This window comes from Notolabrus celidotus, chromosome 16, assembly GCF_009762535.1.
Source record: "Notolabrus celidotus isolate fNotCel1 chromosome 16, fNotCel1.pri, whole genome shotgun sequence".
In the NCBI taxonomy this organism is placed as follows: Eukaryota; Metazoa; Chordata; class Actinopteri; order Labriformes; family Labridae; genus Notolabrus; species Notolabrus celidotus.
Genome location: NC_048287.1, coordinates 8,406,691 through 8,478,633, shown reverse-complemented (window position 1 = coordinate 8,478,633; position 71,943 = coordinate 8,406,691). Strand labels below are relative to the sequence as shown.

General features: G+C 41.2%; 3 protein-coding genes across 5 annotated transcripts in view; 1 reads left to right on the top strand and 2 right to left on the bottom strand.

Annotated features, from left to right (window-relative positions):
- The first annotated feature begins 2,158 nt into the window (after positions 1 to 2,158).
- LOC117828094 (gonadotropin-releasing hormone II receptor-like) lies at positions 2,159 to 18,112 on the top strand. Of its 3 annotated transcripts, none has more exons than XM_034705088.1 (4): positions 2,159 to 2,470; positions 7,309 to 7,846; positions 11,785 to 11,986; positions 15,113 to 18,112. In XM_034705088.1, the coding sequence occupies exons 2-4, from the start codon at positions 7,310 to 7,312 to the stop codon at positions 15,526 to 15,528; spliced, it is 1,155 nt and encodes a 384-aa protein (XP_034560979.1). In that variant the 5' UTR covers positions 2,159 to 2,470; position 7,309; the 3' UTR covers positions 15,529 to 18,112. The 3 variants fall into 3 exon arrangements, with proteins under 3 accessions (XP_034560979.1, XP_034560977.1, XP_034560978.1); XM_034705086.1 differs by having other exon boundaries at positions 15,110 to 18,112; XM_034705087.1 differs by lacking the exon at positions 2,159 to 2,470 and adding an exon at positions 3,672 to 3,801 and having other exon boundaries at positions 15,110 to 18,112.
- An 8,265-nt stretch (positions 18,113 to 26,377) lies between these two features.
- On the bottom strand, positions 26,378 to 57,532 carry si:ch211-57n23.4 (immunoglobulin superfamily DCC subclass member 3). Its single transcript, XM_034705085.1, has 12 exons — positions 57,270 to 57,532; positions 45,665 to 45,970; positions 43,416 to 43,560; positions 42,891 to 43,021; positions 42,579 to 42,716; positions 42,332 to 42,490; positions 34,604 to 34,769; positions 32,331 to 32,581; positions 32,087 to 32,251; positions 31,630 to 31,818; positions 28,604 to 28,717; positions 26,378 to 26,508 (listed from the first exon to the last, which is right to left on the bottom strand). Exons 1-12 carry the CDS (start codon positions 57,316 to 57,318, stop codon positions 26,378 to 26,380), a joined length of 1,944 nt encoding a protein of 647 aa, XP_034560976.1. The 5' UTR covers positions 57,319 to 57,532.
- Positions 57,533 to 66,857: 9,325 nt separating this feature from the next.
- Positions 66,858 to 71,943, bottom strand: part of LOC117828092 (protein NLRC3-like) — a 10,954-nt gene continuing 5,868 nt past the window's right edge. The window contains exons 7-11 of the mRNA XM_034705084.1: positions 70,038 to 71,826; positions 69,777 to 69,950; positions 69,513 to 69,683; positions 68,011 to 68,057; positions 66,858 to 67,886 (exon numbers count right to left, since the gene is read on the bottom strand). Coding sequence (XP_034560975.1) covers positions 67,351 to 67,886; positions 68,011 to 68,057; positions 69,513 to 69,683; positions 69,777 to 69,950; positions 70,038 to 71,826 — 2,717 coding nt within the window. The 3' untranslated portion in view covers positions 66,858 to 67,350. The remainder of the gene's footprint in view (positions 67,887 to 68,010; positions 68,058 to 69,512; positions 69,684 to 69,776; positions 69,951 to 70,037; positions 71,827 to 71,943) is intronic.

Genomic DNA, 71,943 nt, shown 5'->3' with positions numbered 1-71,943 from the left:
AGTTGTGTTTCACATAAAGGTCGAACCTCGGATACAGAGGGAACAATGTGGTTTTCGTCTTGGCCGTGAGACAGTGGACCAGTTCTATACCCTTGCAAGGCTCCTGGAGGGGGCATGGGAGTTTACCCATCCAGTCCACATGTGTATAGAGGACTTGGAGAAGGCCTACAATCATGTACCACAGGGAGCAGCAAGCTATCCGATCCCTGTACGATCAAAGTGAGAGTTGTGTCCGCATACTTGGCACAAAGAACGGACGTGCTCTTGGTGCGTGTTGGCCTCCGCCAGGGTTGCCCCTTGTCACCCATCGTGTTTGTAATCTTTATGGACAGGATCTCAAGGCACAGCCGGGGGGAGGAGGGTCTCCAGTTTGGGGGGCTCAGAATTCAACACTGCTTTTTGCAGACGACGTGGTTCTGTTGGCTTCTTTGAGCTGGGACCTCCAGCAGGCATTGGGGCAGTTTGCGGCTGAGTGCGAAGCAGCTGGGATGAGAGTCAGTACCTCCAATTCTAAGGCCATGGTTCTCGGTGGATTGCCCTCTCTCGGTGGGGAGCGAAACTTTTGTTGAAGTATCTTGGGCTCTTGTTCGTGAGTGGGGGTAAAATGGAGCGTGAGATTGACAGGCGGATTGCGTCAGCAGTTATGCAGGCATTGTATCGGACCATCGTGGTGAAGAGGGAGCTGAGCCGGAAGGCAAAGCTTTCAATTTACCAGTCGGTCTACGTTCCAACCCTCACCTATGGTCATGAGCTGTAGGTCATGACCGAAAGAATATGATCGCAGACACAAGCGGCTGAAATGAGTTTCCTACGAAGGGTGTCTGGGCTCTGCCTTAGAGATAGGGTCAGGAGACATTCGGAGGGAGTTCGGATTAGAGCCGCTTCTCCTCCTCGCCGAAAGGAGTCAGCTGAGGAGGTTCGGGCATCTGATAAGGATGGCTCCCGGACACGTTCCTTTAGAGGTATTCCGGGCATGTCCAACTGGGAGAAGGCCCCGGGGTAGACCGAGAAAGCGGTGGAGTGATTATATCTCCAGCCTGGTCTGGGATTGCCTCAGGACTCCCCAGGAGGAGCTGGAAAGTGTTGCTGGGGAAAAGGATGTCTGGGTCAATTTGCTTGGACTGCTACCCCCTGCGACCCGACCCCGGATAAGCGGAAGAAAATGGATGGATGGATATATAAAAAAGTCATTGTTCTTTCTTTTAACAGTCAAGCATATCAGTCGTCTCACCTTAAGTCAACCCCGCAGCAACTTTTTTTCCCTGCTCTTTTTCAGGATTTTTAAACTTCATCTTTAAAAGTACTTCTGCCTCTCATGTGAGGCAATTAATTGCTGTTCTGCTGAAACATGCTCTGGAAATACTCTTACCTTGCCTAACATTGTCTTATCTGACAAAATAACATTTGTCGCTACTGTTCCCAGTCTACCCTATCCTGTTATGTTCCTACATGTGAGTGACTGTAAAGGTTATTTTGCTTCTTGATGTAATTGTTATAAATTTTAAAAGAAAAGTTAAGAAAATAATCCACGCCATAGAGCACAAAAAGACGAAAAATATATTTAAGAAATATGGAGTGCAATAAATCCATAAACAAATGTCAACATATATAATATCAGAGCAGGGAAATGTTCGACCATTGCACTATTGGCTCTTTGCTTAATTATTATTTAGTATTAATTCTATCTTTATTTTCTGAGTATATTATAATTACTGTACTGTTGTGTCATTTTAATTCGTCTGGACCTCAGAGGGAGGTGTTTGAAGCTTTAAATTTGGATCCATATGAATAATAAGGAATCAGAAGGAGGGGGCACACTGCAGATATTTTAATGTGACCTTTATTGGTGGTTCATTGGTGGTGCATTTATCAGAGAAAAATCACACACAGAAAGACAGAGCAGAGTCTTCATCGGGACAGAAATAACTTGCAAGGACAGCAGGTCAATGACGTCTAAGTTTACCTGCAGAAACACAGAGAAGAGTGGAATTAAATAAATAAATACATACATAAATAAATAAATAAATAAATACAGATATAAAAACAGACAGACAGGCGGACAGATCTGGAGTGTGTCTCAGTTGCTCTGCACAAAGAGCCCTTCACTCATACTGGAAATTCCCCAGGATGCGTCTCATATCACAAAGGTGCAGTCTACCGCTGCAACACCCCGCACGTCACCAGCCTTAATTAACCAATCGACATCGATCCTCACGTCGTTCACGCAACATATTTTTACAGTGGAGGGCAGAAACCTGGGGGAGATGGAGGCGATAGACAGAAACACAGTGATCCGGTTGAATCGATGATTTATAGGTGATTAAAAAGTGTGTGAGGGGGGTTAAAGCACCGGAGGGCATGGAACGGGAGAAGTGATGCTTCAGCACGTTGGAAAGCTCCGATCCGGGACCGGAATCCTGCAGGTTTGATCCCCTCGGACCACCGGCAGACTGAATAGAGCCCTCACCAGGTAACCCAGCTGCTTGTCTTTCTCTTCTTTAACTGTATTTTAAGTGATTTACAGATTTAAGGTTCATAAGTCTGTGTGAGTGAGAGCAGGTCGGCGGGGGACGAGGGCGCGTCCCCCCCCCTCTCCCATCCCTCCACATAAGAAGTGATGCAGTGAGATGTGTGGAGCTGAGGATGAAGAGAAAGTGACAGAAAGAGGACACTGACTCCTTTCAGAGTGTCTTTATAAAGACAGCAGAGGATTTATTGGAGGCTTCCAGGTTTTATTGAGTGAAAATGAATCATCGTGTTGCTGACAGTCTTTGGTGCAACAACACACGAAGAGCTGCAGGATTCAGCCGACAGAGGGCGCTGCCGTACCGCTTTGAGCCCAAATAACGCCACTGTACTCTGCATCAAAAGTACAAAGTGCATTTATCACAGCTGCTCAACCCATAGAGCGTGCTTTTCTTGGGGTTCTGTATAAAAACAGCTTGAATTGTTGTTCATTTTAACACATAGGACAATACGACCTACCTGGGCCTATATGGAGCCTCACCTGGCTGAGGTGGGCTTCAAGTGGTGTAGCTTAAGGAGCAAACATGAGGCATAAACAAGAGCTAGAAATATTTAGGCATAGACACATTTAATGGGTCCTGGAGGATCTAGCCTGTCACTGATTTAAACTGTACATAATGCACATTATCTTTCTGCAATGATTTAACCCCTGTGTTGTTGCATTTATGTTGAATTTATTCATATTTTAAAAAATGTAATGCTGATATAGACAAGCATTTGAATATATCTGTAGTTCATGCAGTAAAACTGTGCACACTGCTGTTGCAACACCTTGCACGTTTTTGCACAAATGTTACAGCTAATTTTTTTGCACTCAAAGATATACAGAGTATTTCAAAACAAATGATGCAGTGCTTCACCAGCATAGTCTGAAACCATTGCTTAGAGGGAGAGACTGGGTTTAATTTAATTTTATTAAGGATAACACTATTGCACATTAAGAAATAAGCATGAGTGCATGTACAAAATGTGCAATCAGTGTCAGCATGGTGTGCAGTTATTTTGAGATCATTTTGATTACTCACTGACGTGCAGTGATCCCTGGTTAATTTGACAGCATTTGCACTTTTCAGGAGTTCCAGTTTGGTTGCTTGTTTCATACAGGTCCTGTATGCCTGAAACGGTTGTCCCATGTGACTGGTCACAACATGCCAACCTGAGGATGTCCCTTTAGACCTGACTCTTCCTCACTGTTGACTGACCTGCAGTCAGTTTCCTCCCATTCAGCAGCGCTGTTGTTAACTTCTCTGATTTAGTTTCGCCCTCAGGTCCAAGGTGATTCTTTATCTCATTAATAGTGCTGTTAACTTTTGTGATGCACTTTCCCGCTGACTTCAGTCTGATGAGCTTTTTTTCACCTGTATGCTTAGCTTGTAGGTGGTAGCTCAAACTCAAAGTATACTTCAGTCATATTATTAATCATGTTTGAAACAAAGTGCAGGTTAATTTAGACTCGTCAACTGAGTCGTCTGACAGTTTTTGTGAAATGTGGCATTCAAAAGTGCAGTGGTCTTATTTTCAGTTACAGCAGCAGCAGGATTCAGGAAGACACTGCAGCAGCTTAACTACGGTGCACTAAAATGGACAAAATGCTTTGTATGTACACTACCAGTCAAAAGTTGGGAACACCTTCTCATTCGATGGTTTTTATTTATTCTAATTATTTTCGACATTGTAGATTAATACTGAATACATCAAAACTATGAAATAATCTGTTTTTTCCATAATAGAGATTACAACAGTATTCAAATAGAGCTATCCACTGTGTACTAACCCTACCTCTGAACAACACAACTGATGGTCTCAAACACATTAAGAAGGCAAGTCATTCTACAAATGAACTCTTGACAAGGCTCATGTTAATTAGAAACCATTCCAGGAGACCACTTCATGAAGCAGACTGAGAGAACACCAAGAGTGTGCAAAGCTGTCATGAAGGAAAAAGGGGGCTACTTTACAGAATCTAAAATATATGCAACAAATTCTGGTTTGTTTAACATTTTTTTGATAATTAAATAATTCCGTATTTGTTCTTTCATAGTTTTGATGTCTTTGGTATTAATCTACCGTGTTTCAGATAATTAAAATAAATACAAAACCCTTGAATGAGAAGGTGTGTCCAAACTTTTGACTGGTAGTGTATATTTTAGTCCATAAGTTTATCATGGAGTGAGAGGACTTAAGAGTAGCAGACTTTTAAGCAGGATTTGTTTAATTCAATAGTAAAAGGGTAACTGGGATGGCAGCCATAGATATACCCAAAGGAAAATAGTAACCATCAAAAAACAAGCAAAGAAAAAGATCCACATGAGGAGCGAGGGATGGGAAAGACATAGATTATAAGGCATTATTATCAAGTTCAGCATGAATAAAAAATGCTAGGTTTGACGATCACATGGCCACTAAAAACAGGAAAAGGTCCCATCTAAATACACTTGGAGTGATCAGGGCCAGGTGAGACAGGGAAGATGCAGATGGAAACAATAAGGGCGGGGCTCACCATCAGGTGGGAAATTAAACAAAGGAAGAGAGTAAAACAGGAGAGGGGAGCTGGGACGACAAATAAAACAAGATATCTGAAAAGATATAAACACTTAAACTGAATCCCTGTGTGTGAACCCACCTGAACCTGATTCTGGTTCTAAAGTTAACCCAGGGCTCCTCGGCTCTGAAACGACTACAAAAATGAATTCAACCATATTTACAGAGAGTCTTGAAATCCTCAAGGGAATTTTTAAATTTTACCATGTTGAGATTACATTAAAAATAATGTATGGATACATTAGATTTGGATATTAAAGGAACAAGGAAATAAACATTCAGATAAGATGTCTCTAACCAGAGTCTATTTTGAAATCACTTCTTAGAGGATGTTTTTTTTTACTGAGGTCTTTTTATTACCGCCTGAATTAATATTTGCATTTTTTAGTTTATTTTCTCTTCTTTCTTATTAAGTTTTTTATCAATTTATTTATTAAAATGTATTTGTTATGTTAAATCCAGTACCTTGGACACGAAGAAAAAGACAAACCTTTTTTTGGTAAGAGGAAGAAGATCTTGGAGCTTCTCGAGTCCCCTGAATCTGACTTTCTGTCTCCATGTCTTCATACTTCACCTCCTTGAAAGCATCCATTAACCAGAAATATCCAGAAACCAAAAATACTGACATGAAATATGGATATCTGCAGAGCGTTTTCTTTTCAACACTGCTGACAGTTTCTCTTGTAAATCCACAGCCATGCACAGGAGCCTGCAGAATAATATGTAGAGAAAGGCCTGGATTTATGGTCTCACATTCTCTGTAGTTCAGTCGGGAACTTGTGTGGGATAATTACTCAAAGAATAAACTGCATGTGAGATACGATGGAGGATATTTAAACCTGCAACAAGACAGGTTCTTAAATAATTTACCTTCCTGCACCCAGACCATCCAGAACAAACCAGTCTACTGGTGCTGTTGTGTTTAAGTCTCGGACAACTTCAAAGGAAAACCGAGCTTGACCAAATAAGTCTGAAAACAAACAGACAAACAAAAGAATATAATACATATAAGACATTTACACTTTAGGTGATGCCTGGGGCCCACAAACAAAAACAACAGTTTGATTAATCAGCTGCTCTAATAATGTGAAGGTGAATTTGCAAACACATAAAGTCCAAACACTTTATCTTTATTCATAACATTACAAAACAATTGTACAATCCATAAGTTTTAAAAACGTATACAACAGTACACTTCAACAAAGCATCAGCATCTATGTATGTATCTATGTATGGGTTTAAAGTTTGCAACCGAACAATCTGAACTTTTTAGATTTTATGTAAAAATGTAGAATTCGTACAAACAAGACTTAAATAAGTGTCATGGCTTTTTTTTGTAGTCTGACTAGTATTGACCAAGGTGTCAGCAGGCTTTGGTGTCTGCAGGGAAAACTGCCTGTATGGAGAGCAAAAGCAGGAGAAACACAATCCAGTGTAATGACATCTTGGCTCCCATTGTTGGTAATCTGAGGAGGAATTCTTTCTCTCTATGAACAGATATTGGCATGAAGGGCAGCTAACAATCTGTTCTAGATCAAACATTTACACTGAGACACAAATCTGCTTGATGCTGTCACTAAAGATTTCCTGACTTCCTGGAATGCATCAGGAATGACGGATCCCACCTCCATTCAACAAACAAACATAGTAAAAGTAGTTTTCTTATTCTCTTGAGGACAGGCCTGACAAAGCTTGACTTTTGATTAATCTGCATCATGATGTTAGTTCAGCAAACTTTAGACCTGTTGATTACAGAAAATCACATAACTTCAGTTTCTTTTTCAGGTTCAGACTGCTAAAGTAAGCCAGAGTGAAGCCTCTGTGGAACTTACAATTTACAGTGAAACTGAGACTCACTACAAACAGATGAACAGGCGCTTGTCTGGAGGATGTAATGAATCTAGAAATGACAGAGTTTATTTTGCAGCTGTTCTAGAGGGGTGAATTTGACTTCTCTTTTGGTTTGGAGAGTAAATAACGCAGCGCACTGAGAAGAAGTCTTGGCTGAAAGTTGTTTTTTGTTATAGGTTGATGAAAGAGTTTCTGTGACCAGTGAATTTAGAGTTCTCTGAAAGCATTTGCTCGTACTTTAGAGGATCAGATGTTATAGCCCAACACAGACAGATGTGTTGGGTTATAATAAAAGCATTTCCTTCATCAGACTGACATTACAATTTCAGTGATTGTGATTAGCATGAGGCTCTCTGTGTGTGTAATTCTTGTGGTCCCTCTGTGTCTCAGGATGTCAGGAAACTTCTCTCTGTGGGTCTCCCCCCGTGATGGTCCTCTAAACGTCTCCATCCTGTCTCTGATGAATTCCTCTTCTCCTCCGTCTCCTCCCCCCTGGAAGGCTCCCTCCTTCACGGTGGCGGCTCAGTGTCGTGTCACAGCCACTCTGGTGCTGTTTGTGTTCGCCGCCTGCAGTAACCTGTCTGTCCTGATCAGTGTGTGCTGGGGGCGGGGCTATCGGCTGGCTGCACACCTGCGCCCGCTCATCGCCAGCCTGGCTTCAGCTGACCTTGTGATGACGTTCGTGGTGATGCCGCTGGACGCTGTGTGGAACATCACGGTGCAGTGGTATGCTGGGGATGCCATGTGTAAACTGCTATGTTTCCTGAAGCTGTTCGCCATGCACTCAGCGGCATTCATACTGGTGGTGGTGAGTCTAGACCGGTACCGGGCCATCCTGCACCCTCTGGACTCTCTGGATGCTGGACTCAGGAACAGACGCATGCTGCTGGTGGCCTGGAGCCTCAGTCTGCTGCTCGCCTCCCCTCAGGTACAGAAAGGTGGAAGTTACAAGCTGAGATTTAAGTCCATGGAGCTTTTGTGAAGGTTTGCTAACAGTTAGCAAAGAGAGCATTAAAGGGGAGTTGGGTGTTTTTAACCTTGATCTATTTTACACAGTTGTGTTGATTGAATTGAAAAGTAAATACAAAAGTTCGGGAGATGCTCCAGTAGATTTATTTTTATGGATGTATTATGTTTAGACCTTTAAAAAGTAACACGACAGCGTAGCAACAACTTCAAAGCTTAACTCTTTGAGGACTCAAAAAGAAAGAAGATGTCTGTCCAAAGTCATATTTTACTCTAAATACATTTCAATGTCATTATCAATTTTTTAGCACCAAAACTCTCCCTGTGAATGGATTTTGACAGTAAGGAGGCATGAATAAGTTACGTGAACTTTTTGATGAATTGGTTCCTCTCTTGTCCTCTGTAATAGATGTGATGGTTTTAACATATGTCCCGCCCCTCATATAACAAAGAGCCAATCAGAGTTAAGGATGTTGGGATGGCACATGGTGGTGGCTATTAATCAACAGGGCTCGACTTGAACACCCGCTAACGTGTCACATGTGTGTGGATTTCAGCAGCGGTGTGTAACAGTCATTCCCACTAGCCACTGTGGCAGGTTGAATTTTATATATTTATATTCTTAATTTTAGTCTTCACAAAGGCATAGGAAATAATAAACTGATTACAACGAGACACAACAACAGTATTGAGCACCACTTGCACACAGTTGTTTGCACATTGGTCCACTCGTGAGGCCTATTGCCTTGTGTTTGTATGGTAGTGACTGACGACACTGAAGAACATGGTTGAGATGAAGCTATCGGCCTCATACATATTTCAACTATGCAACTGTTTCTCCTGTTAGTCTGGTGTGGTGTACAGAGTGTTGTAGCAGCTGTTTGTGGTTAAACATCATCTTCCTCTTGAACTAAAAACTCTACCTCTGTAGGGATCCTTTCTATAATGCTGTCAGACACTTAGAATAACAACCTGAGTCTTTCAGGGACAAAAACAAGAACTGTGGACACACTTTGATCCATCAAGGATTATTTTGCAGACATTACAACCTGTTTACCTGTTGCAAGATGAGGCAAATAACTGAAGACATTTTGAAACTTAACGTACCTTTGAGTCATTTAGAACCTAAATTCTGTTTAAAAAAAAGACACAGGCTTTAGAAGTAATTGAATTGTCCTTTAATGAAGCCGAAAAGGCCTTAAATTGAAATGGCCCGTGAACAGATTTAATGCCGCTGAAGAGACTCTCTGGCTTCACTTGACGGGTCTTTGACTGTGTCGTGCATCCTGCAGCCTTTCCTCTGAGGAGGAGGCCAAGCCAGAAATAAACCTGGACAGTATTAAACCTGTTCGAGGATCGGGTCTGATCTGTCACTGATAAAGCGGCAGGGTGAGAAGCTGCTTGCCTGTATGTCAGACTGAACAGATAACTGAGGTGTTTGAAAGCAGATTACTGACCCTTCCTACCTTCTGCACCATCCTGTATCCCTGTTAAATGTTCCAGTGACAGGGCTGTATTCTAGCATGCATTAGCTGCGAGCCAGGCTATTTTACACCATGAAAAGGCCAAACTTGACAGACACTGAATTTAAAGCAGATAAACTGCAGGAGAGCAGCATGCAGGCTGCACACAGAGAGGACAGAGGGTTTGAAAGGCAGTGTTATCAGTCTGTATCAGTGCGACACTTTACAGCGCTGCATCGATCTCTCTCCTGATAAAATTATGTTTCCAGCAGCAAACCATTTACTGTGCATCGATATCATTACAGATTCTACACAAGTTATCCAATAATATTGATTTTTCTTTTTTATTATGCTACAGCCGTACCATGGAGTTAAATTTAGGATCTGGAGACTGGACTATCCACAAAGCTTCACAGTGACCAGAATCTGCCTGCATACGTCTTAATATACAAATTAAACAAAACCTGGTTTCAGTGGAGACACAATAAGAGAGTCCTTGAGTCTTCCACTACATAGATCAAATTATACTACAAATAACTAACATCACAGTTTTACAAAAGCAACCAGTCTACAGTGCTCTCTTATCTCATATAGTGTGAGTGCTCGACAAAGAAAAACATGCACTCTAGCAACCAATTTCAAGGTGACCTAATTGAATCGTTGTTACCTTTCATTATGTCAGTCTGGGACATCTATAGAGTAACTTAGCAGGTACTCAGCTCAACAAACTTCTAATTTACCTTAAACTGGCATCTATGAAAACTTTCACTTCAGCTTTATTCAGCCTCTCATGAAACGCTTAGTTTTGTCTGCTTTTCAAGTGATACAAAGTTAGACATAGCTCGTAGGTGTTAATTTTCAAACAGCGTCGTTGTCGTGAAACAACCTGAAAGTTATGCCTTCAGTCTGAGGCTAGCCCAAGCGGCAACCTCTGGCTGCGAGAATTGAAGCCAATGCGGAAGTGTTCAAAACTGCAGCTCCTCAAGTTGAGGCTGGCTCCAGAGGTACCAGAAACCACATGCACATCAATTCAAAAAAGCTGATCTTTACAGCAGAAATAAACATGTTTATAGCTTGGACAAAAAACAAGTCTGAAAAGTTAATTTCTCAATCGGCACACACCGTATGGGGGATTAATTTTTTCAGAACACGGCAGTTTAGAAGAAATTAAGATTACGAGTTTTCCATTGTGAGAGGCACAGCTGACTTGATTGACAGGCGGGAACACTGTAGCTGTTGGCGAGGAGGCTCAAACCCCGCCTCTTTACCTCACACTAGCTCGACAGAAGTTAGGTTCAGTTCAGCATTTCCAATATGGCTCCTGCCACCGACTGGCTTCAAAACAGCGCTTCAGAAACAGATGGGTGACGGATGCTACAGCCATTTATTATACAGTCTATGCGCGAGCCGTTAGCACCCTTTTAGCCCAGTTAGCAAATGTTAACTTTTGTGTTATATTACCTGCAGTTGGGATGTTACTTATAGCTTGTGGTTTTGAGTCTCTATGGATGATTTTATAGATGAACAGCACCAGGTCTCAGTCACAGATGAAACTCAAATACATCTTGGTCTGGCCTTTGTTTACAAAGGAGTCATTGGTGAAGTGGTGAACACAAACAGCTAAAAACTCCACTGTTTCCTGGTGCCTTCATCTTCGGGAAGAGACAATAGCTGTGACTTTCCTTCACTACCAAAAGAACAATTCCGAGAATCTTTTACGAGACGTTTTCCAAGGTGGGTTTGTCCTTGACAGAGCTGCTTGATGGGCGTGTCCTTTAACATTGTCCTGATAGGACAACAGAGCCTGCCGTCAGGCTCAGGCAGAGCCTTTCAGAGAGCTGAGATAGACGTCTTGGGATTACACTCACACCTGTGTATGTCTTGTTTTTAAACTTTGAGGTTTAGCATGGACATCCAACACTTTAACATTATGTGTATTCATTAAAATACAGATCAGCATAATATGTTTCCTTTAATTAATACGTAGATAACCGATAATTCCGTGTATTTATTATGTATGTCACCCAGTGAGGTAAAGAACTTTGCATGTGCATCAGAAGTCATGACAAGTTTGTACTTTTTGGGATTGTAATCTGTTTTTTTAAGCTTAATGTTCCTCTTTAACACTTTTTACATGATTGCGATTAACAAACATTTAAAGCTCAGGGTTCAGCTCAAACAAAACCACGTCTGTGAATAGAGATAGATACATTTTACAAATAGATTCATCGGCTTTCAGAACAAGTGTTTTTGATGTTTTGAGGTGCATTAAAATGATGCATTTAATGCATTTAATGCACAACCAGACAAAAAACAGCCTGTGACTCTTTGGTTTTTGGATCTAAAGTTTGTTTAATCAATAAACAAACTTTACTCGTGTTTTTCTGTGACTGCATGAAACTCATCGATCATCTCTCTTCACTCTCTTCATCCTCAGCTCTTCATCTTCCGGGCCATTAAAGCAGACGGAGTGGACTTCACTCAGTGTGTCACCCATGGAAGTTTCCAGTATCTGTGGCAGGAGACGGCATACAACATGTTTCACTTTGTGACGCTGTATGTCTTCCCCCTGCTGGTCATGACTTTCTGCTACACCCGCATCCTCACCAAGATCAATGGCCAAATGCACAAGAGCAAAGGTGTGTGAGTCTACGGAGGGCAAGAAGGGACATTTTTCTACCAAACACTGCAGATCACTTCTGTTCATTTACAACTAACAGTTTAATACAACCTTTTCTTACTTTGATACAGCAAGAGCTCATGACAGGGATGAAAACAGTAAATGACCTCTTGTGAAGTCTCTTCTTATTAAAAAGTAAAAGAAAATCAACAGTCACAGAAATACTCCAAATTTAACTGTCTAAAGAGTGAACAAAAAACACTGAGCCAAACCAGCAGCTCCATCCAGACTCCGTTCAAAGAAACAGATTTAAAAACAGGACAGTGAGCTACTGATCTACACCTGACTGTATCAGTTTTTGTTTATCTACATCGTGTGCTGTTTGGTGATTTCAAGAAAAGGGAGAAAGAGAAAGGATGAAAATGAAAAGTACAGAAAGAAAGAGTATCAAAAAAGTAAGAAAGTAAAGACAAAAAATACAAAACAAAAGAAAAAACTAAAACAAATAAGACATACTGAAAAGAAAAGAGGGAAGATGGATAAAAGAAATAAGAAAAAAAAGAAAGACAAAAAATATAGGAAGAGGGGGCAATAAATACATAGTAAGAAAGAGAGAATTAAAATAAATAAAAAAGAAAGAAACAATGAATAAATGAAAGAAAGAAACAGCGAATAAGAGGAAATAAGAAAAAAAGGGAAAAAGGAAGAAAGTCAAAAGACAGAAAGAATATTTAGGTACATAAATAATCAGGAAGAAATAACAAGAAAACAAAGAGAAAAAAAGAAAGAGAAAAACTGAAAAAATTGATGAATGGGTAGAAGACAAAATGAAAAGAAATAGAAAAAAGTTAAAAAGGAAGGGAGAAAGAAAGAGAAAAAATATAGCAAGAAACATAAAGAAAAGTAAAGAAAATATAATGAAAATAAGAAAGAAAGACAGAAAACAGACAGAACAAAGATACAAATAAGACAACCACAAATGAATGAATAAACAAAATAAAAGGACAAAGAAAGAAAATGAGAAAGAAAGACAAAAAAGAAATTGTGGAATTGAAAAGAAGCCTCTCTCTCTATCGAGATCATTTCTGTAATGTTGTCAGGGACAAAAACAACAACTCATGTTGGATATATTTGGACCAGATGTTGACCCTGAGGATGATGTTGCCGCCCTTACAGCCTGTTTTAGTGCCGCAGGCTGAAGCAATCTACCAGATAAGTTCCAATTTTTTGTCACTATAAATAATAGTTTCCAAAGTACGTCATCATAGGGTTTAAAAATAACAGAATCTCCCAAAAGTTTTCAGCTGTTGTTTCCCTGCAGAGGTCAAAGAAATGAAACAACGTTTAATCGGATTCATCAATCCTGATTTATTGCACCACCTGCATGTTTGTGGCTGCAGCTGAGGTGATGTGGTTAATACTTCCTCTGGGGGACATTTTATTTGTCTGTTAACTTCTTAAGAAGTGTCAGGTTATTTCATTAGGTGGTTTAATGTGCCTGTTGCAACCTTGGATCTTATTTTTTCAAGATCTAAATGTTATCTCCTTTGTTGCTTTTTGCTTTCAGGTTAAACAAATGGGTGGTGTTACATATGCTCATTATCCTTTTAAATGCTGCAGGTTGCACACTGACTATTGGTTAGGCACAGGAGGGCTCTGAGGTGTTTATATGTTTCCTAGGTGAGTTTTTAGATACATGCCTTCCTGCACTTTATACTTTTGGGCGTTGAACTGTTTTTAATGTAAGGTTATTTGGTTTCTCTTTAAAACGTACTCGCTCTTTTTAGTTTATCCGTGAAACATGAGCTGCAACAAGTCTGAAACAACTGGAAGTTCAGCGTTGCTTGTTGGCAACATTGGTGCATGACACCAAGGACATTCTTATTCAGTGATACCCAGCCCCCATAGAAAACAGTGGGACACTTGGTGCAGGGTGGTTTTACTGGTGATTCTTTTCAAACGGCTGAAGAAAACAAGCTGATTTGATGGAAAGAAATATGTGAAGTATAGCACTGTCATTTTCAGCTCTGTATCGCTTGACACTTTACTCCCCTCCAGCTGAAAAAAAGAGTTTCTGCATGACAGCTTGCTCCGATAAATGTAGTGCTAAAGCTATTAGCCATGAAGCTAGTGGTACAAACAGCTGACTTTGCCAGCTGTAAGGCTCTGAATACAGTTTGTGTTAGCTACAGAGCTAAGTTAGCCCACTAGCTACAGTAATTTTAAGATTAGTCCCTGTCATTATACTATGATACTTTCTTATCTAAACAATTCATCTCATCCAGCTCAAGTTTAACGTTATTTCAGTCAGGACCACTTTCTTCGAGGAGATTTATTATTTTCATGCAATAAGTTATATTTGGGGGTATGGCTCTGTTCTGAGAGCTCTGTTCCCTTCCATATGCATACATGAAATGCCAAAGCCAGAAGCAGGGAGCGCATACCTCCTTTTCCTTTCCTGTGCATACATGAAAAAAACAAGGGAGGGACAGCAGCAGTTAAGAACCCCAGGGTACAGAACAAAGCGGGCATCAGTGACAATACATATGACACTGGTAAAATCAGACACAGCAGAAATGGAGGAACTGGGGTGGAGTCAGGTTCAAGGCAGGTCCGTAAGGCAACTTGACTGGTAGAAAGAGAAGATGTGGGTTTAATAACTGTTCCTGTAAAGTGACCCTCAGGCCCATACATCCAAGAGGACAAACATAGGTCTTACATAGGTCAAGAAAGCTTAAATCGGGGTCGAGTAGGGTTTGAAGTGGTCTGTGTTTTGGTCCACAAGAGCAACCGAGAAGAAATATACATGGGCTATGAATGGGCATACCATCTATACAACAGCCTTGCATAGTGAATGTGTGCTGAGTGGGCTTTATTAGTGGCCCTTTATGGAGCCCATCAGGGATTTTATTTGTCTATGTAGGCTAACCAATGAGGGTCCTTCACTGGGGAAAAAAATGGTGGGATCTTGTTTGGCTATCTCAGATGTGGACACATTGTCTCGGTTATGCAGGCACATGCAGAACTTTCAAATTTCAAACTTTGTTGCAGTCTCTAAAAAGACAATGTGGAAGTCAGTCTCAACATGAAGTCTTCAGTTGGTGGTTTATATGCTCACAGAAATGTTTTCTGTTGTTTTCAGCAGAGGGTGAGCACTGCCTGAGACGCAGTGGAACCGACATGATACCCAAAGCCCGCATGAAGACCCTGAAGATGACCATTGTAATCGTCAGCTCCTTCGTCATCTGTTGGACCCCCTACTACCTCATGGGAATCTGGTACTGGTTCCAGCCTGCCATGATAAAGCACACACCGGAGTACGTGCACCACATACTGTTTGTCTTTGGGAACCTGAACACGTGCTGCGACCCGGTAATCTACGGCTTCTTCACCCCGTCCTTTCGAGCTGATCTTACCGATGTGTTGGCGTGCTGCCGCAGTCGTCGATCCAACAATGCTTCGCCTCGCTCTGTGGACCGTCTGTCCGGTCGATGTCATGGAGTCGGAGTAGAGATGGAGTCTGACCTGAGTTCAAATCCTCACAGTGGAAATCCAGGTTAAACAGACTCTGAGATTGCTTTAATAAACTCTTTGTCTTTAATGAAGATGTCAACGGTTTCAAGCTCAGAGGAATCTATCAGTACACAATTGCATGATGAGCAACTTTGACTTCCTCAAGCTGTAATCATGGCTGTACTTTCAAGCTACAATCAAGATCCTCAAGGTCTGCACAAACTTTAATTTAACCCACTTTCTGACAGTAATGCCCTTACTTGTTCTCTGGGGATCCTCAATGTAATAAATTGGGAACAAGTGTGCTGCAAGATCTGTGTGCACACACAGATCAATGTGTTTTGTTGGAGCTGGACAGGTTTTACCTCTCGGCTATTAACAGAGATCTGCATAAGAATGCAAAACTGTATGCAAAAAAAAAAATGTTTGTCTGGAAAGTTCTGGATCTATTTCATAATCAGAGCATTAACCCATTACGTTTCAGGAGGAATTCAGTTGTAAGCACGAAAACAGTCCATGTGGAGAGTGAAACAAGGGTAACACATCAGCCCAAATGCAATCCAGTAACTCGGTTCTTAATATCTATGTACAGAAATCTGCATTCAAGTTACAATAACAATCACAGACACTAACTCCAAATTCATACTTGCATGCCATGTTGCTAGTTGGACAAACAAGCTGCAAGGTAAGCCCCAAGAAACTACATCGCCCCCTGAGGCTTTATTTTGTTGGACTGATAGCTGTTGGGTAAAGTCTGCTGTTAATGACCATGCCTCTCAGTTAGGAAGACGTTTTAGTCATCCATCTCCTCCAAATTTGACTGCACACAATAAGTGGGCATGATCATCTCAATGTCACCCATCGCTTTTTTGACTGTTTTGAAGGTAGGAAGCTTGGAGCTGGGATAATCATGTTTGGATGATAGGGCAAAACTGGAAGAGGCAAGAACTCAGAAGTCTCCAGCTAATGCTAGTACTAGCTTAGTTAGCATGATGCATCTCTACCGATCTAAATTCAAACGCTAACTGGCTGAAATAAATATTTAAAAAATATATACAGCTGACTCCTCAGAGGAACATAGAACAGTACACTTTTCAATGGTTTGTGAGAGAGACGTGTCAATCAGAGATGGCCCCGCCCTAAGTCCTCCACTGCTTTCTGGTGTCTCATTTGTTGTTTTTTTATGTAAACAAATAGTCAACAGATCTTTTTTAATGAAAAACTTTCAGCCAAAAGTCAGCAGCTTACAGGGTCACACCAGCAGCGTGTGTAGCTGCAAGCTATTAATGAGCTTTTCCCATCTTCAGCTCAGTCAGGTTTGACTGCAAATAAATGATATAAACAGCCGACGCTCAATCACCACTATGTGTAGCTAACTTTAAAGCTAGTTTAAGCCCTGGTAACGACTGAGTTACCAAGAGCAAGACAATTGGGGCTTAATATGGAGAGGTTGGTAACGAGTGAAAAATGGAATTACAGTTGACAAAAGCAGAAATCATGTTCACATAACACAACTATTATCAAACTATGCTGGCTGGCATTAAACAACAAATGAGTAACATCTTGATATTCAGGCGGAGTTGATATCTTCTGCACACAAGACATTCATTTGTTTGCATAAGATTTTATTTTGAGCAAACTAAATAAATGATAAATACAAACAAGTTATGATCTTGTGTGCACAATTTAAAAGGATGTTCCTTTTTGGGACTTCAGAGGCTCTGTAGAAATGAGTTTTGGGGACCTCAACCAGGCTGTAAACATGTTTAATACTGCTGCAATGTGCATTTCAACGCTTGACCTATTGGGATTCATTGGCTTTTGCAAGAGGACACTCAAGGAACTGCAGTTGCCCTTCTGCATTAGTTTCATTTTTCATCACCAGAGAGGTTGCAGCTTACTTGAAACCAGATATATCAGACCATAAACTCATGAAGAAAATGTTTACTGAGGGAAAATTATCAGCTGAGCAGTGGGTTCATTTTCTTATAGATCTATATAGCAACAGACTGCTCTTTGCAACCACTGGAGTCGCCTCCTACTGGCTGTTATAAGCTTAAGGAATTTCTGCCTTGGCTTTACTTTTAAAAACAAAAAGGGTACGTCCACTTCTTGAAGACAAACTATGACACAATTTCCCTTCATTTTTACTCTCTGTGTTACAATTTTTTTTCTTGCAAAACTCTTGAACAACAAACAAATGCAAACTTTTGTTTACCTTAGTTTCGCCCACTGTGTATTCCACTGAAGCCTGATCACACTTGGCACTTCCCTAAACTAAGCACACACAAACATTGTGTGTCCACACTACCTCTGCCAACTGGATAATCAACAACTCCTGCATGATTGTAAAAACTACTTTGAACAGTAGTTTATGTCATAGCCTGTAGAGAGATTTTATCAGAATATTAAAGGATGTCATTATTTGCCAAAATATTTGTCATAGCAAGAGATTACCTGTTGTGATGTACGCAACACTATATATGAGCAACACATGTGCAATTTATGTTATTTATATGTAACAATGTGCTGAATGTGAGTGCACCAGTAGTATATTCTCTAAAGTAGAAGATGATGTAAATTATTGACCAGAATTTCATATATGCTCAATAAAGTCTACTGCAAATATAAATGTGAGTGGATGTCATTGTGTTTAAAGTATTTAATACATGTGGGTGTGTTAGGGTCATACCTGTCCACTGTTTCCAATATGGTGAAGGAGCAATGAACACAAAAGATGGTTCTAACACTGAGGTGTAGTGGAGGGGTATCTTGATTTTTAAAAAGGTCAACCACAATATATGGTTATTGATCCCTCTCATCTCATCTAAGGTAGAATAAGCTCCAGAGAGACCTTCACCATAAAACTGTAAGTGTAAATTTAATCTGAACAGATTTTACATCAAAATGTAGAACCTGGGGTCTGGATATGAGCATGGAAGTGCTCTGGTTTTTGGTAATTATCTTTTAGCCAAGATGTGTTGACCAATCAGGTGTCACATGCTTTGGCGTCAGCAAGAAAAACACTGTATGGAGAGCAAAAGCAGGAGGAACACAATCCAGTGTAATGCCATCCTGGATCCCATTGTTGGTAATCTGAGGATGATTATTTCTCTTTTTGAACAGATATCAGCACGAAGAGCAGCGAACAATCTGTTCTAGATCAAACATTTACACTAAAGGCTGATTTATACTTCTGTGTCTCCTCTATGCAGCAGGGGCTGACGCGAACATGAGCACCACATACTTGTGCATCGATGTATCTGTGTCGCGCAGCAATTCTCCACAGAAACGCTTGAGGGCAGTGCGGTCACTCTGACAGTCGGTCGCCTGCTTCCGGTCCCGCTACGATCTCTGTTTACTTTTCCACAGCGATTCAGAGCGTGTTATGTTAATCTACAGCTGATACATGTTGCTGTTTGTCATACAGACATAATTCCGGAATCCCGGAAGTGCTTTAAATGCGGGAAAGGGAATGCCGCCGAGCGGACCAATCACAGGGCTTGCGGTCCTACGTGGACCCCCGGCATAGGGTACGCCGTCGATTTGACGCAGAAGTATAAATCAGCCTTAAAACAACAATGTGCTTGATGCTGTGGCTTTAGTGACCCTCAGCGTTTAGATTTCCTGACTTTTGTTCGTAACACATGGTCGCTTCTTAAGCTGTTGATTGGACTAAAAACAATGCAGCAGAAAAGGATGTTGTGGCTCGGAGCTGTTTATCGCTATTCTGCTTGCTACACTGGGATGCCGGAAATCTTTGCCATCTTGAGATTTGGTCTGTTACATTAAAATTAAGTAAGTATGATTTCAACGTCTAAATCACACAATTAGCATAATTATGGGCATTTAGGCTTCCTTTGCTGTTTGATGAATACTGCTATTTGCAATACTTACTGATTTAGTGATGAGCAAAACCTCATGAAACCAAAACACCAATGACAGCACGCCATGGTTCAGACATGGGGATGAGACTAGACTGATTTCCAAGCTATTCCTGGGCTAACGAATAAAGTAGAGAGACACATGAATTAAACAAAGAGTCTTTATTTGGTTTGAGGCATACTGGAATGTGATCAAGACGGGGGAAAAGCTGAGGTTAGCCAAGACGTTCAGATCTGCAGTTCCACAGAGACCAAGCTGTTTGGTGCCATTTAGAAAGCAGAACTTTTCTCTTAAATAATCCTTAATTTAATTTATGACACTTTAATGTCTTATGTAACATTGAAATAGCTTTAATATGGTGTTAGGCCTATGAGTAGCTTTAAACATAGTCAAAACATGGCTTAAGTCACAAGTAGCTTATAGTCTGGTATCATCAGGATACATGAAAATGAAACAGAGTTTAGCTTAGTTTTTTTTTTAGCATATTAGCGCCACATTTCCTGTGGCAAAGTGCTGGTGTTGAATCACGCTGAATAAATAAATAAATACAATTAAAGGGTCAGTTCAAACAAATAGCAAAAAATTGTAGATACCAAACTGTTGAAGTGCTACAGTCAAGCAGGAAGTTTGACCACTGCTCAGTCTTTTAAGTATACATATGATTTAAAATTAGCTTAACATTGTTGCCACTGTGGCTACCTGCTGTAATTATGCAGGAACTTTCCCCTGGAACCAGGAACCTTTGGAGGAACGCTGTTCTTTTCCATCACAAGGTCCGAGGCTTAATGAAGTTCCAGGGGCAATAAAACTTGCAGTAAACTTTTGGTTCCTTGATAAGTGGTTCCATGGACTACACGTTACATTTGCTTTTGATGGAACATGGCTACCAGGAACCAGGAACCATTAAGGAAACTCTGTTCATTTCTATCACATGGTCCAAGGTCCAGGGTCTAAATCAAGTTCTAGGAACAAGTTTGAGGATCACAATCTTAGCCCCCCAAAACGGTTTCCATTACTTTTGGTGGAAAATGTCCGTTGGGTAAAAGCACCGATTGCTGTAGTAATGATAATACCACACTAATCTAACATAAACAACTGGTTATATTGGGTTAACCCTGTGCCAAGTTGAGCAAAGTGTTTAACAGCTTACTAATTAATTGCAATAAGTAGAATAATACTATATATAACAATTTAGTTAAATAAATCTAATTTTCAAGCAAACTGAAATGCACCATAACTGATTTTTTTTGTCATTTGCATGAACTGAAACCATAAAAAATAGTGTTTGACAGTAATCTGTAAAATAGATGCACTTTAAATCACAGCTTGGTCTTTGTTTTTAACTGCATCTCCTCTACTGTCCGTCCTTTACCTCAAGACTTTTCCATTTTGGCCAAAGACTGAGCACACAGTCTCAGTCAGGACAGGTTAAAGCTTTAAGTTTTCAGTCGGCTACAAGACACCTGTGGAAAGCTTAGAGAACAGAGAAGCATTAAAATCATTAAAGCATTGTTTCTCTTCGGTACTAGCAGCCAGCTTCTACTTTCCTACATTTTTTTTTTCATTTTCATACTTCTTTCTCTTCTAGTCACTGGCTCTTCAGGGCAAAACGTGAGTTGAAGTTAGCGTCTCTGGGAACTCACATCACTTTCTGAAATAGACCATTACAGAGTAATCCTAACAATCATCTCATTCTTACACGTGTCAAATAAAAAAGAAAACATTTCAAATCATCATAATTAATGTTATCAGAGCTAAGAATAATTATAATAACAATATCAAACTTCCCAACAAAAGCAAACATTTGTTTTGGCAACTTCTCCAGAGCACAGCAGGAAGAACAAAAGACTCAACAGAAAAGAGGCAGAGAAATGAATCAAACAGAAGCAACAGATGCTTTCCATTTCAAAACTAGTTCAACCGCTACACACTTCACACTACAAAAACACATCGACTTTTTGGGTCTTCAATTTCAAATACACTTTTTGGTATCACACTGTTTAGCAGTTTGTAGTACTGTAAGAAGGAAAATGTGCCCTTATGTTTCATACTGCTTTTTCATTGAGTTATCATTAACACTCATAAAGGGGTACGGTGAACCTTGAGGACCATAAAGCTTGAGGAAACACAATTCTGCTCCATATGTTCAACCCTGACTTGACTTTTTTTAATCTTATGGTTTGAGAACCTTTTTAAAGTCCATCTGAAATCATTCATTTTATTTAGTAAAAAGTTATGTCAAAGTGACTCTTAACACTTAAACATATTTTTAAACAGCTGAGAGAAAAAATGTATTTCAGAGATTCACTAGATTTGATGAAAATTATTTAGAGTATAAGATACAGAGAGCAAATGTTCTGTAAGCCCAGAGAGTGGAGAGTCTGTGGGATTGATTTAAATCAACACCATAACGTATCTCCCAATGTTTTTTGTGCCTAAAGTTAAAAACAACAAAAACTGGATATTTCATGTACACCAGGTGGCAGAAAGCAAAATATTTCACTCAAGGGACAGTCACAGTAAACCAAACCATTGAAATAGTTCCTAGAGGGTACCTTGAAACAGATACTAATGCTAACCATGATAAAGGCCTACTAAGCACCAGAAAGAGAAGAAATAGACCTTTAAAAAAAGCTCAAAAGCACCTTTAAACACACCTGACTACATTTGAAAAACAAACCTTGATATAGATGCCATGTGTACATTGAGACTTGAAGTGGTACCTAAAAACAGACCTAATCACTATTTATAGGCGGAAACTGGACTGTAAAATGCCAGGTTAATTCTATTGGTATGTCAAAACTACAGCTAGAGGTTACCTCAAAACAGTCCTATCCACACACTGAACAGGGAAAAAGATGTCTTAAGATAGATGCAAAGGTACCTCAAACCATACACTAAAGGATACCTAGTCAAAAACAGAATGAAGTCTGTTGTATGGTTTTGCAGAAACCAAGAATATTTCACTAAAGGGAACCTCAGAGCAGAAATAACAAAGTTTTAAGAGGAGCATAGAAGTACTAAAAAAAGACACCAAGAGGTACCTTAAAACAGACAGAACCAAATGTAAGATTTTCAGAAAAACTGACCTCACAAAAGAAGTTAAAAGGTACCTTGAACCGGCCTAGTAATGATTTAGGTAATGAAGTGAAAAACAGATGCTAATGTTGTGTTGAAACAGACAATAAGGTGTATCTTGAAACAGACCTAACTATCATACGATTCCAAGATAACCGACCTGACAACTGATATTGAAAGGTACCTAAATATAGACCCAGTCACGATTGAAGCAGAATATATGAGTGTAAAATAGAACTATAAGAAACTTTGATAGAGTAAGCAATAAAGTATGACCTAGACCTAACCTATGAATAGAAATATAAGCTGGACTCAATCCATGCAGTAAAAGCTCTGGTTTTGTTGACCTGGTATTGACATTTGTAGGATTTCACATAAGGTAAAATTTTTGGTGACATTATTAATAAAGCCTTTATGAAATTATTTGATTCACTCTCGCAAAAAATATAATGGTACCATACTGCCATGAGACAGAAAAGGTGAAGTCTAAATTACATGGTTTTTTTTTGTTCTGTTTTTTCATTCTTGAAGATGAAAAGCAACAAATTAAATTTCAGGTGGACTTTAGATTCAGCTGGATTTATCTTAATTTATTATTCTATATCAGTGTTTCCATCTTAAAACCGTTGCCCTCAAGGTTCACCCAATGTTATTTCATTCACACACATGTATACAATCACGCTCTCGAGCATGTTTCTGTGCTTTGGTTATGAGGAGGTGAAAAGTCAAAGAGCTTGAAAATGTTAAAAATGTAGAGGTTTTTGGTTACATATTTCTTTATATCTAAATATTTGGCAAGAATTCTACTACTTTAGAAAAGGAAGAAATTATTTCTCATAGTATTGACATTTAAAGTCTTTTAAAATATCTGACATCTTCTTTTGGTCACTTTTAAAAGGATAAATGTTAGAATCAACAAAACAGAGTTCCTTGTTGGAGGGGGCGCCTGCAATAACTTCCAAACAAAAGATCATAAAAAATGGAAATGAAATTATGAGAAAACTTTTTTTGGCTTGGGTTCAGTTAAAGCACTTTACACGCAGGCGACCCCTTTCAAACAGGAACAATCCAAAATTGTAATAAATGTAGTCTCTTCAAAATAATTCTTGAAAGTAAAAGAAAGAAAACCATCAAAATGTTAAATCTTTGGGGCTCATTCAGCTTGGTTTTCATAGACATTTCTTTTTTTTTGGATATGCTGACACGGTGAAAAACAAGCCTTGGTGTCCGTGCATTCAGGCGAGTATCACCTTAAAACTCTTTGAGCCGCCAACGCAGAGTCGTTGAGGTCCCAGGTCGACCAATTTGGCATCTGGAGAGCTAACTTGGCAGCATTAGCCTCAGTCATGTTTGGCTTGTCTTCAGAATGCCATCAGGTTTGTGCAGATCAAACAAGCCAGACTTCATGGAGAAAATCGAGTGCAGGCTTATAAAGGTTCGCCAAGCACTCTTCAAAGTCTATCTTCTCTATGAGCCTGGGCCTCGGCACAATTACGTCTTTGGAGATGGACACTTGGGGATATTTGGAAGCCATGGATAACCACACAATTATCACCGACATTTTCTGATGCCTGATCAGAAACGTTGAAGATCTCCACCAAACACGATGGAAAGAAAATGTGACCTGGCTGGAATGTGACGTTAAAGCTCCTGTCGATCTCTGGTACGGTAAGGCTTAGGTTGTGTCAGTGGAAGTCAGGCTCTGCCATGGTTTTGCTCTCCATGGTAGTCGTCCTGTTGAGCACTCTTTGGACTGGCCTGGTTGGCGGCTGGCACGGTACACTGGCACTGGCACTAGTCGGGGAAATATTTACTGAACGGAAAGCTTTACAGGATTTCTTTTTGGTTGAGGTAGAGTAGCAAAAGCAGCATCATCAGGCTAACATCGGCCTCAACTATGGCTCAAACACTCCTGTCAGACTGAGGTAGCTTTCTTTGGAGGTGTACAGAAGAGTTAAGGAAAGAACGTTTGTTTAATGGCATGTATGGCTAAAGACAATCATTTCTATCCGCCTCTCCCCTCCGTAAGGCTTTCGCGAAAGGCCGCTATGTTTTTTCCCTTTCTTATTGCAGAGGAACTGAAGGCAAAGTCAACAGACTAACTGGTACGTCCCAGTCAGGTGACAATATTTGGCTTCATTTTGGTTATAAAGATCGCTGTGCACATCTTCACAGGTCAATTCACCAGAGGAGGTCTGGGGAATAGAATATTTTGGTTATAGAACAGACTCCTCCTGGATGTTTGACAGAATGAATGTGACAGGATCTTATTTGTAGAGGCAATGCTTGTTGAAGACTTCTCTTCATGCACATGTGCATGTGCACAGGCAGTAAAGGCATAAGCTTTGGTTAGAGGTAGACGTGGAGGGGGGGGGATGGGGGATGGGGAGGCAAAGGACCAGGATATCATCTCCTGGTCTGTTAAAGCATTCTGCTGTAGATTTTGGAGGCTACTATCAGGCTTTTAGCAGCAGGTTTTGGGGGACTGAAGCTAGAACTGACCCCTGTCATAGAGCACAGATGGCACTCACTGATGGGGGGTAAGAGGTAGTTAAGTGAGAAGGGGAATGTGGGATAAGGGGGGTTAGCGGTGTTGGGGGCTTATATTATTGACCAGTGTTAGCCAGTGATCGTGCCAGGCAAACCTGACATGTGTTGCTCTATGACAACTTGGCACTGTGACGGACAGACCTGGAAAACAAAGAAGAAGATGTTATTCAAGGATTCTTTTATACATTCACTAAAGCAGTGCACTTAGGCTCCAAGATACCTATCCCTCCTCCATCCTGACATGCAGGGATTTTGCACCAGAGCTCCTTAGTGCTGCAGAATGTGTTCAAGGTAGAAGTACATGTGAGATCCATTTTCCCATCAGTGCTGCTCTGGTTTTATCAAACAGTCAGGACATGTACATAAATATCTGTCAAGTTGAGCCTTCAACTTAAAATATTGCACAATTAACCTCAATACATTAACTGTGATGCAGACTAACAGCAGGGAAAGAGAAGTGTGATAATCCTCTACTGTTCTGTGGATTATCAGTGAAATATAAGCAGTACACTGCAGACTGGAATCTCTTTTTACAGTGAAAAACAGACAAAAAGTATGAAACATTGGCCTCCTCACTGCTCTGCATGATCATAAACTTGTGGGTCACAACTCCTGATCAAGTATTTAACAGCATCCTCAGGAGACATTCATCGTCTTTGATTCGTTGGCAGTAATGATTAGCTAGTTGGGGTGTGTTATAATGTGTGTGGTTAAAATTGTGCAAAGTGCAAACACAGCTTCAGAGTGTGTGGTTTGCATGATAGTTCCCTCCATAAGCAAAGTGGTGTGAATGATGAGCTGGATGGCCTGGGCTCCACTTGAAATCTGTTTGCCCCCCCCCCAGGTGCCAACCTTCTCTCCCAAATCATCTATTCAGGCCTTGTTGTAGCTTTCTTTGCATTCAATGTGGCACATTTTATTTAAAATGTCCCAAAAGTAAATTTAACCATTTTAAAAATGTGATTAATTGGAACTATTTTTTTTAAATTCACTGACAGCACCACTGTGAAGGAAATTGAACTTAGTGAATGAACTGGTTTCACACACGCAGTTTTGCTGAGTAACTACCTGAGGCACTGACTCCATTCTTGGCCGGTTTGCCGCGTCTTTAGGGACTCCGTTGTGTCCTGTGTTGTCTCTCGGTACAGTCCAGTTATCCTGCGTCCCTTTACTGCAAAACAGACTGAAAACAGGATCCAGGTATGAGGACAGAGTCTGCATATCTTCTTAATAACACAGCTTAAAACACAGCATGAAGGTGCATGGTTTGTAGAAGCCATGCACCTGGCCTGTTCCAGGTTTGTATGTCAGTGAACATGATGCTTTTTGATTGTTTTATTAATTCAAAGGTTGATTAACAGTGGTTAATACAGTGTTTCTGCTATTACCTGCGCCTGTATCCAAACATGAGGAAGAGCACACAGAAGATGATGCAGGCGGTGCCGATGTGGATGCCAATGACGATACTGCCCAGAGAGGCCTCTCCGTCCCTGCACTGACACAGACTGTTCCCTCCTGCAGACACACAGCACAACATACACAAGGTCACACACAAGGTCACACACTGTACGATTAATCCAAGAGACAGATGTAGTCCTGTGGTGCTTGTGTGGAGGTCTGTCTGAAGCCCTGACCCGTCAGAGCTTTATTTATAACAGCCAAGATTAACGTAAGAGACAGAGTTTGTTTGGGTTTTTCAGAGGACTAACACATCAGATGAGCAAACACTTAATACTCAAAATATCTTTTTAAGATTGAGCCCAAAAAATATGAAAATGATATCGCACCACCTCCATTAAAGTTCCTGAGAGCCTCTACATTTCCATTAATGAGTCCTAAAATCTCAAATTATGTTCATACCTCTGAGGAGAAGCTTGACCGGTTGAATTTGATTACATATAGGACTGATTTTCTGTCATAAACTGTTCAACATTTAAGCACTTTGTAGGTTATTTCCATTGATTACTTGTCCTTTGACGTTTATTTGTCCCCTGTTTTGTGTGCATCCTGTGTGTAATATAAGAAAAGTAGATTTAGATGAAATATATATTCATGCAACATTTATTATTCCAAAAAACAACTTGTCAGTCGTAACTTAAAGGTGTATTCAGGTGCTTCTGAATCCCTGTATGTCACTACATCTTCATGTTTTGTCAGTAAAGAACTAATAAGCTCAAATCTTTTGGGAACTGGTCCTGAAGATTACTGCGACCATCAGGTGCAGCACGTCTGTAATGACTGCAGAGTGATCCTCGGGGAGAAGATGCATCAGATTGTTATTCTAAGTGTTTGACAGCATAGCAGAGATGATCCCTAGAGATAGAGCATTTTATTGAGGAGAAAGATGATTTAACAGCAGCTATGCTACACTCTCAAAGCCTCCAAACTTCATTTACAAAAACAGTAATGTAAGTGGCTGAATACAGGAGCTGCTGATCGACCAATGACATAATATTCAGTCAGCTTATTAGCTTTGGGGATATAAATGGTTTGTTTTGATCCAACACTTATCTCTGTAAACCAAAATTACAAACTAACTTATCCTTGTGCGGTAAACCAGCAACTCCCATTCTTGCAAGCTAAAATGACTCTTTTTGTTCAAAGCTCTTGAGAGGGCTTTTATCTGCTTATGAAACAGATTGAAATTAACAGTGATGCTTCTGTAGGATCAACAGAAGCAAAAAAGACCATCCATGACAGACCAACAACGTCTATACGATAGTTTTGAATGACTCTAACTCAGCTTATTTTACATTTACCTCAGTGAATATTCACAATGAGCCATACATTTAACTGTAAACTACAGGAGACACACCTGAAAATGAACAGGACACAAAAAGAGTGTTCCTCATGAAAAGATTTCTGTGCATTGAGTGACTTTTTAGAATATTTGTCAGACAAAAGTGAAATGATCACTGTTTTAAAGATCCAGGCAGAGGTAGATCAGCAACTCAGGTGTCCTGGGAGCTAAATTCCTGTATTTCTAGTCTTCAAAAAATCTTCCTCTTTAGCTAAAAGCTCTCTCTCTGTCGATATCCTTTCTGTAATGTTGTCAGATACTTAAAATAACAATCTGAGCCTGTCAGGGACGGAACAAGAATTTTAAGAGGACACACTTTGATGAATTAAGGATTATGTTGCAGAAATTACAGCCTCTTTACCTGCTGCAGGATAATGCTTCAACAAAAGTTTGTCTCTAACATTCATTCAGACCCCAAATAATGTTTTAATGAAGCCAACAATTAAAAATACCAAGAGTGAATCCTCTTTTTTGAAAATAGTCTGATATGAAAGAGATCAGAACATGTTAGCAGCAGTTTAATAGGGGCAGAGAGCTCATTTATGTTCCCCTATCATAAAAGAGACCCCTACACTTTAAATGGTGTTACCGTCACAGCCATCTGACTTCCCTGCGTCTTATACGTTGGACTGGATGTTAAGCAATACACCTGCTGGAGGGTGGTGAGCCTTAAATAGTCCTGAGGTAGTTATTCGTTTGGTGCATTTTTGGCATATTTTACTTGGAAAGATCATCATATTCTAAACTGACGGATGTAGTTAAAGATCTTCTTAAAATCTTCTTCAGGTTTTAGTCTGTGCTCGTACTCACCAGCAACTGGGTCCCTCACACCTTCCTCTGCCAGTGACACCAGTCTCTTAGTGCAGTCGCTCTCCCCGTTCCCATTATAGGCCACCAGTTTGACTTCATACACGGCTCCAGGTTCTGAAACAGAGACAGTAAGGAGGATAAGCTCAGAATATACACATTCAGTTCTATAACATCGGTGCAAGGATAAAAACTGGATTCCAAGTTCATTCATTCTCATGCAGATTGAACCGTTCAAACAACCAGGCCCTGAATGTCATGGATTAACTGGACTAAAGTAATCTATGAAGCCATTTTAAATATGAGCATTGTCATTTCACAGCTCATAACACATCGACAGAACCTCATCATGTCTTCGTTTCATACCTCTTGTTCAAAAATCACACCCTCTGTCTGGACTGATACATCCTCCAATGAAACCTGATACCTCATTGTGTTTCATGCCGTCAGTTTAACTCGATCAATAAGTGGAACCGACCAGTTTCACAGATCATCATTTTCCTCTGGATCTCGCTCTCCGCTGTGACTGATGTGTGTGTTAATCTGCCTTTTGACAGAGCTGTTAGAGGACGGACTGACGAGGTAATTGTCATGCGTTACACAGCTGCATGGACATTATTATTGATCAGATCAATATGTGTATGGAGGATGGTGCACACAGTGACAGCAGTATTTAGAGATGCTTTAAGGAGCAGAGGGCGGCTGGTCATAGACAGTCACAGTGGTCAATCTGCAGGCTCATGTATCTGTCAATAACCCTCAGAGTGTATGTTAACCCTCTGATGTATCAGATTTTATTAATTGCACATTTTAATGCTTATGATAAAAAAAACATGTTCCTGTTGTAATTTTACATTTTATTCTTGTGATTTTACGACTTTATCCTTGTAATAAGAAGACTCCTTGGAATATATATATATTTTTCCACAATATTTAAGTTTTTGGGAACTTTTTTATCTTTAATGTGAAGGACAGTTTGGGAGACAGACAGAAAATGACCAGTGTGACAAGGACTGGAGCCTCTGTACATGGGGCGCCTGCTGAGCTGGTGCACTAATATTCAATTTTTATTGATATATTAGAACATGATTTTTTATAAAATAATAACTTTTTCAATACCATGTAATATTATGACTTTTTTTAACATTATGACCAAATTCTTGATATAAAACAACTTGTCTGGCAATCTTAAAACGTATCTTAGAACTTTATTCTCAAACCACTTTATTCTCTTTTATTTATTAAACTTCATTCTCTTATTGTTGAAACTTCATTTTATCATTATTGTCTTGTAATTTTAAGATTTTCTACTCTTGATATAATGTTTATAGTCCAGTTATATGGCGACACTATTCTGTAATATTCTGATCCAACATTTATCTTGTAATATTAATATTTTATTTTAATATTACACCCTTCTTCTTTTACAACTTAATCTCCATTTAAATAAAGGCTTTGTTTCCTTGAGATTTTAATCTTTTAATGTTATCAACTTGTTATCTTACATTTTATTATTTATTATCTTGTGATGCTTTTCTTGTTATTTTATAATTTTACTGTCAGGACTTTATTCTATTTTGCTTTTATTCAAATCTATATCAAATCTTAATTCTCTAAGCATCCCGTCTTCATCCTCATTTGACTCCAGTCCTCGTAATTTAACATCTCTACTTGTAATGTTAAAACTTCGTTTTCTTTTGACTTTATTTTTGTAATATTACGTATTCATTAATATTGTACCACTTTATTCTCTCAGGACTTTGCTCTTTTAATATTATGACCTTATTGTCCTTACAAAACAACTTTAATCTTTTAGTACTCTTTCCTTGTATCATTACAGCTCTGGTAACATCTTGACTAGTTTCTTGTTGCTTTATTTTCTTATTTTCTTATTTTCAGATTTAATTTTCTTAATGTTGCCCTCATGCTTCAAAACTTTTATGAAGTGGTTGTTGATTTACCAAATATATCTGTGAAAAGTTTGAGTTTTTTATTTCTGACTTCATAAACTCTAAAAATAGCCAAGGCTTCCTCTCAGGTTTCAGGTTTTCTCTCAGAGAATACTCAACTTATTTTCACATTTCTAACTTTCACCTCAGAGAACGTTTGAGTTGTATTTGTGTCAATCCGTGAGTTTCTTCTTTAGTGGAAAGATTTTCTGTTTGTTTTTTCATAAACTTGTATGGCTTTATAATCTCAGATATATTTCCTGCTGTCTTCATGTTGTATTTTTTCTTGTATAATGTATGAATCTATAACTCATAAAATAGTAGTTCAGGTTTATTCTCATAAATTGAACTTCTCCCTCTCGCAGGTTCAGGTTTCATTTTAGACAGTGTTGGAGTTACTTTCTTTTATATAAGTGATATACTCAATAAATAAAATCCAACGTATCTGAACTCTACAGAATCTCTCTATAACACTGTGACTCTCTTTGTGTGAACATAATTCATTACATTCTTCAAAACAATAAGAAACTATGTGACTGTAGCCTCCTTAATGAACAACTAAATGCTGACTGCAATCATTTTTTTCTTTATCTAACATAAAGAAAGCTGTTTGAAATGTTAAATAAATAAAATATTAAAACTTTACTCATGAAAAAGAAAAGTGGAGACGGTTTCTGCACATCAGATCGCTCTCATGTCTTTCAAAGAGGTGCAGCATCTCTCCTCAAAGAGAGAGAAATTAAAGGAGTCGGCTCGATGGAGCTGAGGTCTTGATGTTCTATAGGTGTCAGGATAGGTGTGTTGTTATGGTAACAGGTATTGAGCCTGCTGGGGTCACTATGTAAACAAAGATGGGGGAGAAACAGATGATGCCACTCAGGACAAAAGAAAAGAAATGAGCGACCTCCAGGAGGTGTGATGTGGAAATATTTCAGAGTTTATTTCCATCATAGACTTTAAAGTGTTTACTGTGGGAGGGGGCCGAGCTTACGGTTAATGTTCTTATATATTCAAAACTATGAAGTCACAGCCTGAGAGACACAACTGAGGGCAAGACTTCACCCACACATTCAGACTCACCCAGCTTAGTGACCGTGTGGGCATTGATGTGACATGGCAGCTGGATGGGCCCCTGGAAGTTGTCGTGGGGGACCCTACGGTAGGACAGTCTGAAGCCCTCAGCCTTGCCGGCCTTACTGGGGAGCTCCCAAAGGACCTGCACAGCGCTTGCGTTTACAATCTTAGTGAAGAAGGTTGGAGTGGTTGGCACTGAGCGAAGACAAGGAGACAGAAAAAGACAAAATGAGACAATAAATCACTTCATGTCCTCCAAAGAGACGACGCACCAAATACAACGAGAAACTTGTCTCCAGGCAACCTGTGATGTATGAAGGTGTGTCTCAATCTGCTTTATAAAATCGTCTCAGCCTTCACACACTCACACCTGAGGTCATTAAAGTCCCAGAGGGCTCAATGTGAAGGCTCTGAGCTGGAGAAAAAATGAATCCTTCCATGGTTGAGAGTTTTGTGTTCTTACCGCCCCCTAGTGTTGTGGCCACCACGGTGCTGGACTGCTGGCTGGCTCCCAGAGGCGAGTAGGCCTTCAGGTAGAGGGAGTAGGTGGTGGCTGGCTCCAGGTTGGCTACGTCATGCTGGAAGGTTCCTTTACTGATGGCTTCCTGCAGCTCCAGACTGTCGGGCTCTGATGGAACACATCATTTCAGATTATTTCATGAAAACAAAACACCCCCCTCACCCTCTCTTCTATTACCGACTCTCACCTCCGATCTTTCGGATGTGCAGCACGTATCCGATTATGCTGTCAGTGACCTCAGCAGGTGGCTCGATCCAGGTGATCTGCAGGGCATTTGTGGACAGGGCGCTGGCTGTGAGGCCCTCGGGGGCCGCGGGCAGGTCTTTAACCTGAGCCACAGCCAGGCGGGCGCTGGCCTGGTTGGTTCCGGCGCTGTTCTCTGCGATGCACTGGTAGATGGCCTCATCATCTGAGCTGATCCGGGTCAGAGCCAGAGTGCTGCAGGGACAAACGACAGCTGAATCAGATCAATGTGGTCACATCTAACAGACCATGTCCAGACTCGTCTCTGTGGGGACTCTATTTGAGCTTAGGGTTCTTAGAGGAGGTTTCTATAGACACTGCTGCAGTTATCAATAACTGACAGTTTATTTCTCTTTCTGCTGATCCTCATGTTAAAACAATCACTGAGTTTGCAGCACGTCCCTCCTGAATCAAAAACAAGTCCAGTTTAACGCTAACACAGCATCAGTTCATCTGAGAACAGCTGATGGTTAGCGTAGCTTCATGTAATCTGTCATCACAGTGTAGGTCTCTGTTGCTTGGTCCTCCATCAGGTTGTAAACACTGCACTGTGACTTTTACAGCATGGTGTCCTGTCCTGCCTCCTGAAACTCATTCCTCTCCAACCCACCACCCCCCTCATGACAAGGAGGACTCCCCGCTGTGGGGGACGTGTGTGAACAAGCACCTGTACCTTCACGAATCATAGTTCTCAGTGCACACTAAAGCAGTGACACCGTGCTCACACTATCTGCAGTTTGTCTTTTAGCTGCTGCTGCAAACTCCTCCACAACAACTCTGACGCATGTGACTACGACTGCTACTGTCACAGCTATTGTAGTGTTAAATCACAAGTCTACCTCGCCTCAGTGGACACAGACTAAACCTAGGTCTTGGTTTCTAGATCAAACATTATGATTTAAAGCCTCATCATGTGGTGTGCAGTATGCTCAGTAGGTTAAAACACTGCACACACACTTCAAACAGAGTGGAGGAAACTAAGGTGCTAAGAGCTGCTGGTCAGTCATGTCTCAGTTCGTACAGCTCTTGCGTTACTTCTTCTACTAATAACACTGCAGCTCACTGTTTTAATGCTGTTATCACTACATTACTGTTAGCTTATCACCTCTTAAAGCCAGTGATACATAAAAGTGTATTAGCTTTATTTATTTATAGCTAAACTGTCCTCCAGAGATTTGTCAATTAGAGAAAAAAAAAAAGACCCCAAATCAACAAATTCAGCTTTTTAACGCACCAATGAATCTTTAAATCTGGATTACATACGCCCAGGTTATGGGGTTTATTATGAATGAAATTGATTTAATCTGTAAGAGTATTCAATCCTTTATCATTCATAAACATACAGTACTATTGTAGATATAATGAAGTATAACACTGAATTGAGGGAGCACTCATCACAGGCTGCAAGAGTTTCAGCAGCTTCACTCTGCAGTGCTGCCATCATGTGGTCAGACTCTGAACTGCAGCGCTCACACAGGCTGCTGATTCTGAGAGGTGACTTACACAGAGAGACAATTGCATCTCAGGCTGCTGATTCAGAGGGAATCTTCTCATGTATCGATTGTATGATCCTCGAGGTGTGAGATAACTTACTTACACTGAAGGAGTCAGTTCAAGGCCACGAGAGAAAAAGCTTTAAGGAAAAATAACAATGTCTGCACACTTCATGCAAGGAGAAAAAAAGCAACCTTCATCTACTTCATGACTGAAAGAAACCTCCCATATTTAAACTTGTTCAACTTTATATTTGTCACAATTTCTTTAATTTTTTACAGAAATGACAGAGTGTGGGATTCCTCCTTGCTGTCTTTTATTATCCCCTTCAGGTGATTGTTTCTGCTGTTTTATTTTCATTCAATAATACAGATCTTTTAAGGCATGGTTGAACTGTTCAGGTGTTTCTCATCACTACACCCTGTTCTTCTTTTTAAATGTAAATCTGATTTCTAAAAGAAGTGTTCTCTCACTCATGAGAAAGTGCTGTGTGCAGAAAGAGAGAGAGCTCTCTCCAAATATTCACAATGTTACTGTTGTATGACTCTTTCTTGCTCTAATGAGTGTTTTGATGTCAAACATTATCTAAACCATACTGAATTGATCCTGTTAATTCAGGTTGGAGTGTTTTATCAGCGCAGTAGTGATTAAAAATTTTCATAGGTATTCATAAAATCCTCCAGCCGTGTGACGCTCCTCGCTGCAGGGGCAGAAATCACTCACCTGTTGTTGTTGGTCAGCTTGACGTTGTGTCCGGGCATCAGCACCTTCCCGTTCTTCAGCCAGATGAGGTGCGGCTCGGGGACGCCCTGAGCCACGCAGGTGAAGACGGCGCTACCCCCTGCTGGTTTCGAAACAGACTGCGGCCACTGCAGGAACTCAGGAGGAGCTGGGGGTGAGCAGAGAGGAGGTCACATCATCTTTCAGAAAGTCAGTTTAAGCTACAACACAGAATTATTGAATGGAGGAAATCTGAGGTGATGTTTGGAGAAATTAAGGAAATCAAAGTGTGCTCAGGAGAAACAAATAAATCATGAAATGATGTGTTTACAGGTTTTTGTTCCTCAGAGTGTATTTGTCTTTGCTGCTCAGACAATGCAGGATAGTTTGACATGTTACAAAGACCTGATTAGTTTAGTAAGGGAAACTGAAACTGTCAGATTTAAACACACACATATAAATCCAGTTTAGGACAGATGCATGGACCCCTCCCCTCAAACACAAGAGAGCTAACGAACTGAGACGAGGTGAAACTCAAGGTCACCAGAATCACTGATCAATACTGAGAATTGATCGGCTGATGAACGGTCAGCTGAGGACGCCTGACACTTTCTAACAGAGAGAGGAGGAGAGTGATACAGGGGAGGACAGATGGAAGCCACTGACAGATTACTAACACACACACACACACACACACACACACACACACACACACACACACACACACACACCTACACACACACACACACACACACACACACACACACACACACACACACACACACACACACACAAAGAAAGAAAGAAAGAAAGAAAGCAGGGATGCAAACCCTGATGTATAGTCAACCACAGTTAAGCAAACATGCACTGAGCTGGATGTTCTTCATTTTATCTACAGTCATGGCCAAAAGTTTTGAGAATGACACAACTATTAATTTTCACAAAGTCTGCTGTTTCAGTTTTTATAATGGCAATTTGCATATATTCCAGAATGTTATGAGGAGTGATCAGCTCAACTGCAATTAATTGCAAAGTCCCTCTTTGCCTTGAAAATGAACTTTATCACCAAAAACACATTTCCACTGCATTTCAGCCCTGCCACAAAAGGACCAGCTAACATCATTTCAATGACACACAGGTGTCACACACATTAACACAGGTGTAGGTGTTGATGAGGACAAGGCTGGCGATCAATCTGTCATGATTGAGTGACTGGACACTTTAAAAGGAAGACGGTGCATGACACCATTGTTCCTCATCTGTTAGCCATGGTTACCTGCAAGGAAACACGTGCAGCCATCATTGCATTGCACAAAAAGGGCCTAACAGGGAAGTTTATAGCAGCGAGTAAGATTGCACCTCAGTCAACCGTCTATCCAATTATCAAGAACTTCAAGGAGAGAGGTTCAATTGTTGCCAAACAGGCTCCAGGGCGCCCAAGAAAGTCCAGCAAGCGCCAGGACCATCTCCTGAAGGTGTTACAGCTGCGGGATCGGGCCACCACCAGTGCAGAGCTTGCTCAGGAATGGCAGCAGGCAGGTGTGAGTGCATCTGCACGCACAGTGAGGCGAAGACTTTTGGAGGAAGGCCTGGTGTCAAGGAGGGCAGCAAAGAAGCCACTTCTCTCCAGTAAAAACATCAGGGACAGACTGATATTCTGCAGAAGGTACAGGGACTGGACTGCTGAGGACTGGGGTAAAGTCATTTTCTCTGATGAATCCCCTTTCCCATTGTTTGGGGCATCTGGAGGAAGGCTTGTTCGGAGAAGACGAAGTGAGCGCTACCATCAGTCCTGTCTCTTGCCAACAGTGAAGCATCCTGAGACCATTCATGTGTGGGGTTGCTTTTCGGTCAAGGGAGTGGGCTCTCTCACAATCTTGCCTAAAAACACAGCCATGAATAAAGAATGGTACCAGAACGTCCTCCGAGAGCAACTTCTCCCAACCATCCAAGGGCAGTTTGGTGATGAAGAATGCCTTTTCCAGCATGATGGAGCACCTTGCCATGAAGCAAAAGTCATAACAAAATGGCTCGGGGAACAAAACATTAAGATTTTGGGCCCTTGGCCAGGAAACTCCCCAGATCTTAATCCCATTGAGAACTTGTGGTCAATCCTCAAGAGGCGGGTGGACAATCAAAAACCCACAAATTCTGACAAACTCCAAGCATTGATTATGCAAGAATGGACTGCCATCAGTCAGGATTTGGTCCAGAAGTTGATTGACAGCATGCCAGGGAGAATTGCAGAGGTCTTGAAAAAGAAGGGTCAACACTGCAAATATTGACTTATTGCATGAATTCTGTGTAATTCTCAATAAAAGCTTTTGATGCTTATGAAATGCTTCTAGTTGTATTTCATTATACCACAGAAACATCTGACAAAGACACCTAAAAACCCTGAAGCAGCAGACTTTGGGAAAATGTAATATTTGTGTCATTCTCAAAACTTTTGGCCATGACTGTACAATCATGTTTGTCTAATTTCTGGTCAGAATATCTCGTACACTTCATATGAGCGACGCTGAGCTGACAAGTCCTTGTAAACCAAAACATTTGCTGTCTAAGACACACTTTTAATTCCCTTTGTGTCATCTTTAAAGTGAGCTGCTTCCTATACACCTGTGTGACTTTATTTAAGCAGGAGAAACACAGAGCAGAAGTTTTTTGACGTGAGCTTCAGGGTTGATGTGATTGAATTAAAACACTGGACTGTAGCTGTATTCACTCACATGTTTTGACCTGCTGTGTGGTGTGAAGTTAAAGAAACCTAAAGAAGGAGGTCAGTCAGTCTGAGACGATGGAGGGCTGCAGTGATGAATGTGCTCTTATTGAAATGGTCACTCTGCTGCTCTCCTTTCCCCTCCTCTGGGGGGTGCAGAGGGGGGGTCACAGCCAGTGTTTAGGTCAATAGATCAATGAGATGCCGAGTGTGGGCTGAAGTGTGTGTGTGTGTGTGTGAGTGTGTGTGAGTGTGTGTGTGTGTGTGAGGGGGCCGATCTCCCAGCATATATATGCATGCTGTATTGTTCCTGTGATATTGAACTGGGCGTCAGGAGGAGCAGTGAACCCTGCATCTGTGAGGGGGAGACCTGGACTGGGTGGGGGTCAGCAGGCTGTCAATGTGTGTGTCTTTGTGTCTGTGTGTGTCCTCTAGGGTCTGGAGACGTATGAAGTTCAAGCACAGACTCAGATTTGTAAATAAGGGAAACCTTTTCTGTTTTTCCAGAATGTTATCGAAGGTCAAAGCTCGTTGAAGTAGTTATTTTCACTTTTTTTTAATATGTTGCTTTAATGCAAGTTTATTCTTGCGAGTCAAAAAGCCACTGAAGCAGAAACCTCATCCTTCAGACTGAAGAAAGTTTCACTTTAAAATTCAACTAATGTTTTTTCTGCTTTTCTTTAAAGCTGTTTTTGAAACCAAAAGTGGCGTCTGTGCTTGTCTGCAAGTGTCTTTCAGCTTTGTTTTTCAGCATCCTCTTACAAATTTCTGTCAACAAACATCTTTTGTTCTCTGCAGAAGGTTTTGTTCGATTTGGCCTCAAACTCAGTGAGGATTAACAAAAGTTAAAGAGGGACACATGCAAATGTTTCATGCAGAAAGGATGTGTTTAGGGATTCATATCCTTACATACAAACTTGATTATTTTCTTATCACTCATGCACAACTGCATTGTACTCTGAAGGCTATTTTGGGGGTTGCATGGAGGTGAGCATGCAGTATTGTCCAGGGGGGGCAAAGCTCAAGAATAAAACATATCAAATGTTCATATTTTTGATCTTTTTGCAGAAAATACAGCTCCAATGGAAGAGATTTCTGCAGAGTAAAAGAGCAGCAAGTTTTGTTTTTGCTGTGAAAGTCAAACTCTGAGAGACATAAAACAGCGATTGTTAAGTAGGAACTTATAAATTAAGATGAAATAAATGTGTACTCAATGTGCACACTCTGAAATGAATCCTAACTTTTCATTTAAGTCATAAAATCTGTTATAATGAAAATGTGTGCCTTAGTTTGTGACAACTCCTGATATTAATGGTACATATATGTCTTATTTTGTTGATGAACTTAAAGCTCCTGTGAGGAAATTGTTTGTTGATTCTGATCTTGCTGATGGTTGCCTTTGCAGGTCATAAAGAGTCATCTGTATCAGCTTCAATCTGCATCAGGGGCTTTAACTTGAAGTCATATGGTGATACTTTTTTAAGAGTGAGAATTAAATATTTGTTCTGCAGCTCCTCTCGTCTAAACACTCCAGAGATGGAGGGGTGACCGTATTTAACGCATCCTTCCCCATAATGGCCGCCCATGCTTTGTGTCCCCCCCTTCGTAGTGACACCCGGGTCGCCCTCACTCCTCTGTGGGGATGCTATCCATCATCCAGCCCTCCCTAATTAACCCTGAGACCACTCCTCCTTTCTCCCTACACCTCCCTGTGAGTCCGTACTGACTCCTCCCCATCCTCCTATTTCCCTGTGACCGTTTTCCCTGAGCCTGGATCCTTCTGTCGGGGTCAGGGGGCAGAGGTCAGAGGGTGTAGGTCACTCCACACCCTCCTCTTCCTCAAGCACCTTGCACCCTGTTTGTCTTTGTCTTTTTGTCTCTCTGTCCTGAACGTGAACGTGGACTCTGAGACAGAGTGTGTGAAAGTTCAGACCTCAATAACCTCCAGTCACACAAACACACACAGACACACACATACACACACACTGAACTTGACTTTGCATCAACAATAAAAACAGTTCTATGAGTCATCAAGTTATCTCTACACTTGAACCTCGAGCCTCTCCGGCTGGAAGACAAAGATTTCTCAGAAAACTACTTGAACAAAAGTCAGCTAATCTCTGAGACACCTCACACACACGGAGCTGTTATTGGTGCAAAACTGTTTGTAAATGTGCAAGCACATGCACAAATGCACTCACAGATCCATACTCCACATGGTCCACTACCCGTCTTAACTCCAAGTCCTGCAGGTTTAATCAGAACTTGTAAAATCCTCTTTATTTCTGCACAAACATGCAGACTCACTAATTTTCCTCAAACTCTGTACACCACATCGTGTGCGTTCATGTTTTCAGACAAAGCTCTTTGTTCTCTGCCAACACCAAACAGAGAAAGCTGATCAATAAATTAATGAATATATTAGAGATCAGCCCCCAACCACAGCAGAGGGGCTGCCAGTCACTGAGAGAGTGACAGGGAGAAGTATTGATTGATCCGCTCAGAGAGTCGGACACAGCAGGAACACTGAGACTCAATTTAGATGTTCAGTACCATGAAATGTGTTTCGGTTTGAAAAGTAGAGATTATATCACCCTGTTGGTCATTCAAATGCACTAAATTTCCTGTTTTTAACGTCCCCTCCAGCATTTTATTGACGCTCTGTAAACAAATTTAGCTCAGAGACTCTAACAGCTGAGTCATCGACAGGGTTTGCTTGTTTTTGGTTGTTTAGTACAATTGTCACCAATCAACGTATCTTATAATTTCTTATTGTGTCTTAACAAACTGCGCCTGACTTCAATACTATATCTTATCGTATTGTACAGTTTGGTATCCTCTAGTCCTTCTCACCCCTTCACAAATCCTATCATATCTTAATGTATTATGTCATATATTGTATCATACTGGATCATAACCTAAAAATAATCCTAACTGTACTGTTTTGTACCGCACTGTACCATATTATATCTTATGGTTTCGTATGGTTACATCATGGCTTTTTAATCATAACTTCTCTCAGCACGCCACTGTATTGTTAACTTCTTTTTTAGATGTTAAATTTTTGTATTTTGCACTTAAGTATGAATACATCTAAAGGGCTACTAGGATCAGAGGATGGCGAAAGAACAGGCAACTACCCGACTGACTCACCCCGGACTCTGCTACTTTGGACGTTGGTTAAGAATGTATTTATAAAATCTGGGGACTAATTATTTGATGTAGAGTATTTTTGACATCACATCACAAACCTTTATTAATTGTTTTATCCTATGCTTCAGTTAACTCTTCAAAATAACACAGCTTGAATCTCAAGACGTGTAATGGAATAAATGTTTAGAGCACTGCAGAGAGCGAAGGAAACTCTGGATTCACAGATTCGCCTTACAAGATAAACCCTGTTCAGACATCCTGGTAATTTAAAGAACACACATATTCACACTTTCTGTCTCTTCCTGAGTGTGTGAGTGTGTGTTTGTGTGTGTATGTGTGAATGACTCTGAAGGTGAGGCTGCTAATTGATCCAGCCACAGAACAGCCAGTTAAAACTGAGCTAATGACATCAGCTAAGTGGGTGTGTGTGTGTGCAATGACGTCTGCAGGGTGATGATGGATGAGACCACATCATACAGACCCCCCCCCGACCCACACACACACACACACACACACACACACACACACACACACACACACACACACACACACACACACACACACACACAGAGTGAGCTGAAGATGGGTGTCAGAGCTTAATTGTTACAGAGGAAGTGGACAGAGTGTGCATATGGAGGTGGAGGATGGAGTGGGGGTCTCACACCACCCCCATTATAACAATCAAGGCCAAAGGTGAGAAGAATGGGTGGAGCTTGATATTGACCCTCTCCTCCTCCTCCCCCCTGCTCTGATGGAGGTCTGCTTCAGGACTTATTAAACAATGGCTGCATCAGATGATCAGTTTTTAAGACATGTACAGCATGAATACAGGATAACTCTTGATTCTCACTGAAATAAACATCTCTAATATTACTTCATCGTCCCTCCCCTAAAATGTTACAATGAAGTAACATTTCAAAATTAGATATTAATGATTCTTGATCTTTCAGTTTCATTTCTGTGTGTCACCTACATTAACTGGACCGAGATGTACTATTTTGATTCATCAGACCACAGGACAGTTTTCCACTTCAACTCAGTCCATCTTAAATGGGCTCAGGTCCAGAGAAGTCTTCTGTTTCTGGATCATGTTTACATATGACTTCCTCTTTGCATGGTTCAGTTTTAACCTACATTTGTCGATGCAGTGATGGACTGTGTTTGCAGACAATAGCAGAAGTGATTGTGAGCCCATGCTGTGATTTCCACTACAGAGTCATGTCTGTTTTCAATGCAGTGGTGTCTGAGGGACTGAAGATCATGTCCATCAAGTTTTGGTTTTGTTCCTTGCCCCTTTTGTACAGAGGTGTCTTCAGACCCTCTGAATCTTTTAATGATATTATGTACTGTAGATGATGAAATCCACTCATTCTTTGTCATTTTACTCTGAGGAACATTATTCTCAAACTGTTGCATTTTTGATTCTGGTGTTAAAGCTGGTTGAGGTTGAGTTAATCTTTGAAACTTTATAGAGTAGATTACCGTATAAAACTGTATAAGGAACACTTCCAGCGACAGGAATGATGTCTGAGTTTTTGAGCATATAATCGCTTTGTTCAAATGAAAATAAGAAATCTATCAGGAGCATTTGTATCAGTGTTCTCGCACCTCTTATCATGCTACAACTCCGGCTACAATCTAGGACAGGTAAACTGTCTGCATCCATGCATAACTCAAATTATTTAGATGGGTTTAAGGTAGGCATTACTTTACTGTTTGTACAGTTTCAGGAGACACTGACAGTCAGAGATCTCTTCTAAATGCACTTGGAAAATCTGAGTCCTGTATCACAGACACTTGCGCAATTGCAGGATAATATCTCAAAAACACTTGATCAGTAATGCAGTCTGTGTCCTCACCTTGTACCACGAGTCGTCCGAGTGCCGTACGTCTCATTCTGGTGCCCGGTCGGTTTGCAGCGCACACATAAACACCTGAGTGCTGCAGAGAAACATCTGAGATCATCAAGTTCCCAGTGCCCAGAACCTGGATCCCCTCCACCCCGATGGAGCGTCCGTCTAGAGAACAGGCACAGAAAAACAGAGGTTAGTGTGTGAAATAAAATATGCATGTTATTGTAACTTCTCTAGAGTTTTCCAGCAGTACCGAGCCTGCTCCAAGAAACGATGGGCCTGGGGTTTCCTGTGGCGATGCATTCCAAGATGGCCGTCTGGTGGACTGTAAGGGTCAGATTCTGAGGCCCAGACAGGATCACCGGCTCCTTGTAGATCCTGGGAGCTCCACCTAGATGAATTGAACATAGATGAATGTTTAACAGAGATTTTCCTGCTTGCTGTCACTTTTTCCTTAAAAACTTCAAAGTACTTCCAAAATTAAAAAATCAAACCTTAAATAAAAAAGAAACAAAAGCTGTGTGAAAATCAAAAAAGCAAGATAACGCCACGTTTCTCCACTCACCTGTGATGTTGAGCACAGCCTCGTGGCTAAAGCGAGTGTTGGCGATGTTGTTGGCGACACAGCGGAAAACTCCGGCGTCTATCTGTCTCACACCTGTCACCTGGAGGATGCCCATGGGCAGGAGTGTGTACCTGGAGAGAGGGGGAGGTTAGAGACACTGCAGGGACAAAAGCTGCATTATATCGTTACAATCCTGGCCTCCCCTTCTGGGCTCCGTTTTGGTTTTAAGATTGTGCTAATTATTTTAAAAACCTGTCTGGATCTGACTCAAAGCTTCAAGCAGAACTTGAAAACTAAAGGCGATCGTGCTTTCAGGATTTAGAAATTCTGCTTTCAACTTTGATTTTCAAAAGATGAAACTTCTTGGAAAAGCTGCAGAATTTCAAACGTCTTCTACTTCATACAGTTTTAGTTGAAGGATCCTTATAAGCATACAACAGTCTTAACTTTACCCAGCTGTAGTTTATGTCCTGTGTGTGTGTGTGTGTGTGTGTGTGTGTGTGTGTGTGTGTGTGTGTGTGTTACCTGTTGTCGGAGGTGTTGAGCGGCACTCTGTCTCTCTCCCAGGTGATGTTGGCTTCAGGTACTCCGTTGATCTGACACTGGAAGCGAGCGACGCTTCCCTCATCCACAGACATGGAGTTTGGGTGTGTGTGAAACTTTGGAAGAGCTGAGGAACAGAAAACACATGGTCAGCCATAAAAACTTGATTAATACATCACCTAAAACATTTATATCAATAAAGTTTCACTGTGGCGATGATAGGCCGCCTCCTGAGGGCACAAGATAACACCTTTATGAGTTGGAGTTTACAAAGGAGAGAGAGGAGAAACTTCTGAGCTAACTGGAGAGCAGAGAAATCCAGAGTTACCTGGTGGTGCAGGTGTGTAAACTGTGAGCTCATGAACCCAGAGAGCCCCTGCTGTCAGGAGTGGGGCTTGGTAACAACAGACCTTTCTGGATCAGTCTGCATCACTCACCATCCAGAGCTCCCTGCAGCCTCGCTGAACGATTCTGTTTTACCCGCTCTCTTCAATTTTTAGAAGTTACATCAGAAAACCAGAAAAGCTGAATGTAAGTGCGTCTTCAGAGTAAGTTTTTATCTCTCACTCTTTTTCGATTGCATAATGACACAACCCATGGTCCACACTATACTGTAAGTTCACCTTATGAAAACACACTGTGTTATCTGCTGAAGGGGAAGCTGAGATGAAATATTCTTAAAATGACATCAGTGTTTGGGTGGGACTTTCTAAACTGATTGAAATGAGGTGTTTGAGTTGACCACGTCTGCAGCACTCAGTGGCTTAGCTTCCAGAATTCTCAACAAAGTGGTCAAGCTGACCGTGGGTAACCCTCTACAATTCATACAACCACACTTAAAAAAACAACTATCTCGTGAAGCAGTGAATATATTTTAAATAATCACTGTCAATCATGATGTTTTGGAATAAAAACTGATCTGAGTGTCGCGGAGCTAATCAGAGATCTATGACTTCATATCTTCCAAATAGATTTCAAACTTTGCTGCATTAAAATAGATTTTCCTCCACCCTGTTGTATTTACACCATCTGCCATTTCTACATTTCATTCCTGTTTTATCTCCCAAAGCCCTTTCCCAAAGAGCATTTTCAATTGTCTGATAAACAGATGAGAAAACAAAGATCAGTTTACTAACCCTTACACACATTCAACAATCTGTGCAGGCTGATTTTTCAAATCAATTATTTCAGTCCATCTCTAGAGAGGCTCACAGGATGAAATATATAAATAAGAAACTGCTTTTTACCAATTAAATTTCTGAATTGAAAGTATTTTTCCATTTTATTTTTGTGCAGTAGTGAGCAGACTTGCATGGTTAGTAGTTGAACTTATTATTTTTTTCCTCTATGTGCCCATTTTTGCCCCTCATATTGTGCTTTTTCCACATTCCCGAAGCTTTGGAGTAACATCAAACAGCGTTAGCATGTCCAGGACTTCCACACAGGGGTCCTAATAACCTGGTAGCAATAATCAATAAGGGTTTATACCAAAGAGGAGGGGTCTGCAAATGAGAGAGCATCCCCATGGCAACTCATTGCATTGAGGTAAGACCACCTCCACATTGCCATAACTCTCCTGGATTACCCATAAACCCCTGGTGTTATTTGTTTGAGTGGAGGGGAGGGGTGAAGGGAAGGTTGTACTCTTCAGTAGTGCAGGTGTGTGTGTGTATGTAGGCGTGTACAGTAACGTGCATTCAGAGTAATTTATGGCTGTTTCATAATGAGGAGCTGTGTGTGTTTAGGTGAGGGGCCATGCAGAGGATCAAAGGGTCTGAGAAGGGTCTGAGGGGGGCTCTGGTTGCTGAGTTCGGTGCTGAGGTGTTCACTGTGTGGAGCGTCATTTATAACAGACACTATGGGATGTTTTGACAGAGGGAAGGAGACATGCAGGGATGATCTGTGGGACGTCTCTGCTCTCTGTGCATGTTCATGGGCTGTGGTTAAAGTGGGTTTTAGATGTTTAAATGTCTGAAGAGAGGAGAGTTAGTTTTCTTCAGGTGGGAAAAAATGCAGAACTGCCGACTTTGTAGCTTTCACATAAATATCACTTCAATAAGAGGTCATGATTGCTTGATTTTCTGTGTTTCTGCAGACTTTAGAGCCTCTTAGTTCAACGTTTCTACATATCAGGGAATAAGACTCACAGTGATACCTCCTGCATGCTGCCAAGCACATCCTGCATGTCAGAGAGTACACAGACTGAACTAGTCCTGTTCTGTTTCACTTACATGCCAGGAGGACTTTGGCCTTGCGGCTGACCAGCATGCCATAGCGGTTCTGGGCGGCACAGTCGTACTCGCCCATATCCGCATCACTCCCGTCTCTGCGTTTCTGGAAGCTCTGGATGAACAGCGTCCCATTTGCCAGCACCCGAACCCGCGGGCTGGTTGGTAAAGGGACCCCATTCTTACGCCACGTCACCATGATGGGCTCCTCGCCCTGAACTTGACAGTCCAGAAGGAGCGGGCGATCCCTCACAGCGATCACGTCACTGGGCTCCTGCAGGAAGGACAGCTCTGAGGCCAGACAGCAGCCTGAAAACAGAAAGAGAGAAGAGATTAGAGGAGAGAAAGAGCTGTTTGACTTCTCATCTTTTAGTGTGGGGTAAACACCAGACGAGCTGCCAGGGTTATGGTTTTCCTTTAAAAACCATGTTTGGAAAGTGATCTAGAGCTTTGATAGACCGACTTAATTTTCATTAAATCTAAAGGGAATATCATCCCAAGGTCTTCTGCTGCCTTTACAAGTGAAAATGTAAAATCATGATCCCATTAATGAGACGTTACATGCACTAAAAGTGGTTTAATAACAAGTGTTATGTGAAGGGGACCTGAGGCCTTTCTGTTACCAGCAGCACCGACACACAGACTCAAGATATGAAGTAGTATGATGCTCAACTTTAAACTCTGTGCTCTGGTTTACTGAATATATATCTGAGCAGCACAGAGTCAAGCAGCCTCGTGTTTTATCATGTATCTGTGGCATCAGTACTTACAAACACTAAAAAAGTCACGTGAGTCAGGGGTAGACCAACAACTCCCACATTTTAATCTTTAAAATGGAGCGACACCTTTGAATGTCCCTTCTCCCCCTCCATAGTTTCACACCTTTGCTCTTATAAATCTGCCCATTGATTGTCATGCTACCTTTTCAAAACACAAGAGTCGCTGATCTACCTCTGCCTTTATCCTTTATTTCATGTTTCTATAGGCTGTTGCATCAAGACTTTCTATTTAACACAACAAAGTCAGACAGTAACAACTGAATGAGACAATGGAAGACCAACAACTCCCAGGTTTAAAACAGTTTCTGCTAAAACCTTTTTGTTGTCATTGCTGGTTTGGGTCTGTTCCTTCAGTCCACTGTGAGACAGTTTTATTCTGTCTTTCATGAGGCGCTTTATGATTTTCTGTTTTAATGAAAGGCAGATCACTAATATAAGAAAGTTCAGGAAACTAAAAAGATTAAATGATTCATCACTTCCATCTCTGAGCAACAGGAAAGAAAGACCCAGGTTGTATTTAACTGGATTAACCCTTCAAATCATTAGAAGTTATGTACAGTGCTTGTTTAAAAACTGTCCCTCCAATCGGTCCTTACTTTCACACACCTTAAGAAGACAGAAGACGTACAGCGTCACAAAGTAAATCATACAGAAAGGTTGGATGGTCCTCTCTCTGTGAGAGGCATGGTTTGCACACCTATCTGTTTATTCATACAGCACTTATTGGGATGCTACCTCCTTATATATTTCCTCCTTGCTCATCTGGTCCTCTGGAGCACATCACACCAAGTCTAATGATTGGCTTTGGCTCCAGGTAGAGTTAATTCTGAGCTTGGAGGATCCGCTTGGATCTCACTACAAAGCACTTTAAAAAAGACTGCACTGGTTTCTTTGAGTTATTTTGGATCCTGAGGTGTAAACTTCTTCACCCCTGATTGTTTTTCCTGACTTCGTTTGAACTTTACTTCTTAACAGCATGTCTGTTTTTACTGATCATCTTTTTATTTTGAGTTTATGTTTTTCATGTGTTTATCTTGCATTTGAATGTTTCTTGTATATGATCAACATTATTGTAAATGAGTGCTTCATTTTGAGTCTAAATAAAGAGAATTATATTTATGTTGCACGCCAGACTGCTTTAATAAAGTATTACCTCCCAGAGAACTGATTGCGTGTCTGCTGCCCAGTTAACTTTACTGCTTTATTGGGAGGTCCACAACTTTAGGGCTGGATCTAATCTTACCATTCCGGACACCAAAGTTATACAAACACACAAATGAACTACTCAACTGAAGCGTCAGTCGAGTGTTCTGCACCATAAAATGACTGGTTTTAGGGTCAGGTCTGCATGTAGAGAGTGATGTGACTGCTGTTTCTGCTTCTTTTACTGTTTTGTCAGAAAGATCCCAAATTATGAAATATAAAAAAGGGTTCAATTTTACAAACATTGTCCTTTAAGGACAAATTTTTCCCAACAATTAGATCTTTTATCTGAAATGATTGGGACTTTCTGCACAATAGCATGCAATAAATCGTATGTGGGAAAGCAACCTCGCTCAGCAGGAGTAAATATATGGAGGATGATAGAAAACTCAACTTATTTCACCACAGCATCTCATGGTTTCAGAGACAATGGCCCAGGGGGCGGCTTCTTTGTTGGACACAATATCCAAAATCTACCAAAAACCTCAGCCAGCACCAAAAACCCTCTGATTTGATGGATGGTTCATGTGGTTTTGCGGCCTATAATGCTTTTACTGAAGAAGACCCACAATGGAGGCTGAATGCCAGCGAGCCATCCAGCCAGAGAGGGCAACAACAATACACAAGAACACAGGCGAGGTCTGCAGGGGTCAAATTAGGAGCGCCTCCATTGAAGCAGGAGCCGATTGTGATAATGCTGTTGTGACTATGCTTATTTGCTCCCAACTTAAAGCAACCTCTGTAAAACATCCCCCCAGCCACCCTGCACCCAAGGGCACCATCTGCCCCTTCTTATGCATCCCACCACCCCTCCCGTCTCTTTCCATCCATTCAGATCCATCTCCGAGGTGACTTTCCCATGCCACCAGAGCTCTGCTCCTCGCCCTGTCCCCGCTTCACCGTGACCTTGGTGACACTCCCGTCTCCTCCATCTTTTTTGGTGCTAATGTCCTCATATGCAAAGAAAGAGCCTTGAACTCTGGCAATGGCCACTTTCCTTCCCAGCTGTGAGGCAGGAACAATTGCAGCTGCACTTGAACCTGCACCATGACTTATCAGTGTCACCAAGTCTGGCATCTGCTGAGCCAAATCTGGCCTTCACTGCAACTCCTCCAACATTTATTGTTGTTCAGCTGTCAAACATCATCCCACACACAGCAGCCTGTAGATGAACTTGACTTTGGATTGTGTAAAGTTGTTTGGTTTTACACTTGCTTCAAGTTCATTTCTTCTCTGAAAGCCAGCTGGAGCTTTTCTGCTGATGTTTCTAACATCATGTCAGGACACTTTCAAATCCTCATCTATTTAAACCTCTCATTAAAAATCAAACAAACCAAGTCAACATTTTCATTCACATTTAAACCAAGCCATAGAGAAACCACTAAGGGTGAGATCCATTCACATCTCTGCCTCCAACCCAATACAGTGGACTTTACAATGGTAGTGAGACTCACAGCTTTGAAATATTGGATTAAACATTTGAAAAGTTACAGTTAGAGCCCTGTTACTCCACATAAGCAAGACCAGCAGGGCTGGGTTCTGGATATCAATCTCACTGTGCAACAAAATGAGGAGCGTCCACTTTTACAACTTAGAAAATAATCCTTCAGGTTGCAAGGGATATTGAGGAACATCACATTGTATGGTATGGTATGGTATGGTACCATTATCTTTAAAATTGATATTGTTTTAGTGCTTAATCCTCTACAGACTTGGACGTAACCTTTCCATGGTTAGGTAGTGGAGGCCTAAAGGCAACTAAAACCGAAACTATCTACATGGATGAAGACCTCTTTGGCACCAAGTCAAGAGCCAAGTCCAAAAATACAAATTCTTCATGTTTGGTTCAACTAACTCAAGACAATTCCCCCGCCCTCCTATACTTACTCTTCAATGTGCACATACAGATCAATTCAATCATTGAAAACTTTAGATGATCTGTAGTTAATAACCAATCATCTGTAACCCATCATCTACACTGCAAATATTCAAAACTAACAGTGTTTTTTTTTTGTCAATTGGGTTATGACAATCTACATGTGAAGTTTCTTGATTTACAACATTATTCTTTATTCAAGAAATGTAAATCTTACAGAAAATAAAGGACAAACTGCAGCACACTGAAATGACTCTACTGTGACTTTACTGTGACCCTCAGGTTTGCACAGAAACATGTTAATAGCTCACAGTAAAAGCAATACAGTCATTTCAGTGTGCAGCAGTTTATATTTCATTTACTACATGTGTGTTTCTGCAACAGACTGCTATCTGAGAATGCAAGTTGGCAGTGCAATAAGAGTCCTGTTCATTGTTTCTATCATACTTCAATCTTATTTCAAGAAAATTGACAAGCACTTTTTTCTTACTTCATAGGAAGATTTTTTCTACTCATTACTCAAACTCATATTTTTAGCCTGTAATGTCTTGAAATAAGCTCAGGTTCTAGGACTGCATTTTGACCCATACCATCTGCTTTTCTTTCTCTTATCCAACAAAAACACTCTGACTTGTTGGTTTTCCATCGCCTTTTAATCCAACGTTATCACAGGATATTATATATCCAGCATTAAAACTTTCTGATAAATGTTGTGCATCAGGGTATCATGTCATGGCATGTTCAGCGATCAAAAGTGCAGGGGAGCTGTATTCTGCTCTTTACACAAGCAGGTTGGTGCCTCCTTGTGCATGTAGTGGATGAAATATTTTTCAGGTTTTATAAGAGCCCATCAGATTATATATTATGACTTGTAAAATACAGCCAGGGATCTAACCAACAGCCTGGACACAGAGCAGAGCCCCCCCTCTTGATGATCTCTGCTATTGGCTTCACTGATGTGTCACATCTAGAAATGAGCATCTGCCCTCCGTCTAATGAGAGATCTCCCACCCAGCAGATGCAGCCAGCAGAGAGGATAGTGGGTCCACTGGTCAGCTGTGTCTGGACAGGCTGATAGAGCCCTGAACCCCCCCATAAGCCCGCCCTCCCTCAGGCCTGGTAATGAAATTCAGGGCTCCCAGGGGGGGACTTGAAGAGTGTTCGGTGGCCACGGTTATTGAACACATGGTGTGGCGACCTGTGAGGCCTGAGAGCATGAGAGTGATGGAGGAAGGTGGAGCAGCAGTTGAAGTAAACCAGATCTACACAAACTAGGTTATGTCATAGCTCTGATTCATAAAACACTGCATCAGATTATCGTTGATATATCTGCCTGGTTTCTGGTAAAACAATGACAATAAAACGATGTTTTAGATCAAGTTTCCTTTGAATAACTCCTAAAACAGAGACACCATTGGATGCAACATATCATCAAACATCTTACAGTCCAACTAAAGGCCATCAAACACTCTTTGATAAAACTGGAGAGTTCATTCTTAAACTCAGGGACAGATCTCTAACAGAAAAATGAAACATTGGTAAAGCTCCACTCAAAAGCTTTTTTGCACTATCTTTGGGTTTGATATCATATCAGGACACATAGCTCAGGTAAGCTAATGTAAGTCACTTAAAGTCATGTAATCAAGAGCACTGCACAGGAAAGTTACAGCTGGTAATTCGACATGTTCACAGACGGCCGTTTTGGGACCGTAAATGCAAGTATTGACATTTATGCAGATGATGCCGTGATATACTTCATCAAATCTAAACCAACCCAGGCTCATTATTGACTACACTTTTTTTTTCTGTACTGCAAACCTTTTGGGATGTAAAACATGTTTTAAGGATCACAATATCCATCAAGGTAAACCTCCAAGCCAACACCACATAGGATTGTTTTCAGAGCTGCCTTTGAATGTGTAACTGCACGGCTGCTTGTCATGACCAGAACACTCCAGAAAAATAGATTGAATGTCTATACTTCGATCCTGGATATATAAAGTTTAAATGAAGAGCAGTCTTGCATTTTTTAAAATCCTTAATCTTCTGAGGTTTGCGTTTGAACTTATCAGCTCTAAAGCAGGATCAATCTGGCTCAGGATTTATGCCTCATATCCAGCGAGATGCTCAGTATCAGAATATAAAGAACAACTTTCAAAGCAGCTCCTGGCTGGAGGAGTCAAACACCTTCCCTGCTAGCTAAACCTGCATGTGGTTTGATTAAGTGCATAGCATTCAGGATTGGAGCATTTTCAATATAGGGATCTGACCATAATGAGATTTTTGGAGGGGGTGGGTTGTCCAGCAACCCCCCACTATCACCCCGAGCCCCTCAGGGGTCATGAGAGAGTCAGGGGTAAGGAGGATGGATGGGTGTGGGGGTTGCTCGTGTCCAGCCGGAGCTCCTCTCCCAGCTCTTTCCTGCTATTGTTTGCTGGCCCTGAACTTCACAGATTTCTGCCCACCCCCCATAAAAAGGGACGGAGGAAGAGAAGGGGGTCTGATCACCATATACAAATCCTTTCATCAATTTATTTTTCCTTTATCCTCTCTCTCTCCCCCTTTAGACATCTCCGTGAGAAAGGCAAGCTTGGAGGGAAGCTTGGATTTGCGAGCAGAATGGAAATGAAATATTTCTGAAATAATCCTCTGCAAGGTTTGAGGCTTTGGTTGAGAAAAAGATGAAGTCTTAAGGTTTAGGATTAATATATTTAGCATTCAGTGCACTTTTCTGCAGACATACAGTAAGAGCAAATGTGTAACTTGAATGTAATGAAATCAGAACATGTTAAAAGTGTGCAAAATGTGCATTGCAATAAGTAACAGTGATCACCTTTTTAATGTTCTCCATTCATGTTAGCCTGAATAATCTCTGCTCAGAGGAGGGATCACCTTAAACACTGATTGTGCAGCTAACAGAAGGTTAAGGCTGGACAGGCATAACACCCATCGCCCCGGGGCTTCCTCCTTTGTCCCGTAATGGGAGTAAAACTCTCCTCACTCAGAGGGGGCTGTGTCACACAAACATGCTGTTGCAGCAGCTCTTAAGGGGGGCTGCAGAGGTCTTTTGTTTAAGCTAACTGATGGTCAGTTTGTGGGTGTCATGTACCAAGTTCAATGTCACAACACTGAAGGTGGCTGATGAAAACAATGACTCAAGGTGCTGCTCAAAAATCCAACAGGAGAAGTTAGACAGGTTGTTTCTTCATTCATCATCTGAATAAAACCCTGTTTAATCAAACTGGCCCCTCCAACATTCAGGACTGGACCTTATTTATGCCAGTGGTGATGCAATACCTGACAATAATACCTGCATAGTGATTCGTGCTTTGGTGTTTTGTTTGGGGAAATATGAAGCCTAATTTTCTGATAACATTTAGGTTGAATTTATTGCAGGTTCTTGCCCCTGACCTATTGACAACATGCTGACCCATGCACAAACTGATATTGGCCCCTAGGGCCTTGGGCCCCAGGACACCCCATCTGCATGTGGAGGTGGGTTTCTAATAGTCAGTGAGGATTAAAAAAGGTCCCATCAGCCAGTCAGGTGGATCAATAAGCAATAATCTCCAATGTGGTGGGGAGGAGGCCTCTTTGTTTGTCCTGCAGCTTTAATCAGAGAGGTGTCAGCACATAGAGAGGCTGCAGAGACTCATATTAAAGAAATTAAAAACAAAAACCCTGACACATAGAGCTTAAAAATCATTCTAACTGTGGAGAACTGAGCAGCCAGGTGGAGCTGTGACAGGTAAGGCAATCACCACTCTTGTGCACCAGAACTGATCCTGCAGGATTAGTGAATGCACCCTGGATGAATTAGACAGTAACCCAATGGGACCCAACGCAACCAATGGGTCTATGAGTTAAAATAGCTAATGCAGAAATTCCCAGAATGAACAGAAATAATGAGAACGATGGTCAAAACCTGTTTTAATGACTGCATCCAAACAGAGCTCACAGGTACCCTGAATCAGTAACTAAAGGTACCTTCCCTAGAGGCACTCAAACATATATTAACAATATCTTATAATGGACACTAAGGGTGCTTTGAAACAATCGCCAAAAAAAGTAAAACTGATGTAAGACGTCCCTAAAACAGCTGTGGAAGGTACCTTGAAACAAAGGATAAAGGTATCCTTATAACGGAGATAATGGTTACCTTGACAGGGAGGCAAAAGTACCTTGAAACAAACCCTAATGTAACCAAAAACACACGTTAAAGGTATCTTGAAAAAGACAATAAAGGTGAAGTAAAACAGAAACAAAAGAGACCATGAAACCAATGGTAAGGTACCGTAAAACAGATCTGAAAGGTACCTTGAGACTGATGCAAAAGTTACCCTGAAACTCATGGAAACTGATACCAGGAGTACATAAAAACAGAGGTTAAGAGTACCTTGGAACAGATGTTTAAGAGTGACTTGATTAGATAACAATAGGGTGCCTTGAAACAGACACTAAGGTATATTTAAACGTACCTTGTTCTGGATGCTAAAGGCTAATTGGAATCAAATGCTTAAAGTACATTGACACAATGCTAGAGGTACCTTGACATGGATGGTATATTTGAAACAGATACCAAGAGTCCTGTAAAACAGAGGCTAACAGTACCTACAAACAGATGTGTCAGAGTCACTTGATTAGATGCTAAAAAGAGGTACCTTGAAACAGGTTCTAACTGTTTATTTAGAGACAGGCTACAGAGGTAACTCAAAATTGGTTTGCAAAATGCATAAAATGAGAGCTGTCTAACATTTTAATGTATTAAGTGACGATGATTTTAGAGGTACTGTGAGGAAACAGAGCTTCAGAGGGTTCAGGAAACAGAGTACTAAGAGTTTCATAAATAACTGATGATCCATCAGTAGACATAAGTAACTCTCTTCATGTAATAAAGTTCAGAAAGCAGTGCCGGCTTCTTAACGCCTCATAGCGTCAGCTCATGATTGGATGAAGGCCTTCAGCCTCGTAATCGCACCTTTACATGCTCCAATCCTGTTAGCATTAGCCTAAAGTCTGCACAGATTGAGATGTTAGTCTCTTTTTCATCACACTGCAGGAAACCTGGACCACCTCAGGCCCCTCTCTGGTTTAAGCTGAGGGGTGTTTCTGCTGTGGGAGTGGGTGAGGAGCCGTGACAGAGGATGGGGGGCTGTGAGGACACGGTCATGGGCAGCTGCAGGGGGGATTAGCTAGTACACAGATATCTTTAATAAGGTCTCAATCTGAGCGCAGACTGGGGGCAGTGTTATGGAGATGAGGGTGTGAGGGTCAGGTCACTGAAGGCTGAGGATGTGGGGAGGTCTATTGTGTTTCTGTCCCCCCCTTCCCTTACTGCTGTGCTGACCAGAGGCCTCCCCCCTCCTGGAGGTCAGAGGTCAGTGACTCTCACCCCTCTCTGAGGTTGGAGCTGAAGAAGGAGCCGCCTACACCGTCTGCACTAACCCCCCGCCATGCAAAGTGCTGGATTTGCCTTTTATAGAATATCTTTTATCACCAAGTAAAACTTTTTGTTGTAGTCTGAAGGTCAATATTTGAGTCATCCTGAGTCTGGAGAGCTCAGATTACTCTGATTTAAGATTTTTATATCTAATTTCCTGAAATTTTCTCCCACTGGTAGGATCTGGGCTCATTAGAATAAAATAACACAGGGGATAAAGAGGAATAGATGAGAAAGACAAACTGTTTTTGGGTCTAGATATGACAAAAATATATCAAAACGTACCCCCTGATGTATAAACTGACATATTTAACTTTAAACTATCTGTATGTCTGAAAAACTGGTTTCTCAAACCACAAATGAACTTTTCCTCTTTGTCGAACACTTTTTTTTATGAGTTTAGGTTTGAATCTTTTCATGCTAATACAAGATTTATAAAATCCTCACATATGTTTGGTGTTATTATTTTGTAGGAATTATTTCAAAGACACCCCCAGCTCTCCATCCCCCACATCATCATCCATTCAGTATCCTCCTGCTTTCTCTGTTTGGTGGGAAAAAAGTGACACAATGGCTGCAGAACTTGCATAAATTTAAGAGGATGTTCTTCAACACTTTTTCCAACATACAGCTTAAAATCATTTTTTGCATTCACCAGAAAATCCAAGGTTCTTTATCTTTAATATCAGAGTTTGTTATGAACATAAACTGGCTGTGATCCTCATAGTGTTTCTAAATTAACATCCATGAAGGCCTCAAGATCTGGCTGAAAGTGTTGATCTCTACCAAAGGTTTATTACATCAGCTGTTTTTTGTGCAACTTGGTGCTTGTTTCATTTTTATATCTGGATCTTTTAAGTCAGTTTGAGTTTGCATTTTGTGCAGGGTTTAGGAGGAAATCAATTCACATGCATGCAGATATCGACAAGAGCTCCTAGAAATCACTCGATTCTTGTTGGTTAAACCTGGATTAGTAAAATGAGAAGCAGAGACGCCAGAACAAAATATATGACTGTACATGTTTTAACAAGTCAATCTGTGTATAAAGTGCTTTAAATACATCGTTCTTGGTGATCTTGTCGTTAAAAGTAATCTACTTTCACTCAATTAAGTTTGGAAATTGTTCATATTTGAGCAGGAACCTTACTCAACATACTGAAAGAGCCCTTTTTCAAATCTTATATCCTCAGTGAGGAGGCAGTGGGATCAAATTCAAGGGTTTACTCTGTGAAGCAAAACGTTTCAAGAAAATAGATTAAGACAGACTTCTATGTTTGCATTTATAAACATCAACGATGGAGCATCATGATAATGTTGCTCCATGTACTGCTCCTCAGGCTTTCTCCTACAAAGGCCTCAAGATTTTGCAGCAGTGTTATAACACTTTTTAACAATTTCTACCACAAATAAATCAGATTATTGGTTATTCTGGAACCTGCACCTTAAATGCAGGTATTTTCAGTCACTTTGAGTTTGCATGTCTTGCAAATTTTTGCAGGAAATCAATGTTAGTCACTACACATTCATGCAGATATTAACCAGAGCTTCTGTGATCATTTGACTCTTGGTGGTGAATCCTGTATTAGTAAGTAGGGACAAAGTGGAGCCAGTTTTTTCAAATCAAGACAATCAAGCTTTTTGAAATCAACATGTTAGTTCGAGTTAATTATGAGGGTTGCTTCTTTCAAAACTTGAATCCAGACAAGAAGGCATCATGATGATGGTCAAGGTTTACTCTGCTTTAGTCTGACTTGATTAGTGAAGGCCACATCATCTGGCTGAAAGTATTGTCACTATTTTGTCAGTTTTTAGATTCAGATGATCAGATCCACTTCTTTTGGACTAACATGTTCAAATTTAGATGTTTGCAGTCACTTGGAGTTTACATATTGTGCATATTGTACAGGAAATCATTGGAAATCAATTGACATGCATGAAGATATTGACAAAAGCTTCCAGTAATCATTTGATCCTTGATGGGTAAGTAAAAACATTTGAAGTTCTACAAATACAGTGATGAAGACATAGGCCAATAACCCTGGAGCACACACATCTTACTGACAGGGTCGATAGGGGAATGTTGGATCTACAAGATCAAGGCTTTAAGTTAAAAATATAGTATTTAATAAATAATCAGGCTGAGCTCAAAGACCAAATCTTAACTCTGAGTTTACTCACAGCTGAGGTCAAAGCTGCAGCAGGAGGTGCAGGTGCATCCTCTGCTCTCTGCAAACTTTCCCCATGTGCTCATCCTGACTTCTCAGAAAGCTGTATCAAAATAAAACCACTGCATTTAAAAGGTGTACTTACTCAAACAGAAGAGAGCTGCCAGGCAGGTAAGCAGGATTCTTGGTTTCATTTTGGTTTTCCTCACTCCAGCCTCCTTTACGTCAAAGCTTTTTACCCTTCAGACTTCTCAAAAATGTAAAAGTAATCCAAATGGAAAAACGTCTTCTTCTCTGTCCTCCCTATCTGTTTGTTCTTTGGTGATAAAGCTAAATGTTGAGTTTCTTTTATTAAATCATTTCTCTATCTGTCCCTCCTGGTCCAGCGTTGAACCACAGAAGGCTGCTGGTCACGTCCAAAGCCACTCGCAGAATAGTAGGAGGAGGACACCTCGGCCTGGACAGGGCTCATTACAGATTCAGTCTCATTGTTGTAAGAGAATGGACACTGATGAAGCAGCTTTCACCGGCCGCTGCAGGTTGGTCTCCTCTGGACCAATCACAGCCCTGGGGGTGATGGAGGGGTGGCAGCTCGGCCTGCGAGGCATGATTGATATTCATTTAAACAGAGAGCTGCTGGCCGGCCGCTCTGCCCCGCCCCCCTCAACCCTCAACCCTCAACCCTCAACCCCTGCCGGATTGACCAGCTGTGGCCTGAGCCGGACACTCTGCTCACAGCCTGAGATGGTGCACTGGTTAATTACATGCATGCTATTATCAGGTCAGGCTGGTGTTATAATCTACAGAAACTCACAGTGTTTCAGAGGTAAAGTTCAGTCTTGCTCTTTTGCTTTGGCTCTACTCCAAGACAAACAGACTCTAAGGTAAAACTGTCAGCTCAAACTCTGCTGGTGTATGAAGGTGTTCAAATCAATCAAGGGAAAGACGGATTATGTTTCATTCCGGACCAGCGCCATGCTCCTGAACTATGATTCAGCACCTTGGAACTCATCAGAAGTGTGTCCATGATCAGAGCAAGCTGCAGATATAGGTGCAAGGTTCAGAGGCGTGTTCATGCTCAGATTGCGTTTATAAACAGAGCTAATGCAGAGAGAGGAAAAGACTCATCCTGAGACTGGAGAACATGATGGTTCTGTCTCTAACTGGTCCAGAACCCAGCAGCTCAGCTTCATACCCCTGTCCTTGCTTCCCTCCACTGGCTCCCTGATTTGACTGATCTGATTTAAAGCTTGTATGAGTCAGCGACCCTGACTTACATTGCAAAAATTCTGACCCTTTATGAGCCTCCTCGCAGCCTTAGATCCTCAGACTCGTCTTCCTCTTCTTGTTCCAAAGTCAAGGCTCAATTCTAAAGGTGACTGGTTTTCCTCTCAGGGCCCCTCGGCTTTGTGACGACCTGCCTGAGGAGATAAAGTGTGCAGAATCAGTGACGTCTTTTAAATCACCTCTTAAAAGTAACTTTCAAGATAGTTTGGGCCATGGGAGATGCATTAAATGGATCATTCATGGTGTGGGAAGAGTGATTAATGATGATAACACATCAAATAAAATGTATGATCATTAAGTTAATTTCATTGCATTCACATGATTCACAAATCAAGACACTGTGAGGAATTGCTTTACTTTGTTAACAGGGACATAATTACTGGTTTAAGCTGTGCTTAATCGCGATCAAAAACAAAAACAAAAACGTGACAGTCCTAATATATAACCAAGATATTACACAGATATACATGTACAACAAAGGTTAGAGACTTTAAGAGCGATAAAGTGTGAGCTTTAGAGAAAATGATCTATAAACTTGGACTTAGAGAAAAGATTTTGATTGGTAATAAAATAAATGATGTATAACTGTGTCACTGGTTCCTGGACTTACTGAAACATAGACTTTAAGATACTGAATCTTAATTTACTTTGTTGGCTTTTAATTCATGTTTATTTATACCACCCAAATCACAACCAATGTGTTATCGGAAGACTCTTTCCAAACAGAGCAGGTCTAGACCGTAATCTATGTTCTATCATTAACAAAGACCCAACATCAAGACAGGATAAGATCCAGTCCCATCTTACAGACAGGACTCAGTCTGATCCCATCTTAATCCACCATGAGCAGAGCACTTTGCAGCATTTAGCAAGTTACAGCGGCAAGGACAAACTTCCCTTAACAGGCAGAAACCTCCAGCAGGACCAGACTTCTGCTGAGACCAACATGCAAGGGGTGGAGGGGGCTGGAATCGAATCCAGGCAAAGCCGCTACATGGGCGCGCTTCTTAACCATTTGGACAGAGGAAACTGTTTGGATGTGATTATTTCTTTTCGCCAGAAGAGTCAGAGGTTTAGGAAAGTAGTTAAAATCCAGGTCTAGTGTTCTTGGATGTGGCGCCTCCTGAGCTGAATGACTCATCGATGATGGGCACGCATGTCTTCAGGTCTTCTTTGAGGCGCAACTAATAGGTGTACTGTGAATCCACTTCATCTTTCAGGTGTTGGACTTTTACTTCGCTCTGCTTCAGTCTGTTCTCCAGCTCTCTGACGGTGTCCTGCAGGATGCTGTTTGTTCGGACATACTCTTGAAGGATGGGTGACATCTGCATCGGCTCCTCCTGTTTCTCTCTCCCTCTGTCCACCAGTATTTTGCATTCTGCCTTCACCTTGAGTAACTGAGTCTTTATCTGGCTGTAGTCTTTGGTCTTCTGCTCCAGAGCACAGTAATCTGCATCACTTACTATCAGTGCAGTATGCTCTGTCTGCAGATGTGTGTGGACAGGTGTTACACTGTGTCCTCGCCGCGAGCGATCCATCGTGACGCAGTATGCCACTATCACCCCAACGACCCGTTCCCATTTTCATTTGTGTCACTCGCGTAGACGTAGATGAGGAGAGGTGGATTCCCCCTGTAGCCGCAGCTTCGACATTCAGCACATAATGTCAGGCAGACACACAATCTAAATGATGACATGCAAACATGGATCGCTGGGTTAAGCGTTAATCGCTTGGAAAAAAACACCCAAGCAGAACTGTCTCAAAATATACCTGTGACTTGAGTTTGAAAACAGTGAAATGAGCTGGCTGGTTTAAAAAATACGTACAGAGTAACTATGTTTACAAGCTGATGTCAGAAATGTCAGCTTTAAGTCGTCACTCATACGGTGTGTCTCGTACAGCTGCTCTGAAAAGAAAACATGAGGCAGATTCAGCATCAAATGCAATGGTACACGCTACTGAAGTCACACAGTCGCAGTGTGAAGAAGAATTAAAGGGACTTTTTAAAACTGACACCATTAAAGTACAAAATGAAATTACTAAATATAGTCATCTGGTTAATTTCAACAGAGATGGTTCCTTATTGTATGAGTCCACAGCTCTGATGGTGCAGCTAAGTTGCTCAGAGAGGAATTCAACTCAGAACTGATAGGGGTCCATTGAAGTGAGGGATGCTGTGAGATCTCTGCAACAGGTAAAAAAGCTTCAGCAGAATTTGAGGTACATTTTTTAACAAGCTGCACGAGATGCCAAAACAGCTGGTTGAGCCCTGACGGAAGTTTACTCAGCTACATTCAGCGATGCGGCTATCAATTCACAGTGCTGTGTCTTAGGTGCATAGATCATTTAAAGCTCTTTGAGATGCACTGGAGCATGTGGCTGCCTCCAGCTCTCATCTCACTCAGCTGACATGCACTTGCTCCAGAGAGAAGACCGGAACTTTCCCACTGTAAGACCAATGGTTCAAGGAACCAAAGAGGCCCTGATAAATCATAGTCCACCTGAGACCTGCAGAAAAGGAAGTCTTGGCCCTCCTGCAAAGCAGTTTGACTTCAATAGAGCAGTTTTTAAGTGGGATGGATGAAGCGGAGGAGACGGAGGATGGGGAAAGAAGAGCATGTTGTAGAGAGTAGAGGGGGCCACAAAATGAAAGACCAAGGACTGCAATGAATAAAGCTCAGACCAGTAGGAGAAGAGAAACAGACAGAGACAACAAACTTATGCAGCACTGTCCATGTTCAGAAAATAATCGTGTGAAGACTAATCTGGATTCAGATAAGAAAGGATGAAGACGATGTTCCATGAGAAACATAGAACTCTTCAGTCTGATGGCCTATACAGCTTAGACTCAAGTTATTTGATCAAGTTATTTTCTGGTGGAAAAGACAAGGGGGAGAGAAAAAGCAGTTCATGGGTCAGAGGAATAACAGAGCCTGGAAGAGAGAGAAGAAGCAGCCACAAACAGACCAAGGACATTAAGGCAATATAGAGAGAACCGCTGGGAAGAGAAGCACAACAGAAAATAAAGTATGACTACAAGTCAGTAAAGATCATGTCATGTTCACATAAAGTCACCGTACAAAATAGGATTCAAACTTTTCTTTTTGACGAAGTACTTCTAAAACTGAAGAGATGAGGCAGAGCAGCCAGAGTGAAAACAGAATAGAGAATGGAAAATAGAGAGACAGAAGACACTTTAAGCTCAGAGATGAGCAAACAGACTGCAAACCGTAACCTCAGGTAAGAACATATCAAGGTAGAGACACATATAGATAAGCATGTAAGTGCATCCTCTTTCCCCAAAGTTTAAAAATCCCCCTGATGAAACATGTAGGAATTTCAGGCACTGATTATATCAACATCTCGTAGATTATATTAATGGCTCTGGAATCTGAATCTGTCCCCTTCACCGATCATCCCAGATGGAAAGAGTAGACGGACAAATAGAAGCTACACTGCCTCGCTCTCATGGTTTATTTATCAGGCAGGTTACTCTTCAACAGATGGTGGAGAGTTTCTGTGTTGATATTAATTTCTCGGGACAATTAGAGAGTGATATCAACATTTCTGAATAATGATGGAACCGTCAGAAACCGTTGATAACATATTTTGATGTTGATAGATATTTTATCAACCTTTAAATGACTGTTATGTTACATCCCATAAAAAAAATCCTCCAGTCTGTTTTCTGTTTTGTTTTGACCATCATATCTACATCCATTTGAGACGTTTGTAGTCAAGTCATTCAACATACAAACATTGTGCAAATGGAGCGAGTTATATGCACAAATGATGCCATTTTGCGACAAATTCAATGCGCTACTCGCATTACTGGCTTATATGCAAGAGTTGAAAGTCTGAATCTTGAAAGTTTGAAGTCTTCAATGAATCATTCGCGCCCCCATGGCCAACCAGCATTGAGATCCTCCAGTGATATATGACGTGAAGAATGGACAAGCATAGTTCATGATAGTGTTTGTGTGGCTACCCAAGCTGTTTTTTTCCAAAAGAAAAAATAGCCCGCTCAGAGGAAAGTGAGTGAGGAGGTCAAATATCTGGTGAACTGTGAAAACCTTTGTAACTTGAATCCAACTATTGGTTGTACTAGCAAGCTAGCACTGCCCCAGTAAGCTTCACTGGCTCCTATCTTTGTGTACTTGTGTAAAATGTATAGAAAGAGGAGTAGGATAAAAACAAATAAACATGTCCTTAAAACCAGTCCATAAAAGCTCTAAAATGTTTTAAAATGGTTTAAAAGCGTCCGGTAAAACAATGTAGAGCTGGCCGTCCTTAGGTTTGCCTTGTCTGGTCTTGTATCACTTCCTTCTCACCGTGGACAGCCTGCCTGGCCAACAGCAAGGGTAAGCACAACACAATGGCAGTGGGGGTGCAGATAAACAAAATTATGTTTCACTTTCTTCGGTTGCAATAGTGTTACTGAATATCTCGGTACTTACAGCACAGGCTGAGCTCCTCACTCTGCCGCTGCGTTTATGTAGTGTCATTTGACGTGACTTTCTCCTGCCACGCCACTGTACCCACACCACCGTTCTTGTGCTGTTCGTTTTGTCTGCTTGGACTGCTACTGCCGTTGTTCTGGCTCCGCCTCCACTCGCCGAATCTGCTGCACCATCCAGTCTCTCCACTTTTGACCTCCCGTGGGTCTGGAGTCCCGTTTCTTTGCCACCCCAATCGCCTCTTCGATTGGACCTGGCAAATGTCAATGGCTAGAAGGAGCGCTTCACAGGTGTAGTTCATTGGTCTTATTATTGGGGGCCAGAAGTAAAAGCAACTAAAAGTACAACACATTTCAACTTAAAATGATGCAGTAAAAGAATAAATAAAATCACATCTTAAAACACGATCAACTAAAAACAGATAAAAACGTATTAAAACCATGCATGTTAAAATCAAATCCACTTGAAATTTGTTATTTTCCTCTGCCGTGCGACACTTGCGTACACGCAAATGGAACAAGTGGAACACTGGTGTTCAATCATGTGCCAAGAAAGCAAGCAAAACATTTTATTCACGTCTGGTATGAACACAACATAACACTGGATCACTAGACAGAGGGGGAACTCTGATTGCCCCTGCGAACTTCCCATCCTGCGTCTACGTGTTGTATTATGTTAAGTTCTTTGAGTGTTTCTATTAAAACCAAACTTTCTGCCATTATCCAGTTTGACTCTGAAGCCACCATCCTCTGAGTCCAGAAGAACCATACGTTATGACATTTAGGCAAGGCAAGGCAAGGCAGCTTTATTTGTATAGCGCATTTCATACACGAGGGCAACTCAATGTGCTTTACATTAAAACATTAAAAGCATTGGAGACATTCAGACAGGCATAGAAGAACACAATTAAAATGACAAATATAATTAAACAGAAAAGAAAAGGAAAATTAGAAATATATTAAAAATTACATTAAAGATTTAATTTAAAGTGAGTTAAAATAAGCTAAGATAGGAAGGCAGTGGCAAATAAAAAAGTCTTAATCTTTGATTTAAAAGAGGTGAGAGTTGGAGCAGACCTGCAGCTTTCAGGGAGTTTGTTCCAGATATGTTGTGCATAATGACTAAAAGCTGCTTCACCATGTACATCAAGATGTTGGGCATGTGCAAATGCAACACAGCTGAGAAACAATCAGAAGCCGTTCACGAGACAATTATTACTTCTTTTTTTAAAGTTATATTTTTGGGCATTTTGGCCTTTAATGCATAGGACAGCTGAAGAGAGACAGGAAATGTAGGGAGTAGAGAGTGGGGAAGGACATGCGAGTAGTTGAGGCTGGAATCGAAACTGCGGCCTCTGCAACAAGGGCTATAGCCTCTGTACATGGTGCAAGTGCTTAGACCGCTAGGCCAACGGCGCCCTAGACCATCATTACTTTGATCTGTTTGATGGAAAGGTTCAAACAACCCCTCTGCTTCTTGATGAAACTGTTTTCAGTTTGGGCCTGTTTATTTGGATTTTTATGGACCATTTTTATTCCCTTTGTGCTTTTAAACAGTTTATGAATGATATAGTATGCTCAAGGTGAACACAGTTATTGAAGATTCTGGATGTGATGTGAGTAATAAAAACAATCTCAGAATAACTGCATGCCATATACTGACACTGACTGGACATTAAAGGTGCGCTCCTGCATATTGTACTGCAACTGTAACAGTGTTATCCTTTCAAATAATAAACCCTGAATTTGACAGAATGAGCACTCTGAAGCTGTCTCCTCCCTCTACGTCCACGCTTATACGGTTATTTCTAAAACCTTTTTTTTCTCCTCTATGGTTTCAAATAAGTAATCCTGTCCACACCCGAGGTGTTTTTGAATATTTCTCTGTTCACACGACATTGCAGAAACAATTGAAAATGCCTGCCGGGCCTGTAGTTGGTGAGGATGGCTATTCAGTTTGTCACGTCAAACATCAAACTGTTCACAATCAATGACACGTGTCCCAGCTTTGGATACTCACTCACCATTGGTCAGTGTTTCTTCCTCTATGCAGTCATTTGAAGGTAACGCCACAGTCTCTAACCCCCTCTGTCGGCAAATTTCACCTGTCACAGTTGGTCCACCTTCTCAAACCAACAATTTTTCTGCTGGACCTGATGATGACAGATATTTTTCATAACATTGAAACACTATAAAATCAGCAGCATGCCTTAGAAACTGCATACATGTTAGAGTTCAGCACATACCCCTTATTTAAAAACCTCTGCAGCTCCAGCCACTTCACTTACTTATCTAAGGGACCCACACACTTTTAAGTGGAGAAGTGGTCTTGGAGTTGTTTTTGCAACTCAATATTCGTAGTTTGCTCAGCCAAAACAAAATTGATCAACTACTCAACTACTCAACCAGATGTTTTTCTGTTATCTGAGACCTCGCTCAAATAAACAAAATGTTTCTTCGGATGATTTGAATGTCTCCAGAGTTGATAGAAATAGTAAAGGAGGAGGTGTTGCAGTCTATGTTAAGTCATCTATTTTGCACTTGTCTCAGTCTCTATTCCTCATTGTTTTGAATGTATTATTAATCTGGGGCATAATCCAACAATTCTTGTGATGGGTGTCTACAGTCCTCCTCCTGCGCACTTGAAAAGCTGGCTGAATTAATTCAACCTTTCATTAATTGATCAAACTCAGTGATCTAACTTTAGACTGGCTTACCTCAGTGTCCTATAATCACAAAGAACTTTGTTTTCATCTTAATTTACTCTGCTCATTTCTCATCCCTATCACCCTAACCTAACGTTCAAAATTTGACAATTACAATTACAAAATAAGTTGTTTTGAAATCCTTTTTTTGTTGCTGTTGTGAAGTTTTGTTTTGCGGCCTGAATTTTTCTATAAATTTGATAAAAACTGAAGATAAACAAGGCCATTTACCAACATCGGATTAGTGCTTTAAATCTCTGAAACCTCTGTAAATATGAAGCTCATTATTATCCTGTGAAGTCATTTCAGAGACTGCTGCTGGACTGTCCTCACATTTCACATGTGTGTAGATGTGTGTTTGTGTTCGTGTAGCTCAGCAACATCAGTGGTGACTTACAGCTCTGTGTCTGAGAAGACGAAACTGAAGGTTGTTTGTCTCCCCTTAGAGGCTGAACATGTCCACTGCAGGAAGACCAAATATGCACAAAGATGAACTCCTCCGGAACAACTCTGGTATGAGATGCGATTTTCAGCACCAGGAGCAAAGAGAAAACTGCTTATTGTTTATTTTACAGAAACCAGTGACACAACATGATGTATACACAACTCCTCCTGCTGACAGTGGTGTGTTATTCATCCCTCCTCTTTTTTAACTTTTAAATTCAGGAAAACAAACGGAATTAAAAAAGGAAACATGATTAATGAACCAAACTGATCCCTCTGTACGTCCATGATTCAGTAAAGTTAGAAATGTGACTGAAAACGTGTTCATGACACACAAGAAAATACAATTTCATTGTCATTGCAATACGAGAATGTACACTTAAACATGTCACAATAAATCACAGTTATAGTTGCATAGTTATAAGCTGCAGAGCTACTTGTGTCTCTGGTGCTGTTTGCATACACCTAAATTAGTGTTTTGTATTCATTGAAGTTATTTGTATCCATATGGGACGAGATTGGCCCCTTTCTTTGCACTTTGAACCTCAATGCAAAATGTTAAATTCACAAACAGTGCTATCAGCCACAAACAGAGTGAAATTTTACCATCTGCTGAGAGCTGGTAATCACACTGCAGTGTTTATGAGAGGTGTCATAATGAAACATTCCCACCTCCTGATGATGTTTGGACACACCTTCTCATTCAATGGTTTTTATTTATTTTAATTATTTTCAACATTGTAGATTAATACTCACGACATCAAAACTATGAAATAATCTGGTTTTGCCATAATCTGAATTACAACAGTTGTCAAGGGCTATCCATTGTGTGCTAACCCTACCTCTGAACAACACAACTGATGGTCTCAAACACATTAAGAAGGCAAGTCATTCTACAAATTAACTCTTGACAAGGCTCATGTTAATTAGAAACCATTCTAAGATATAAAATATATTGGCCATATAATTTATCTAATTTTGAAAGATTCAGACCTGAGCACTCACCTCGGTTTAGGTGTACGCTCTACTTGTTTTTTTTTTAGCACTTTACTTTGTTGCCAGAAAGCCAATTAGTTTTTGCACTATTTTCTATTATATGAAAAAACTGTGAGACCCAAACACTTACTTTGAAGACCAACTTGCATTCAGCTTCATTTTTGATAACAGAAAATCATGCTGATGTGACAGAAACAGTCACATGATCAGCTGATGTGTGTGTGTGTTTGTGTGTGTGTGTGTGTGTGTGTGTGTGTGTGTAAGTGCAGAGGGTAAACTGTTCTTCAGCAGCTGTTTGTGTGTGTAGTGTTTGTGTAGAGAGGAGGAGACTCTCCCTGCTACACAGAACACAGACACACTGAGGAACCAGAAGACAATCTAAACCCAGGATACAGAGGTTCAGTGAAGGAGGTGCTGAAGGTGTGGAGGTGGATCAGTGAGTCAGAGGAGACTCTGTAGAAGGAGAGTGTGCCAGCAGGACAGTCCACATACACTGCTACTCTGTCAGAGACAGAGGACAAGGAGGGACGGAGGACTGTTTCTCTGTTGTTGTTGTGACGGACAGAGTAACCTTCATCAGTGCAGCTCAAACTCCAGGACTGATCATTTAATCCAAACCCACAGTCATCACTGACTCCTTTCCTTCTGATTCCTCTGTAACTCACTGATATATGAACCCATCCTCTCCACTCAACCTCCAAGTAACAGCGACCAGTCAGACCATCTCTACACAGCAGCTGAGACCAGCGGTCAAATCTGTCTGGATGATCAGGATATGACTGAACCTCTCCCACACGTGTCACCTTCCTGTTGTCTTCAGACAGTCTGAGCTCTCTGTGTGCTGTGTTTGAGTCCAGAGTGAGTTCACAGACATCTGATGGAGAGACAAAGACACAACACAGCAGCAGTTTATCATCAGACACACCTGAAGGCTTTATTCTTTGTTAGCTGACAGTCTGCTGTTTGGTCATCATGAGTCAAACTGATTCCACACTTACACTTCTTCAGTCCAGGTTTTAACCACTGCTCTCCACCATGGTCAACCCTGGAGGAAGAAACACAGTCAGATTTATGTTCAGTCCAACATGAGTCCTACCTGCCGTTCAACATGAAGCAGTGTTCCTCAGTTTGTCCCTGTGACAGAGAAATATGATTGAAGATGAAATGAAACCTCTCGTATGAACTCGTGACTGTGTGAGGCTCTTCTTGGATCATTCAGAGTCAGCCAGAAGAGAGGGAGTAGAAGCATCACACCTGACACAGCAGGTGGATTCACTGAAGTTTGTGATTTACAGAAAGAGGACCAAAGTCAGAGCATCTCCTCAAACAGCCCCTCAGCTTGTATGGAGCTCTGCACAGGCTCTGTAACAAGTTTTAGTTTGAGCTGTTTAAATGGCTGAAGGACTTTGGATCCATAAAGTCCAGATTCTGCTTCTCATGTCCTCTTTGAAATCAGATGATTCCTGCTGAACCTTTGTTCTGTCACTTTAAAGTAGTCGGCTCTTTTTATGTGTCAGGAGTAAAAATGAATCATCTTAAACATCCTGTCTTATGGTTTCAGAGTGATGAAGACAGCTGGAGAACAATTGGAGCATCAACATTAAAATAATTTCCACATGTCCTCCATTATGTCTCAGAGTCCCTGCTGAAACAAACAGCAGATAGCAGCATGCATATGAAGCTGATTATGACTGACAGACTCTGTACAGGCCCCTGTTGACAGAAGAGAGTGTGTGTGTGTGGGTGTACGTGTGTGTGTGTGTGTGTGTGTGTGTGTGTGTGTGTGTTTCTGAGGGACTTGCTGAGTGTACTTTGTCTTAAAAATATTTTTTGCTGAACGTCTGATGTTAAACACCACTTTGAGACCGAGCAGCAGAAATCTTCAGAGGATGAGGCAGACAAGACTGACTCTATCAAACATGCTGTGTGGAGGTTTGAGAACCAAGCTAACACCCTCACCCTACCAGAGACAGACTTTGCATTGCTCATTGTATGACAGTGAATGTATAAAGAAGGCGTTTCTCTGCCGCTCTGAGGGTTTGTTTGATGGCTCACGACATAAAGAGACAATGAGATCAAGAATAGAAGACAATCTCATGTCAGCCATTAATAAAACCATAGATCTACCTACTGTCAGAAATCAGATGTGTATTAATGTCACTTTCAGAAGACAGGACAGCTGTAGTTTACCTGATCAATCAGCTGACGATGAAAGATGATGATTTAGCTGACATTTAGTGAGTTAGTGCATCCCTTTAAGAGTGTCTTAGATCTCTGTTTGGAAGTAAAAAGTGTTAAACTGCTGATAGTGAAAGAAAATATCAGAGAATAACAACAGATTCCTTTCTAGTTTAGTTTCTATTGAATAGGCTGTTTTCTATTTGATAGTCTTCTAGCGGTCTGTTTGTTTCCTGATTCAGGTCCAATCACTCCGCTTTCACTCCACTCCGCTCCTGTTTTCTTTACATTCAGTGTTTGAGCTCTTGATGTCAGATTATACCTCAGTGTATCCAGTCGGCAGAGTGGGTCCTCCAGTCCAGCAGATATTAGCTTCAATCCTTGGTCTCCTGGATGGTTGTAGTTCAGGTCCAGCTTACTCAGGCAGGAGGGGTAGCTCAGAGCTGAGGCCAGAGAAGCACAGCCTGTCTCTGTGATCAGACAACCTGACAGACTGGGGGAAAAAAATCATACAATAAGCAAAAGTGTACCAGTTTTGACAATTTTAATACAAATAACCATAAACATTATGAGTAAGAAACCTGACCTGAGGGTTTCCAGTTTACAGTGTGGACTCTTTAGTCCAGCAGACAGAAGCTCAACTCCTGAATCCTGCAGGTCATTGTTACTCAGGTCCAGCTCTCTCAGACTGGAGTACTGGGAGCTGAGGACTGAGGACAGAGCTTCACAGCTTCTCTGTGACAGGTAACATCCACTCAGCCTGAAGAAGATCATGAGAACAAACAAATGGTTTCAGTTGTAATGAACAGAATTAATTACGTTTAAAATGTCTCACTCATTAACTCACACAGCTTTGTTGGAGGCTTTAATCACTGGCAGCAGCCTCAGAAGAGCCTCCTCTGAAGCAGAGTATTTCTTCAGGTCAAACACGTCCAGATCTTTCTCTGATGACATTAAGATGAAGACCAGAGCTGACCACTGACCAGGAGACAGTTCATCTGAGAAGAGACGTCCTGATCTCAGGGACCGTTGGATCTGCTCCTCTAGAGAACCATCATTCAGTTCATTCAGACAGTGGAACAGGTTGATGCTTCTCTCTGCAGACAGATCCTCACTGATCTTCTCCTTGATGTACTGGACTGTTTCCTGATTGGTCTGTGAACTACTTCCTGTCTGTGTCAGCAGACCTCCCAGGAGAGTCTGATTGGTCTGCAGTGAAAGACCCAGGAGGAAGCGCAGGAACAAGTCCAGGTGTCCGTTTGGACTCTGTAAGGCCTGGTCCACAGCACTCTGGTAGAAACTTGTTTGTTCTGGTTTGTCTCTCAATATATTAGACCAGCAGGATGTTGTTTGTTCTTGTTCCATCAGGTTGAGTCCAGAGTTGGTGAAGGTCAGATGGACATGAAGAGCAGCCAGAAACTCCTGAACGCTCAGATGGATGAAGCAGAACACCTTGTCCTGGTACAGTCCTCTCTCCTCTCTAAAGATCTGTGTGAACACTCCTGAGCACACTGAGGCTGCTCTGATATCGATGCCACACTCTGTCAGGTCGGACTCATAGAAGATCAGGTTTCCCTTCTGCAGCTGCTCAAAAGCCAGTTTTCCAAGAGACTCCATCATCTTCCTGCTCTCTGGACTCCAGAGTGGATCTGTCTCAGCTCCTCCATCATACTTGATGTTCTTCAGTTTGGACTGAACCACCAGGAAGTGGATGTACATCTGAGTCAGGGTCCTGGGCAGCTGTACTTCCTCTCTGGTTTTCAGCACATCCTCCAGAACTGTAGCAGTGATCCAGCAGAAGACTGGGATGTGGCACATGATGTGGAGGCTTCGGGATGTCTTGATGTGGGAGATGATTCTGATGGCCTGCTCCTGGTCTCTGAATCTCTTCCTGAAGTACTCTTCCTTCTGAGGGTCAGTGAACCCTCTGACCTCTGTCACCATGTCAACACACTCAGAAGGGATCTGATTGGCTGCTGCAGGTCTTGTGGTTATCCAGAGGCGAGCAGAGGGGAGCAGGCTCCCCCTGATGAGGTTTGTTAGCAGCACATCCACTGAGGTGGACTCTGTAACATCAGTCAGGATCTTATTGTTGTGGAAGTCCAGAGGAAGTCGACACTCATCCAGACCATCAAAGATGAACACAACCTGGAACTCTTTAAACCTGCAGAGTCCTGCTTCTTTGGTTTGAGTAAAGAAGTGATGAACAAGTTCCACCAAGCTGAACTTTCTCTCTCTCAGCACATTCAGCTCTCTGAAAGTGAAGGGGAATGTGAACTGGATGTCCTGGTTGGCTTTGTCTTCAGCCCAGTCCAGAGTGAACTTCTGTGTTAAGACTGTTTTCCCGATGCCAGCCACTCCCTTTGTCAGCACTGTTCTGATTGGTTGATCTCTTCCAGGTGAGCCTTTAAAGATTTCTTCTTGTCTGATGGTTGTTTCTGCTCTGTGTGTTGTCCTGGATGCTGCTTCAATCTGTCTGACCTCATGTTCATCATTGACCTCTCCAGTCCCTCCCTCTGTGATGTAGAGCTCTGTGTAGATCTGGTTCAGAAGGGTCGGGTTTCCTGCTTTAGCGATCCCCTCAAACACACACTGGAACTTCTCCTTCAGGTCAGACTTCAGTTTATGTCTGCACTCTGCAGCAGGAACAGTTCCTGAAAGAACAAAAGAGAAATGTGATGAATGATCTGAAGCTACAATCAGTCTGATGAATTTAGATGTTCAGACATCAGGATGGATTTGATTTTCCTCCT

What these genes read in the sequence shown, in the direction of transcription:
- si:ch211-57n23.4 (XM_034705085.1), bottom strand. Translation starts at nt 57,318, where the DNA reads ATGAAACCAAGAATCCTGCTTACCTGCCTGGCAGCTCTCTTCTGTTTG. An exon ending in GGCAGCTCTCTTCTGTTTGA is followed by an intron (nt 45,971 to 57,269) that starts GTAAGTACACCT and finishes TTCTGTTTTCAG; the next exon opens with GCTGCTGTCTGGCCTCAGAG. An exon ending in CCACACGGTCACTAAGCTGG is followed by an intron (nt 28,718 to 31,629) that starts GTGAGTCTGAAT and finishes TCTCTGTTTCAG; the next exon opens with AACCTGGAGCCGTGTATGAA.
- LOC117828094 (XM_034705086.1), top strand. Translation starts at nt 7,310, where the DNA reads ATGTCAGGAAACTTCTCTCTGTGGGTCTCCCCCCGTGATGGTCCTCTA. An exon ending in TGCTGCTCGCCTCCCCTCAG is followed by an intron (nt 7,847 to 11,784) that starts GTACAGAAAGGT and finishes CTTCATCCTCAG; the next exon opens with CTCTTCATCTTCCGGGCCAT. An exon ending in CCAAATGCACAAGAGCAAAG is followed by an intron (nt 11,987 to 15,109) that starts GTGTGTGAGTCT and finishes TGTTGTTTTCAG; the next exon opens with CAGAGGGTGAGCACTGCCTG.